This window comes from Phaseolus vulgaris, chromosome 3 (genome assembly GCF_051622355.1).
Source record: "Phaseolus vulgaris cultivar YP4 chromosome 3, ASM5162235v1, whole genome shotgun sequence".
Classification (NCBI taxonomy): Eukaryota; Viridiplantae; Streptophyta; class Magnoliopsida; order Fabales; family Fabaceae; genus Phaseolus; species Phaseolus vulgaris.
Window position 1 is genome coordinate 50,582,014 of NC_143500.1, and position 63,485 is coordinate 50,645,498.

General features: G+C 28.2%; 5 protein-coding genes across 7 annotated transcripts; 4 read left to right on the plus strand and 1 right to left on the minus strand.

Moving 5' to 3' along the window:
- The first annotated feature begins 5,928 nt into the window (after positions 1-5,928).
- On the plus strand, positions 5,929-7,774 carry LOC137805968 (homeobox-leucine zipper protein ATHB-40). 2 transcript variants are annotated; one of them, XM_068605844.2, is made up of 3 exons: positions 5,929-6,087; positions 6,171-6,463; positions 7,386-7,774. In XM_068605844.2, exons 1-3 carry the CDS (start codon positions 6,000-6,002, stop codon positions 7,593-7,595), a joined length of 591 nt encoding a protein of 196 aa, XP_068461945.1. In that variant the 5' UTR covers positions 5,929-5,999; the 3' UTR covers positions 7,596-7,774. The 2 variants fall into 2 exon arrangements, with proteins under 2 accessions (XP_068461945.1, XP_090156491.1); XM_090300365.1 differs by having other exon boundaries at positions 6,844-7,730.
- Positions 7,775-17,173: 9,399 nt separating this feature from the next.
- On the plus strand, positions 17,174-25,259 carry LOC137805969 (serine/threonine/tyrosine-protein kinase HT1-like). The gene is made up of 6 exons (XM_090300584.1): positions 17,174-17,414; positions 20,526-20,658; positions 23,503-23,698; positions 23,832-23,953; positions 24,073-24,228; positions 24,808-25,259. The coding sequence occupies exons 1-6, from the start codon at positions 17,188-17,190 to the stop codon at positions 25,174-25,176; spliced, it is 1,203 nt and encodes a 400-aa protein (XP_090156710.1). The 5' UTR covers positions 17,174-17,187; the 3' UTR covers positions 25,177-25,259.
- Positions 25,260-32,723: 7,464 nt separating this feature from the next.
- Positions 32,724-38,408, plus strand: LOC137808375 (G-box-binding factor 1). Of its 2 annotated transcripts, none has more exons than XM_068609451.2 (12): positions 32,724-33,223; positions 35,139-35,315; positions 35,402-35,449; positions 35,550-35,639; positions 35,722-35,814; positions 35,972-36,138; positions 36,242-36,299; positions 36,514-36,562; positions 36,650-36,852; positions 37,517-37,594; positions 37,764-37,889; positions 38,009-38,408. In XM_068609451.2, exons 2-12 carry the CDS (start codon positions 35,259-35,261, stop codon positions 38,057-38,059), a joined length of 1,020 nt encoding a protein of 339 aa, XP_068465552.1. In that variant the 5' UTR covers positions 32,724-33,223; positions 35,139-35,258; the 3' UTR covers positions 38,060-38,408. The 2 variants fall into 2 exon arrangements, with proteins under 2 accessions (XP_068465552.1, XP_068465553.1); XM_068609452.2 differs by lacking the exon at positions 32,724-33,223 and adding an exon at positions 33,226-34,362.
- A 10,981-nt stretch (positions 38,409-49,389) lies between these two features.
- Positions 49,390-50,243, plus strand: LOC137805970 (disease resistance response protein 206). The gene has a single exon (XM_068605845.2). It carries the CDS (start codon positions 49,467-49,469, stop codon positions 50,016-50,018), a length of 552 nt encoding a protein of 183 aa, XP_068461946.1. The 5' UTR covers positions 49,390-49,466; the 3' UTR covers positions 50,019-50,243.
- Positions 50,244-55,191: 4,948 nt separating this feature from the next.
- On the minus strand, positions 55,192-57,467 carry LOC137808376 (scarecrow-like protein 15). Its single transcript, XM_068609453.1, has one exon. It carries the CDS (start codon positions 57,158-57,160, stop codon positions 55,526-55,528), a length of 1,635 nt encoding a protein of 544 aa, XP_068465554.1. The 5' UTR covers positions 57,161-57,467; the 3' UTR covers positions 55,192-55,525.
- Positions 57,468-63,485: the final 6,018 nt, after the last annotated feature.

Sequence of the window (63,485 nt, forward strand, 5' to 3'; positions counted from 1 at the left end):
AATTAATTTTACTATTATTTTGTCTAAAAGTAACACTTTTTAATCATGTCTTTAGGACAATGGTTAATTTTTTAAAATAGACCGAGTCTCTGTGAAAAAAAATTCAAATTTAAGCAAAAAAATTAAGACTATAAAGAGCATTGTGTGTTTATTTTTAGCTTAATAATTTCAAATTTTAGTTTTATAAAATATATTATTTTTTTCAATAAAAAAAAATTATTTTTTTGCTTTGACCTTAATAATGTGAGACCCGTTAATTGCTAATGTGTTAAGCAAAAAGTTAAATAATTGTCCCAAGTAACATGTATGTTAGTGTCTATATCATAATATCAAATAATATATAATGCCCAAATTCTTTTTTAAATCCTTAAAATAAATATTATTTATCCATTTTCAAAAAAAATTTAAGGATGAAAATCTGTATTTCATATTTTAGATGGATTCATTTTTTATAGTGAAAAAAAGAAAGATTCACTATTTTTTGTAGAAACTGGAATTTTTTTTAAATTTTATAAGAATAAAAAATATAAGAACCAAAATCAAAAGAAAATAGTTTTATTGAAATTAAAGACATTTAACCTTGATAAAAAAATAGTAAAGCAGCCAATGTAAAGTTTGGAAATTTATATTAATAGATGAAATATTTAAAATTGAATACTAAGAACACAAGAAAAATCTCTCAAGAAACATTGCAAAGCTCTGAAATTGAGTACTTTAAAGAGCATTTTGTTTTATTCTTTGGGCTAATGGATAGAAAGGTGATGAATAGAGTAGTACTAACAAGCCTCCAAAAACTACACACAGTGGGGAACTTGAAAGATAAGCTAATTGGATCCTTGCATTATTCGAAGAATTTATAAGAGCTTAATTAGAACCTCAAAAAGTGGATTATGAAAAAAGGTTATTATGGATATTGAAAAAGAAGAGAATATGAGAACTTTCCACATTTCTCGCAAGTTCAGTTCAATTCCACTATCTAGCTATAGCTTTAAGCTAGTAAGTAGTTCACCCACATCACAACATGTTAGGATAGTCATTGAGAACACTTACACAAAGGAGAACCGACAAAGGAGACATGTTTTCATTTCTTGTCCAGCATTCACAATTTCAAATATTCTATAAAAGGTTGACTAGATTGTGGCCACACCTTATACCATTTTTTAACTTTTTTTTTAAAGTATTTATGAAAAAAATACCCAAGTATTTATCCTTTTTCTTAAGACACAAAATTGACACAATGAAAATTTGAAGATTGGTTGCATTTTGGTGTCTTTGGACCATGAAGGAGTTATGTTAATAAAGTTTACACTACAAGAAAATCGTGAAATAGAAACCAATTTTTAGATACCAAAATAATTAGTTGTAATAGTAACTAAATTAGAGAACATTTTAAAAACTAAAAAAAAATTGGTTTCTAAATTAATTTATATTATTATTAAATAGTTTCTAAATTGGTATATAATTAGCAACCAAAGTTTTTGTTACCAAATTTAGAAACTAAATAATTGATAGTTAAAACATTGGTTGCTAATTAGATACCATTTTAGAAACTATTTAACAATTATAGAAACTCATTTAGAAACCAAAATTGTTTTTAGTTTCTAAAATGGTCTCTAATTTAGTTACTATTGTAACTAATTATTTTGGTATCTAAACATTGGTTTTTATTTCATGATTTTCTTTTCTATTTCATGATTTTCTTGTAGTGTTAGGTTTAAATCCCCCTCTTGTAGTTTTATAAATATGAAATGTTGATGTTTATAAAAATTTAAATTTAAATATAAATTTAATCTTTTAATTTTTAAAACTAAATAATTTCGATATATTGTTAATTTGTTATCAAATTGCTAGCTAAAATATCAGGTGTCTGCCAATAATAAATGTTAATTACATATTCACATAATATATTAATAATAATGTTTAACAAGTTTTATCACTTGTTATCTTGATAAGTATGTTAACATTAGTGATTAGATATAGATTAATGAACTAAAAAAAATAATTTTAGAAATTGGAAAGATTAAATGTACAACTAAATGTTAAGAAGAAGTAAAATTGAACTTTTTGGTGAAAGTATAAAGACTAGAAGTATATTTAGATATAATACCAGGTTAGATTGGAAGAAAATATATTTTTTAAGTTAAAATACATTAGTTGTAATTATAACCTAATTATATTAATTTCATGATTACTTTTTTTAATCATAAATCTTTTATATAAATTAGATTTGAAGGAATTGCGAATTTTATATTTCACTATAGTTCACTAAATTTAATCTAGAAACAAAACGGTATTTTCAGAAAAATATCACTACAATATAATGATATGTTGTAAAATTGTCACGAAAAAATCAAGTCAAACTAACAAAAGAACCTTTTGGAATAAAATTTGGAAGTTAAGTAATTAATATTGAACTTAAGGATGTTTCTAAAATTTAAAAAATCCAAAATTTATAATAATAAAGAATGTGTAATCTGTGTTTATTAATTTTTTTCAATGGAGTGACGAAGTTATTATATAAAATTATAGTAGTAAAGAATATGTGTAATCTGTGTCTTTTTAAGTTTTTTATTTTACTTATATAATGATGATAATTTTATTTCTTTCAGGTCGTTAATCTTTTATGAGATTTATTATTATTATTATTATTATTATTATTATTATTGTTATTATTAGTTCCGTGGAAATTGTATTGTAGATTTTGTTATTATCTTTATAATATAACATAATCTTTTTGTTGTATCTTTGTTTACAAATATTAAACAGGTAAGTGCGCAAGCTCCATTATTGTAATACTGGTAAAGTTTTCCAATACGTGAAACTTTATGCATATTATCACTCCATCCTCTATAATATACTACCATTTCAAATTAAAGGTAATAATTTTATTTTGATTATTTACTTACATATTAACTTTTAGTTTTAATTTATTTATTACTTGAGTTGTAACCTGACGTACCTTCCCAGTTGAAGGAATACGTAGTAGTTCCCTAAGTCAACAATAATAAACTTTCTCCACAAAATTAGGTTCAAGACCAGAGAAAAGTGTATAAACTTTCCTTGAAAACGAAAATAAAATGAAAACAAAATTCAGAAAATTTCAAGCTAACCCATATAAGAAAATGGAAGAAAAAAATTTATCTTTCCACCGTAGACAAAAAGAACACTGAAAAAGTTAAGTAAATAACTAGATCTCTTAAAAGAACACGAAATTATTATTATTATTGTTATTATGGTTATATCTGAACATAAAAAAGACAACCTTAGCTTTATCACGTGTTGGCACTTGTCTGGTAGTAGTCTAGCACATGTTGTCCATGTTGCGTTTGCTGAAATAAAGGTCTGGAACACAAAAAACAAAGCTCTCTACCCTCTTCTGCTTTCTTTCCAAATGCGTTGAGGAGAATAAACTTTGTGTTGGATCCACCATCTCTCCCTTTTATTTTCTTTACTTCTTTCTTAATTAACTACTTTCCCATCATCTTCTCATTTTCTTATCTCTCCAATTCTTTCTTACTTTTTTTCTTAAAAAAATTCATGCTATGTATCATTACAAAACCTCACATTAGCTAAACTGATAATAATGCAGTTTCAATAATTATTTGTCATTATATAAAAAAAGAAAAAATATAAAAATAAGTATATAAAATTGAGCTAAAATTTATATAAAAAATAACAATTAAATAAAACAAAACATAAATAATCTATATGAAAAAAAATCTAAAATTCAACTATAAGGTAGTCTATTATATTGTACAATAGAAAATTATGTCTATAAAAAAAATTTAAGTTAATAAACTTATCAATACTCGAATTACCTTCTCTAAAAATTTGAAAAGCTTTAAAAGAAAATCCTTCTAAAAAAATTCTTTTTACTTTATTTTATATAATCCTTCAAAAAAATTCTTTTTACTTTATTTTGTATAATATACACTATAAGAAAATTATGAAATAAAAACCAATTTTTAAATATAAAAAATATTTAGTTGTTATAGTGACTAAATTAGAGATCATTTTAGAGATTAGAAAAATGTTGGTTTCTAAATTAGTTTATATTATTGTTAAATGGTTTTTAAATTGGTGTTTAATTAGCCACCAAAGTTTTTCTGCCAAATTTAGAATCTAAATAATTAATAGAAAAAACTTTGATTGCTAATTAGATATCACGCTAGGATTTATATTTTTCTTGTAGTGATATATACCTTAAAACGCTTACCAAAGTTTTTTTTTTATCCTTGTCCCATTCTCTTAGTTGTTTAAAGAAATTATATGCATACAAATTCTTAAATATAAAAAACCCAAAGGCTAATTGCACTTGGTTGTTTATCATTGGGATCCCAACACCATGACACATGTAAAAAAAAGAAATATGGTTATGGGTGGTTTTGTTGCATTATACATGATAATATCTTTCTTTATGAATTACTTATTTGAGAAAGAACAGAGATATTGTTACCACTTCCATACAAACACGCCCAGCATTATCGATTAGTTTATCTTGCAATATTTATCCATGTTCTCTTCATTCCATTTCAAAATTATTAAATCACAAGGAAACAAGTTGAGTGAGATTCATAATTATTTATTGGTACTTTGGTGCCTCCTACTGTCCAACACACTGCAATGCCTCTTGCCTCTCTAATTATATATATAAATATTAAAAAGAGAAGAAAGTGTGAAAAATAAAAGTAAAACTATGTAGGATATTTATCATTAATTTTATTATGTTTTGTAGCTAGGATTTACCGAGAAATACGAATATGCTTTTAGCATAACCCAACAATACAATATTTATAGTATAATCAATTCTATTGAAATTATAATAAATGATATTTATAATAATTTTGAACCTTTACATTCATTACAGTAAAAAAATATTTTAATAAATATAATGTAAATATTTTATTAGTATATACTTTATACTATAATAATAAAAACAGCCAATTATTCTTTATGGATAAAAAAAATAAAAATAACCAATGAAAAAATTTAATTTATTAAATTAATCAAATCAACTTAAACTTTTCACTTATATCATTTAATTTTTTTTTATTTTCTTTTAATTCAAACAATCTCAGTTTTTAATATATTTTTCTTCTTTTATTCTTCGTCTCATCCGAACCAAAACACGTAATAAAAAAAATCAATAACTTTTTATTACTTGAAATTTTCAACTTATAAATATTAACCGTTTCTATAAATTTCAATATTTTAAAAATATTTTTTCTTCTTGTATTCCTCGTCTCATCCAAACCAAAACACGGTGATAAAAAAATTCAACAACTTTTTATTACATGAAATTTTCATGTTATAAATAAATTAAATATTAATTTTATATTAATGATTTTAATTATTTTACTAATAAAATAAATTAAATTCATATAAAATTATATTAAAAATTTAATTATTCTTTAAATTCATGAAACGTTATTAACCAAATAAACTTAAATATTATTTTAATTTTATAAACTAATTAATTCACAATTAATAATTATCTATCGTTCTTAATTTATATTCATTTTTATTAAAATTAAATGAAAAATATTATGATTTATTTATTTTTATAACATAAATCAAAATAATTCTCACTCTTTTATATATTTTTAACTCTCCCTTTCAATCCAAACAATCTCAACTAGTCCTACTTGTCCTTTTCTGTGATAATTGATATTAAAGAATGATAATGTACATACCATATTTTTTTTTTCACAGTTAATTTGTCTCTTTTACACGAGCCATCTAATTACATGTTTCCCATTATTAACTTTTTATTTTAGTTATACAAGAAATTGTACAAATACAATTTTTTAGAATTTAATAAATAAGAAAAAAAAAACGTACAATGGCACCGACTTGCAATTTTAACTGAAGTTGGGAGCAATTTGGAAGAAGGTGGTTTTGATTTGGTTATAAATAGAAGGTTATCTTGGATTGTTTGTTGTGTCTCAGTAGACATTTAAGTGTTTGAAGAAGAAGATCTCTCACTCATCTTTGAGATCATGAATCATCGAGCTGTTGAAGCCCATATGAGGCTCTTCTCTCACCAATATCCTACTGCATTCACTCAACTAACTCCTCCTCAACAAGGTATCTATTCATTCATATTACAACGCTTCACATTTTTCTAATATATATTCATTATATGATATTGGATTAATTTGCTCACGAAGCCAAGCCAAGACGCAAGAGAAACAAAAATGGAGTTATGGGCTCCACCAAGAAGAGAAAGCTCAGTGCTGAGCAAGTTAATCTTCTTGAGAAAAATTTCTGCATTCAACATAAACTTCAATCTGAAAGGAAAGACCAACTCGCATTTGAGCTTGGTATGGACCCTCGACAAGTTGCGGTATGGTTTCAAAATCGACGTTTTCGTTGGAAGACTAAAAAGTTGGAGGAAGAGTACTCCAATCTTAAGAATCTTCATGAAACCACCCTTCTCCAGAAATGCCACCTTCAGACTCGGGTAAGTAACATTACTATATAGCTTTTCAATACTATAGATCATACCATAAGTTAAAGAGTTCAAATAATAGGAGTATATAATCATTTTTATTTATCACTACATGGATCGTAGTAGGAATGATGTCACGCCTCAGTGAGTCGACCGATAGTTAAAGTTCAATTACGTTCAATTAAGATTAACGAAGTTAATTCATGATTAGGAGTTAAGCAATGCAGTTCTAATCATAGTCCAACTTTTTAACATTATCCAATAAGAAAAGTTCACCAAAGGTAATATAAATAGTACATATTCCAATAATCGGGTACGTCATCATATACAGTGTTATGAGAATCAAATACCGAACGTTTTTACTGACTTGAGCATCGGAGTGTCTTCTGCAGGTATCTTCGAGTCTAACTGAGAGTCAAAACCAGGAAAGAAGGGATTTAAAGGACAGACGATCGATCGATAGAAAGAGATAAAAGAATCCTCTTAATAGCTTCTCTAGACCCCAATCATCACACTAGAACAATCACATATTTTTATTAAAAATATTAATTCCACAAAATAAAATAAAATTTTGTGTAAAATTATACTGGAAAACACTACTCTAAAGAAATTAAATGGAGAGTATTTTAGAAGAAGACATTGAGAAATGATTTGACATGAAACACCAAAAGGCATCCTTAGTGTACAATAAAAGCCAGTGTCTTTCGGCCTTGGATTAAGTACGTACAATATTTTGTGAGCTGAGATTGGGCAATGCTTAATGCGCACTTATAAGAGCCACGTGACGTGCTCAAATACACTGCATCTTGATGAAAAAAACAAAACAAAAACTTTATGGAATATGATCCAACTATGATGTTGGTAGGAGATTAAGCTTTTCCATATCAGGACATCACAACAAGATAAGAAAAGTAATGTGATAATTCAAATATAGGTGTTGAATCTGGAGGAGCAGCTTTTGGAAGCAAAGAAGGAGATTCAGCAGCTACAAGAGCGTGGTGAAAGAGCTTCAACCAAACACTTACTGGAAGCTGTGAACCCACCATTTCTTGGAGAGTTTAGGGAGGAAGACTATGATTATGCTGATGTCTTTTACATTCCGGAGACTCATTACATCAGTGGAATGGAGTGGATTAATTTCTAATGTCAACCTCAACAACCTTAATATTACCATTTTGTCAATAGTTTCAATAATCATTTTGTACATAATTTGAATTATCATTTTGTAAAAATAATTTCACTTATCTCATGTAAATTGTTTCATCCGGTAGCTTGCAAGATATTGTGCACATGTCTAACTATGATTTGGAAAGGGCATATATGTTAATAGTAGAGAAGAAAATAATTGATTACTATTATATTAAATCAGAAATTATTTTATAGACTAAAAAAATTAATGATATCTAAATTCGTTTATATTATTAATAAAAATTTATAAATTAGTTTTTAAATTATAATTTAACCATTAGTTACTAAATTTTTAACTATTAATATTTTAGATTCTAAATTAGTCTCTTAAAAACTAATTGAGACTAAATTAGAATTTAAAATATCAGTAGTTAAATCTTAGTAGCTAATTTAGATACCAATTTAGAAATTATTTTATAAATTTTTATTTAATAATAGAAACCAGTTTTGATACAAATACTTTTTTTTAGTCTTTAAAATAGTATCTAATTTAGTTAATATAGTAACCAAGTACTTTTTGTCTCTAAATTTAATTACTACTTAATATTTTTTTTTTAGTGCAAGTAGACCCATGTCCAATTTATTTCCTGAAGTAGCACTCTTTATTCTTCATAGTGAATATTGAGTCCTTGAAAAGTCGAATTACCTTAATTTTGGTTTGAAATTTTCATTTTTCCCACTAGAATTTGGTTTCAAGGGAACAAATTCTAGGTAGTATTTTTTTTGTTTTTTTAGCTGACATAGCATGGGAGTGATAGTATTTCTCCATTTTCAGTTATGAAAATTATATGATACAAGACACACATATATATATATATATATATATGGAAGACTTGGACAAGTTATTCAGAATAATTGATAAATATCATTTGATCTTAAACCTAAAAAAGTGTGCATTACAAGAGAAAATCTAGATAAATGTTCAACGATCATAAGCATGAGGTGTCTGATGAGTATAAAGGAGGTACAACAATTGATTAGGTGACTGTCATCGTTGTACATGTTACTTTTAATGGTGGCGGATAAAGGCTTCCCGTATTTTCATTATTTCAAGAACAACAAATATTTGTGTGGACTAATGAATGTGAGAAAGTCTTCGCCAAATTCAAAGAGGCACTTTCTCACCCATGATTCTAACAACGGCCCCCTAGAGAGCTTCCTATATACATTTACTAACAAATCCATGAATTTATTCAATCATTATTCAATAAATGTTAGACACACACAAATCTATATACTTTGTGTATGGTATTGTACATATTGAAACTTAAGTATCAAAAGATAGAGCAAACTTGAGGTGTTACTTTCAAAGCTTCAATATAATAATTAAAAAAAATCTCATAAAATAAGGGTTACAAAGAATAGACTTGTCCAAAAAGAACGATCAAATGGAAGATCGAATTATCATAATACAGTTTCGCTTTTGAACCAAGAGCCCCAGTCAGAACATTTCTTTGATTTAATGGCATAAGTAACACCTCTCCTACAACTTGGTCAATGAAGCATATAGAGTTTTAATTGAAAAGTATTTGCATTTTGCTTTCAAGGCTAACAATAATAAGACGTATAAGACTTTGATCATAGAGTTGAAAATGGCTTGGGAGTTGGAAGTGACTCACAATTAGCCACAGAGCAAGCAATATGAAAAATTCAAGCAAAAGATCCATTCATGTCAAGATATTTGAAAATGGTGAAAGGTTAATCACCGTATTCAAAGATTTTTCTTTGGTATATGTTCCAAGAGATCAAAACGCACAAACATATCTTTTTCAAAACTTGCAAGTACCAATTTGGGAAATCGACGATCTGTCATATTAGAAAGCTTAAATACCTCAAGTGTGACCTTAGTGAATGTCATCTTAACTATACAACACAAGTATCAATCTTAGGTTGACACATACACACACCCATTAGTTGATAATGAAAAGCTTGAGGATCCAACTTAGGTAGTCGTAGTTTGACAAAATGTTGCATTAATATATGTTGTTGGAGAACCATTTTTTTTGTCGAGGATTTTCAACACCTTTGTTTTGAAGGGTCGAAGAAAGTAACATTTCACACATATTGATGATGTACATAAGAGGATATAAAAAGTCACATCAGAGACAGGACAATTGAGGTGTTATGGGCAAGAAGACTTTGTGTCGGCACTTACTACACAATTTTATTTCATAGTTATTCCTTAACATTTTTCCACAAATGGGGATAAACATTTTAGGATCATTCCTCCAATCATGAGGCCAACTATATACACTTCTTAGTTGTAAGTAATGAATGTTTCCTCAAATGGATCAAGTTTGAATCACTCATAATCATCCTGTTGAAAAAGATTAACTAGTTTATTTGGCTATCGATAATACGTAGATTATGTTTCAAAAGTATTAATATCTAATAAATGGAACACAATTCATAAGCATATGTGTCTATTTTATTCATAACTTTTCTTATACTTTCTTTGATTGACGAGTGAATTGTGGAAGATTAATTTAGAGAAAAAATGGATGAGGTGATTTAATTTAATGAAAAGATAATAAATTTTAATAGAAAACTTATTATTTGATTGAATTAATGAATATTGGTAATTGTTTTTAGTGTATTGTCAAAAAAAATCTTAGATTTATTTTCTAAAATATAATGTTTTTGGTTAAAAAACTAGTTGAGTAAATGAAAATAAATTGTTTCTTTAAAATATTAATTATTTTAAAATATCATTTATTAATTTTTAATAATAACTATAAAAAAGTAAAATAATAAAAAAAATAAAAAAAATATTAAATATAAGACTAAATCAGTAATTTATCACATGATCCCACAAATCCATTTTTTTCTACTCAACTCACACTTCATTATCTCTTTCAAAAATATTTTTTACGAATGATCACAAATTACTTTAATTAAATGCACACAATCCTCGCACATAATAAATCATGCATAACAAAGCGTTAGAAGCAAGGGGTTATTATTCAAATAATATAGGGATTTTATCTTCAATAATGCTTTGTGTTTTGTGACACCTACCCTATCCTAGTATGATAGGACCCCTCCTTTTAGGAGAAAAAAAGAAGCACAAAGTCAAAGAAAAAAAAAATCGTTTGATCTTTATGCTATTGGGCTACTCATAGCTATTCAGTTCATTGAATTCGAACTTCATTTCCTCACCTTATCTGTTCAATTTTTCTTCCCGGAATGTAATGATTAAGCAATTCCTTATTTGGTATGTGTTCTTTTTCTCAGTTTTTCTTCAAAATGATGCTCCTTATTACCAAATTTAATAAATATTTAGAGTTTTGGATTAAATTAAGTTGCTTATTTCAAGAGGTTTTCTACTTCTTTTTGACAGTGGAGAAAATACTTACCAAAAGGCATAAAACAAAATCACAAGAATATTAATGACTATGGAGAAAAATAATATTTATCCCTGTATATAAACATGTAGTATTTTACTACAAAAAACATAGAGTATTTTACTCACAGCTTCCGTCTTATTAGTTTAACTTCAAAATTTCCTAATTCACAAACAAAATTCATATACCCATAATATAAATAACTTTTAGGTCGTGATCCAATCTTATGTTGGAGATTTCACGTCGACTAGAGATTAGAGTTTTTCATTGTATATAAGTTGGTGCAAATCTTAACTCTATAAGCCGATTTCATGGAGTTGAGTTAGGCTTAAAGTCCAGTTTATAATATCTTATTCATATGATAAATTTATTCATGTGTACAATAACTTATTAAAAATAATCCATATTTATGTTACCATTTAAATGACTGAAAAAACCTTATGAAAAATATAAGCGTGTTTGATTGGTTTTCTGATTTAATTTTAGATAACATTATTTAGGTCTAAACATTATTTTAGTCCCGGTAAAGTTATAAAATTTAGGTCTAAACATGTATACTCTAATCAATGTGACCTTTTTTTCATTTTGGAAAAGGTATTATTGAATGGAAAAAGGGTGCAAGATAAGTCTACTTAGAGGTGTTACCTTTAATGTGTATTTGGGCCTTGCGAATTGTAATTGTAATATGCTTTTCGGTGCTTTAGGCCCATACCTTATAAGTTAAAAGTTTTTTCTTTGGGAGTAAGGATGGAGGATTCGTTTAAAGATTTCTCTTTTCCATAATTATTAATAGAAGAAGAAAATCATTATATAAATAAAATTATCATTTTATAGAATTTTTTATTTATGTTTTAAAAATTTAATTTTAATTTATATAAGCTAATTTATCTCAACAAATATTTCATTCTTATTTTTTTATCTAGTATATTCGTGTGATAATTTTAATGAAATTGAGAGCAATTTTGTATTGTAGGTAATAACAAAGAGATATGTTGTTGTTTTTAATGAATTTAACATTTAATTAAGGTTGTTTGCGAAAATCGTATTAAAATATTTTCTTAATATTAAGTATTTATGTATACATAACAAATGCATTTACTGTTTATTCCCTTATCATGAGTGGGAAAATAAATACAAAAGCAATTTTTTCATCAATACTTATATAAAGATTATTCCTTTAAATAACGGTTAGTTGGTGTATATAATTTTTTTCTGATTCTAAACTTGTTTAATATATCTTATTTTATTAGTATAATGAAATATTTTGTTATTTCATATCACTTACTTTAAAAAGAATTTATTTTAAATTTTTTAAATTAATATTAATAGTCATTTTTTATATGCAAACTAACTTTTCTACTCTTTCCTTAATTTCTTACTTTAAGACAATAAAAAGAAAGAGAGAGAATAAAAAGAGAATATACTCTCACCCTTTCTACACTAAATCTCACATATAAAATAAAATAACATTCATTTTCAAACACTCTTAAAACAACTCTATTAATTTTGTTACACGAAAATATTTGACTATTAATTTTGAGTGTTTAATAGTGTAAACTTTTAATTTATTAGATAACTTAAAAAATTTATCTTATTTTTTCTATTTGGTTTTTAGTTTCATTTATTTAAAGAACTCTTTTTTTTTTCACACAATTCTTTATTCTCTCTAAACAACGGTTCAACTTGTATAATATCAATTAAATTCACTTAAATCTCAATAATCTATAATTGTTTACTCATTTATATAATTAATTAATGTTTATATAATTTTTATCTTGATAATTTATTTTAAGATTTATATAATTATAATTTTTTTTAATATGTATATCCTTTTAATATAAAATCCTAGATAATATCTATCATTAATTTTTTTTATATAATTTCTATTTTTTATAAAAAAAATATTTAATTAATAGTTGACTGTAACGAGAAGGATACGGTATACTACTCTACTCAATGGAGGAGAGATTAGACACAAATGTAATATCTAATAGAAATAATATAAATTTATAATTTAAAAACCATAACAAAATATAACCAAACCCTGCACCTGCCCCCACTTTATCACCTGAATAAGGGAGTATGTGTTTATTAAAATATAAGTGAAGTGAGTTTTAGGTATAAAAGGTTATGAAAGGTAAATATCCATTTAAAACCTGAGAACAATAAGCATATTTTATTAAAAGCTCAATAAATATGACTATTTGTTTTAAAATTAAATGATATAATTACATTTAATAATACCTCGGCTATGATTAATACAATTTCACGTCAACTATTCTTACTATTAAATACAATTTATATCTTCATTAAATGGTATAGTAATTAATAGCATTAATATCTTCTAAATTTCTTATTAAATCATGGAAGCGTTACAATGATCACTACAAACAAAAATTAATGAATAAAAACATTAATAAAAATTAATCATGTCACATGTTTTTTTTTTTTTTTATAAAAAGTTTTCATGTTAGGCATCATTATGCTACTTGATATCTCAGCTAGACACATCAAGTAACAACAATCATCTGTCATCACATGAAAAAAGTATTATTAAAAAAAAGAAAAAGAAAAAAAATACAAAAATATGGGGGACTAGACCAAAATTCATATGTTAACAAAAATGATACATAGGTAGACTATACCTATTAATAAAGAATTCTAAGAACATACTAGATGGAAGTCTATTATACCAATGAAAAGATTCTTTATGAATAAATCCTAAATTAGTCAACTTATCAGCACACGCATTCCCTTCATGAAAAATATGAGTAATCCTAAACCTGATTTTTCCACAGTAATTAAGACAAGTATTCAATCGATTACGAAACATTCAAGGAACATTTGTCCTAGTAGTAAACACAGCACAAACCAAAGCAGAATCACATTCCAACCAAACATTAGTAAGACCCAACTTTTGAACTTCCTCCAAAACATATATAACTCCATAAAATTCAGCAACCAAAGCAGTCTGAACGTCAAACGCAGAGAAAGCTCCAATAAACTCCCCCATACTTTCACGAAAAATACTTCCACAAGCGGCAAGACCTGGATAACCCCTAGCAGCCCCATTAGTGTTAATTTTAACCCAGCCTGATGAAGGAAACTCCCATCTAATAGGAAGAGGACGTAGAACTTTACTAGTACGAGTGTTAATACCAAAAAACTTGAGCACATTGAAATCGAACATATCATTCTTCATTGAAGCTTTAGACGAATTACCCACTAGACAAGTTAAATCTTTAATAACCAAAATAGTCCTAAAAACCTCAATTTTATCCTGAAAACGAGCATAATTCCTCATACGCCATATCATCCAAATAGAAAAAGTTAGTTACACATGTTTTAGCTATCAATTAACTTAGATTCTAAAGTTGGTGGCTAATTTGATACTAATTTATAAACTAGTTTATGATTTTTATTAATAATAAATTCTACTTTAAATAATTTTTTTTAGTTTATAAAATAGTATCTAATTTATTCAATATAATAACTAATTATTTTGTTTCTTTTAAAACTAGTTTCTATTTAATGATTTTCTTATAATGAATAGTAATCATTTATGAATTAAATAATGAGTATTGATACACACTTAAGGCATGTTTGTTTGATGTACTATTTACAAGCAAAAATTGTGGGGTATATCATTCATTTGGAACCAGTTATTTTCACAGAAAAGAATGAGAAAATATATTTATGAACAGTAAATATCATCTTCCCCTAAAAGGTAGAGAAGGTCAGGGAAAGTCAGCTCACCAGCGTGGTTTTTCCAATTTTATCCTTTATGCATATATTAATTATTACATAAGTTTAGCTGACACAAATATTTTAATAAAATGAAATAAATTAATAAAATAAAATTGTAATACAAAAATATATAGTTATTTATAATAATAATAATAATAATAATAATTATAAATATAATAATATTATTTACATTTAATATAAAATTATTTTCTATTTATAATTTTTAAATTTATGAATATTTAAATTATTTATTTTTATATAAAAATTTACAATTTTTATATATATATTAGTAAGTTTAATGTAAATTATTTTTCGTCAAGTACCTCGTATTTCTTTTTTTCGAAATTAATTATTCAATGATATTGAAAATAACTTACATAATTTTAATTCATCCAAATCTACACAAAAATACCTAATATTTGATTATTCAATTTTTAAAAAGACAAGGATAAATTTGTAATCTTATATTTTTCACCTTTAAAAAAATCAAAATACTCTCACAATCATCACATCACTCACAAATCTCAATTAACTTTCATCAAAAATACAGTTTAACACATCCCAATCAAAACACACTCACTTTCTTCACACTTTCCTCTCAACTCCTTACATATCCATGCACGCAAATTTTCACATTTCCCCTCCTCAATCCAAACACAAATTTAATGTTTACATAACTAAAATCGATTAATTTAGAATATTGTATTTATATTTGAAGTATTTAAACTGAGTTTAATTTTTTCTGTACTCTATTTAAGGACTTATGTTTTCATATCATAAATAAGTATGAGAAAATAATTAGCAAGTTTGGTGGCTTTGCTTTTATGTTTTGATCGAGCTAACATGTGAAGGTTACAAGAAAAATGAAAGTGGGGAGTGAGTTAGTAGCAAGGAGATTCACTATACTTGTTTGTTCTTCTTTTCAAAACAAGATTATAAAAAAAATTATTAAATAAAAACTAATTTTAAAGATCATAAATAATAAATTAATATATTAACTAAATTATATTATTTTAGAAATTAAAAAGATAAAGTAGTTTTTATTATTAATAAAAATTTATATCATTTTAAAAATTAATTTATAATTTTTATTAATCATAAAAATTACTTTAAATACCAATATTTTGTTAGTATTTAAAATAATATATAATTTAATCATTAGTTGAATATGATTGTGTGATTTAATTGAAGCATAAAAACCTTTTGTTATTTATGATTTTTTAGTTAGAGTAAAAATTTTAATCTTAAAAATTCTCATTAATTTTCTTTTTTATAAAAGTTCTCAGGTTAAGCACACTATAAAACTTGACCTCTCAGTTAAGTTGACACCTCAAGTAACAATAATCATCTGACATCACATAAATTAACAAAAACGATAACGATAGATAGATAATCTATACCTATTAATAAAGAAGTCTAAGAAAATATTAGATAAAAGCTTATTATACTAATAAAAACAATGAATAAATCCTCACTCAATTTGTATCGAATATAATCTCACTCAATTTATATAAAAGATTGTTGTCTTATTTCAACATTAAATTTTATATCATGGTAAGTTTTTAATAAAATATTTAAAAGCAATATGATTTGATATTTATTATTTATACCTATAAATTGATCACAATTAAATGTTGCTGAAAATTCTCATAAACTTACTTTTACTTTTAACTATACCATACATAATTATTAATATATATTCATTTATTTTCACAATAGATTCCTTCTTTTTTTTGTGCGACGTGTATATTTTTTTTCCACAAGAGACAATCTTATTTTAAGAGAGTATGGAAAACGAAACTTCACATCTCAAGTGGGGATTTATATAAGCTTCGAAGTAATTTATGAACTATTTAAAACTTGATTTCATTAAATGGTCGATAAATAAACTCATCTTTTCAATTGAATAAACAAACTAAGATTGATTGATCTCACTCATTTAGAGAAAAATGAAAACACACCCAATTTTTTTCAACAGTTTCTCTAAATTGATTAAAATTTTAGTGGATCTCACTTTTTTTTATTTAATGACTTTCTTTTGGTTTAAATATGTACAAGTGAAGATAAAATTTATAGTCTTGGACCTATGATGTTCTTTAATCTGGAATATTTAAGAAAACACATATTCAGAGTTTTAGTTCAGAAGCAGTGGTTAATTGGGCACAGATGCGTGTGAGTTGATGGAGCGTTATGAACAGTGTTGCTCTTATTTTACGTGTAAGTTGAAGTGTAGTCATTAAAAAAGGGCAGTTATAAGTTAACTCGAGGATCATGATTTACAGCGTATTCAATTTTTGGAAACAAATGATTACGCTGTTTCCGCAGATGCTTCCAAAAGCCTTATATGCTGCTCACGTTTTTCTTAATAGTCTCTGCGTCATTCATCTATAAATCAGAAGTTGGTGTTGCTGTTACCTCTTCAATTCAGTTCTGTGGCTCAACACAAGAGGGGCTTCAATGGCGCAAGAGCGTCGATTCGTCGCTCTCTCCGACCCTCATCTCATCCTCCATCTCTCGTTATCAATGCTTGGTGCCGCTTACACTGAAAGTGACGATGATGATGCTACCAAAGAAGATGATGATTTTGTCTTTGAGATAGATCCTACCGTCTTAGTGGATACTCGTAAGCTTATAATTGATGAACCCATCGCAGAAGGGTTAAATTCAATCGTCTACAAAGGGTGGTGGGTATTCCAATTGCAAAATCTAAGATATATGCACTTTGTGTTTGTGTTTGTGTTTCTGCATGTTCTTTGGTTGATATTTTTTATCTGCATATTGTTCCTACCATCTTATTCAAGCGTTACGCATTTCATCAACTTTTTCCTTGAAAAATGCCCAGAATAATTAGCTTTTTAATTTTCATTTATTGATCTGTGACACTTGTTTTTTAGCTTTAATGCTAGTGATTTTGACTTGGATGTGTGTGGTGCTGTTATTAATTAGCTCAGTTTTATTTTATGTTGCAAATATGGCAGATTAGAAATTTATATTTCATGATTTCAAGGCATAAGTGATATTTTTATGCTGACGTATCAATATATAATCGTTTTCATTTTTCTCAAATATTTTTAAAAATATTATTATATACCTTTTCAATGATGATAGTTTTCTTTTTCCGTAATACTTTTAAGATCAAACTAGTTATTTAATTAATATTTATATAAATATTAATTTAAGATAAATTAATTTAGTAATAAATAAATTGCAGTTAAGCTAAAAATTAGTATGTATAACATATATAATAGATATCGTTAAAAATTTGTTCTATTGTATTGGTGAATGTGATTATCAATTAAACATTTGCCTTAGAATAGATCTTGTTGCATAGCATTACTTCCTTCCTACAAATATTATTACCTTTTTTTATTCTCTTATGAGAAAATATTATTGAAAAGTAAATAAATTTAATATTTTACAAATATAAGTCATATTAAATAGTATATCATGTAAGGAAGTAGAAGATAAGAATAGAGCAGGGAAATTGGATAATATCTAGAAAGTCAATTGATCCACTGTAGAGTTAGCATGAAGTTAGAGAGTTCACTCAAAAAAATCACTATTATAAATTTTTTAAAAATTACCTTATACAATTGCAAACGTAATAAAAACATTAATTTAAAGCTTTATATTTAAATGTTTAATTATTTTAATATTTTGTTTTTAAAAAATAGTTTTAACTTGCATTTTCAAGTGAACAGACTATTCAAATCACTGAGTTAAACAAGATTGATTATTTTTTGGTTTACCAAAAAGTGAACGGGTTGTTTTAATTCACTTTTTTAAATAATCCATGGTGAGGTAACATGGATGAATTGAATTTGCCTTTATTGTATTTCATAGAAAGATATTGTAAGAAAAATTATAATTAAAGAGTATTGCATCTTTATAAAAAAGTATTAAATATATTATTCAAAGAATATTGTATCTTTATCATGACAGTATTAAATAAAAAAGAAAATACATTTCAGGTTGTATAAAATATTTAATACTTACTATATAAGAGACGAATAATTAATTTTTTTAAAGTAAAATTTATTAATGCTTAAACAATATAATTGCTCCTAAATTTGTTCCTTTTGATTATATAGTTTAAATCTATAGAATCCTGGGTCGGTCCTACCTATATATGTAAAACTTTTTTAAAACAAGTTCTTTATTAATAACATTCCAAATGCAATACCTTCACATGATAGTATTTTGTGATATTCATTTATATATATTTCTTATTATTAATCAGAGTTTAATAAAAAAATTGAATTAAGTAATTCTTACTTTTTATATAATGAGTTTTAAAGGTTTTAATATATTTTATAATGCTAAAATAGATTAGAAAATATTGTTGTCATAACCCTATCCCTCAACCAGTTCATTAAGAAGGAATGAAGGAAAAACTCTTCGTCTCTTCTCTCTTTCTATACATGTGCGATGACTTGAAATTGAAGGGTCTACGCATCTGCAGAAGCATGATTAAACACCATGGCTACTGAAGATGTCAATAAGCTTCACCATCACCTGATGAAGGTGTGTGAAAGAGCAATGGATACTGGTAACAACTCTTATCAGAAATCATGCCTACTAAGTAAGACCCATCAATGGGAACCATTGGTATTAACCCATTTTAGCTGGTTTAATTGGTTTTTACCTTCTTTCATGGTTTGGTTTTGCTAAGTTGATTAATTTTGCGAAATATGAGAATAATATTGCGATTTTATTTAACATTGTAAAACTTGTAGAATTCATAAAGCATTGATGTATGTTATATGTATTTTTATCTGTACTCATTGGCAAACTCTGTATCAGGGAAAATCTCTTTAAACCAGGGATTTATGTTTCCTCGAGGTTTCTTTTCCAATTTTGTGTATGATATAGCTCATCAGTTACCATAAATTTTTTTGTTAGGTGTCTTATTAGTTATGCTTCTTGATCTTCTATTAATAACACACACTGCATATCATCACAAATAGTCAATTTTGCTGATAAAAAAATAGTCAATTTCAATTATAAATATATAATTTGATACCAGTAGGGTATGAAGGATTTTAAACTAGTCATTAGTATGCATTTGAGTTGGACTGTATCTAAATGCAATGAAATATAAGGGACTTCTTCAAAATTTCATAGAGACTCACCTATATCTTTTGTGCTTTTGCTTTTACATTTTTAAGTGTAATTTGTTTTGCTTTTTCATCATGAGCAATTTTATTAGGTCGTAAATTCTTATGCAGATTAGAGTTCAGCAAGTTAACACTAAATTTTGTGTGTATCGAGAATGAGATGAGATGGATATTTAGCATCCATGCGTCTTCAATTTTTTTTATGATAATTGATTGATGTGAATTATATGGTTTAAGCACTTGTGAGAGCACACTCATTAGCTTTTATAAAATTTACTTGTTTATTTATTATAGATTGATTGACTTCATTTATAACTCAATTGTTGCATTTAGTCTTTATGTCATTGATTTACGTTTGTTTAATACTGCAGAAACGAAGTAACCCTTGTATATTCTTTCTATTTTATTGCAATAGATAAGTGACAATTTGCAGAGTTTTAAGTGTCAGGTTTTTTCTCTCCAGTATTATGTTATTTAAGCCAGCAAAATATTAGGATAAATTTTTATCCTGCTAACCAAATTGACTGATAAAACTATAAAAGTGTAGGTGTCTTTTATCATGTTTAAGTTGAGTTATAAAAATTTAAGTGCACAATAAGCATAATTAACTTGAATTCACAATTTTTTTTCAAATACCGTGTGTTTTTCATTAGGTTTTGTTGTTTGCTTGTGGTTTAGGTATGAATTCAATCCTGTATCTATAAAGGTTGTGCTTCCAATGCAAACATCAAATGCTAGTTCTGCTTGTAAAGCAAAATTTCAGCGGGAGGTTAACTTGATATCCAGAATCAAACATCAAAATATAGTAAAGGTACTTTTCAATGTCTTTTCTTATTTTAGTGCTGTCTTCTTCTATGTACTCTTTGTCCTAATGAGGACATGAGTCACAATACTCCTGCTACAGTTGTTAGGAATGTTTTCTTAGATAATTTTTTATTTATTTTAGTTACTAAGTTCAGTCCATATTATCTGTTTATGTCCATCTAAACAATAATAGATATAATTTGTTAAGTTGAATAAAAAATATGTTGATTGTAATTTGAATGATATTTTTTTTTGCTAATTTATTTGAATTATGCAAAAATCATAATGTGTATAGGTCAAATGTTTCATATTTATTTATTATTTTTATTAAGATAAAAAAAAACTCTTTACCTTAATTATTTTAAAAAAATTTATAAAAAACAAATTTAATTACAAAGAATTATGTAGTTGTTGGAAAAGAGATGCTAAAACATAAAAAAGTAATAAGTTTTTACCAGGTTAACCGAAGATGTTTCATAATCTTTAGTCATAACTTTTAATTTTTTTTTCAAGTCTTTTATTATTTGTGTGAATCTTGCTTGCACGTGACCTCCCTGTAAAAATAACATAGGACTTTACTCATTTATTTGTGGACGTGATTTTGATCGTCCTCTTCACCTATCTTATATCTCCTTGAACCCTTTCTCCTTCACTTAGACTCCACAGATAGCGCATGACCTTTCATAATCAATATTCTCATTCTCACCATTCTTCCATTTTACCTTAGAGCAGCAATCATCTCATCCAACCTCTCACATTTTTTTTATCAATAAGTAAAGAATTAATAAATAAGAGTATTTTAAAGATATTCCGATCAATTATATATCATCTATCATCCATACCAAAAATACATATCTACGTCTACCATAACTACCACTACCCCCAAGATATTCTTTCTTATCATAATGATTTTATCAAACATATATAGAACATAAACTAAGGAAATTCCTCCATTGTATAGTCTATCTATTACAACATTCTATTTATCATTTGATAACTTCATGTGATCCACCAATGCAATGCCTTACGCAAATTGTTACAACTTTATTTGGCCAAACCGCATTTTCCTTGCTTTTATGTTGTTGTGTTCCTTGTCATTTTGTTCACTTTCCAGTACTTGTATAACAACTTTCATCCTCATGCTAAATCCACATGTTGTTTTCCACTTGCAAACATCATATCACATACTTTTCGCAACCAAATTACCATGTACAAAGACACAAACATAACAATCATATATAGTTCTAGCCAACCATAAAAATGTTACCTCATTGTAATGACCTAACAAGATGTAATTTTAAGTATAATTGGATTTATTTTTAATAGTTTCAAACAGCTTACAAGGTCCAAACAACAATTACAACACACAAAGGAGATCCCATTTTCATTTCCGGTAATTCAAGATCAAGATTTCAATTGTATCATAGTAAAAATTTCTATTGGATCAAGTCTACTTTCATTAAAAATGATATTATTTATCTGTTCCAAATCTCCCCACACTTGCTACCCACATACACCCCAAGTTTTATTTCTGAATTCTGATAACTTTAATAACTTGAATTGACTTAAGTGATTTTTTCCATTGTTATGCTGAATATTGTTATGCTGAATAGTGTATTTCTCAATCCACATATAGCATAAGTTCCACACTACTAAAGTCACTTCACATATTAGGAAGAGATTCATCCACTCCACCACACACAACAAATTATCTAAATGTACACTGGATTTGACTCACATTTATTTTAATTTCTTTTTCTTTATTAGCAATATATACACCCGTGTATTTGAGTGCACCAATCCATTTACAAAGAGTTCAAACAAAACTTCTTATTTACATTCAAGGGCCAGAAATTACATAACACCACAATTAACAGGATACTAACAACTCATTTATAAGCTAGGACATAAAAATTATTTCCAATCATGTTATGTATATTATCATAGCCCTGCACTCTCCTCCTACATACTTTAAAAAGTCACAGACTATGAATGCATTCATCTGGTATTGTAGGTTCATTATCCCAAAATTCACAGCAGCCATTCTTGCTGAGTCCCTCAGCACTTGACCTTGTTGATAATTTTGCTGTTTGATGTATTCACCTGCCATAGGACTGTAGATATCTACAAAGCAGCAGTTTTTAGGAATCACAAAATTCAGCATAAACATTTAGATGGATAATCGTTGCCCCAATTTCTTTTCATATTTCTGGTTAGAATGGTCCATTTTATATAGTAATAGATTTACTGATAAGACTTATTCCACCAGTTCATTGTGGTAACAGACTATCCAAGTTAAAAAAATGCAGCTTTTGCTTTTTATTTTCATTTACTTACAAATTTAATTGTTTTTATTTTTCAATAGTTAACTAATTATTAGCCATCCCAAAACTGTTTGCTTTTTATTTTTAATTAGCAAAGTATATATAGAAATGACATCAATGACACCAGTAGTACCCAACAGCTGGTACAAACAGAGGCCTAATTACATACACTAAGAATAAAGGAGCATTAACCACAAAAACACTAATAGGCAAAGACACGATAGAAGTGTAGGCACTCTGACTGTTCCCTGTTTAGTTTACAACACATTCCTCAAAATATCTTCGTATACGTCAAATCCCAAACAACATGCTGCAGAAAATATTTTGCTACAAAAAAACATATATATTGTTCCACTATACTACAGACCTTCATATATACTATTTGCTTCTTATGATTTACTTATGTATGGTTAGTCATAATGATATTAGATTGATCGAATCCTAAACACATTTTTGCTTAACTAGATGACTGACTAGTGAGAGGTAATTTAGCTACAAGTATCATGTAATTTAAACTCATTTTGCAGTTTATTGGCGCCTCTGTTGAGCCAAGAATGATGATAATTACTGAACTTTTGGAAGGTTGTTCCCTTCCTAAATACCTAGAGAGTATTTATCCAAATACTCTAAGTTTAGAGCAATCCATAAGTTTTGCTTTGGATATTTCTCAAGCTATGGAGTATTTGCATGCAAATGGCATTATTCACCGCGATTTAAAACCTGGTAATCTTTTTTTCTTATTCTTAATAACTATGATTTGAATGTTTTTATAAGTTTTGTTGTATATTTTCATATATCTTTTTTGGAGTACAAGAGGTGAGTAATTTCACTTACAAGTTATCCATGACTTATTTAGGTAATTTGCTTCTTCGCAACGACAAAATGCAAATTTTACTTACAAATTTCGAGACAGCTAGAGAGGAGATATCTGGTGAAATGACTTCTGAGGCTGGTACATATCGATATATGGCTCCTGAGGTACATGTTCTGCTATATTTGTCTCTGCATAAAAGTATCTATCATCACTATCTATATGTCCACTTACTAGAATTTTCTTCATGTGTTTTGATGTCTAATCCTTCCATTATATGCACTAGTTATTCAGTAAGGATCCACTTTCGAAAGGAGAAAAGAAATGCTATGACCACAGGGTAGACATTCATAGCTTTGCTATGGCTATGTGGGCCATAATTAAAAATCAAACTCCATTTAAAGGAAGGTGTGACTTGTTAGCTGCATATGCTACTGCAAAAGTAAGTCATACCAGTTACTCTTAGTTCTAATTTTAATGATAATAGTATTAATTTTCTTCCTTTCCATTTTTAATATAGTCTTCTTTAGAATGTTTCATAAATGTTTTCATCTTTAAATAAATTTTTATCCCTTTTAAATGAGGTGCTCATATAAAAGTTGTACTTTGTTCTAATTAGCTAATTTTTTGTACTTTGTTCTCTTATCATTCTTTCTTTTTTTACTTTTCAATTTAATCATTGTTACATGCTATGGTGCATTGGAGAAATGTTTATTTTCAGATAGACATACTAATCTTGTGTTTACCAAATTAGTCCTTTAACATGTCGTATGAATATAATGTTTTATATGTTTAAATAACCACAATGCGCACTTATTCAACAAGTATATGTTCTTACATCATTTTTTAACCAAAAAAAGTATGTTTGGCTACTGTCGAAAAACATAGCAAGGTAAAATATACCAGCCTTAGTGATTCAAATATAGGTTTTAGCTTTACCAACATAGTGTCACGTTACATAGATTTTGAGACTGATATTATTTAAACATTGGTATGTTTATGTTGTTATTGGTGCGTGCAGAACATGAGGCCTAGTTTGGAGGGTTTTCCAGAAGTTCTACTTCCATTAATGCAGTCTTGTTGGGAAGAAGACCCAAATCTACGACCTGAATTCTCAGAGATCACCCAAATTCTTGAAAAACTTCTCCATCACTCAACAAGTATATCACCTGAGATAGAGGAGTGTCCAATTACAAGCGTGGAGGAACCTATCCCTAATTATGTTGAAGACAAATCAGAACATGTAGATGAGGCTCAGAGTCTGAATACCAGTGTCTGCATAGAGGGACAATCTGAGATCATAACAGTCGAAGCCCAAACCAAGCCTAAAAAGACTCCTAAGAAATGCAAGGGTTTATTATTTTTTAGTAAATGCTTTCACATTTGTTGAAATACCTATATATATATTTGGTGAATTGCACACATTTGTTGAAAGACTTTAGTAATGCTTTGGTTGTATTGTCCAAATTAATACTCTGAACTTTGGATACTCTTTATTTTGGTGGTATGTAATAAACTTATATAACTTATATTTCGGTTGTGTGATGTTTAGTTTTGTCAAAATTGTCTTAATCTTAATAGGTTACATATAGTCAAGCTATGTACTTATGCTGTGTGTTTTCTGAGGGTCTATTTATATACTAGAAAAAATTAAAATTAGTGTTCAAATTTCACTAATAATTATACTATTGATGGTGATAGTAATAAAAATATTAATCACCATTTTGTTTAGTATAATTTTTTCAATACCAAAGTTTACTACCAATTTTACTTTTAACTTCTCTTATAAAGAAATAGAATCTTGTTAAATAGAAAAAGGTTGCTTTAACTACCAATGGAATACAATTAGGAAGGATTTAATTCACCTTCATTTATTATACAAATTAATTTTGACTAATGAAAAAATAACTACTTAAATTGTAAAAAGATATTGAAATTTTGACTTTTTTTTATCGGGAAAAAAATATATACAAGTATACAATTTTTTTTTAAAAGGTTCATACAAATCTGTTTATAGTTGAACAAATTAGAAAAAAAAAAATTAGGAAACTCAGGTACATACTCAAATTTTATCCATATTAAGGTATATTTTTCCTTGAATCAAGGAAGGGTTTCATATATTACCAAGCTTTGTATAAAAATATTACATTCATTCTCCTTTTTGCATCACATCAGTACTTTCCATATTACATCTTAGTCAGATATAAAAGATTTGTATTTTTATCATACAATTAAGTTTTGTGTGATGCACTTTCTCCTTGGTCTCCTTGCTTATCTAACCAATTTGTTGCACCCAAGTTTAATGGCTTTTGGAATGTTTCTTTTTATCATTGTTATCCCCATGATTCCTCCACTGTCTCATGTCTCTGTCACCTGAATTGAGGATGTTTATTACCTCTTAACAGCTATATGGATAATGTTTCTACACCTGCATGTCATTCTCAAATCTTCATACAGATGTCAAACACAAAATATATCAAATAGTTATGAATACACCTCTCCTAAAATAAACTGATATATGACTTCAACCTTCTTTCTCAGGTCAACTTTACTAAAAAATTTCTCAGCCTAAACTTCATCCTTCTATATACAACACTTTCCTAACAAGTATTACTATAAATGAAATAAAATGGGTTAGTTTAAAGTGTTTCAACCCTTATTATATAATAATAGTACAAAACAAATATTATTATAAAGTTCTTATAGAATAATAGTAAAAAAAAAAATATTATTATAGAGTTCTTATACAATAATAGTCCAAAACAAATATTAATATAGAGTTCTTATAGAATAATAGTTGAAAACAAATATTACTATAGAGTTGGACTAGACAAGTTAGACTGAAATTAATATAATAATGTTTTTTTATTTTCTTTTATTATCTAAGTTAAAATTGTTTTTTTTTGTTTTCATAAAAAAGTTATTTTGCTTATTAAATGGTTATAACTCTTTTTCAAAATTACTTAAAATAAAATCCAATAATTTTCAAAATTACTTCAAATACAATTCAATCTTTATATTTGTATTGATTAATTTATTTTTAAAATTATTATATTTATATTCGAATATTGTATATTATTTAAAAGTTATTAGTTTACTAATACTAATTTAAAAACTATTATTAATGCTAGACACAAACTGCAATGGACAAGACTCAGACCCAAGTCCTTGGGTGACTAAAGAAACTTTAATCACTACACCAAATAAGTTCTTTTGTCAAATTATGATTTTTATTATACTTATTATTAATATTATTAATGTGGGGCACATCAAAATTTTCTTAAATATGTAGCTTAAATATAATTTATTAAAAATTATATTAAAACTTTCAAAAATTTAATTTAATTTATTTTAAATTTATACAACAAATAAATAAATTTAATGTATAAACAACTGTATATAATTTATAAAAAAATCTTTAATTTATACAAAAAAAAATTAATTTAATTTATACAAAAAAATAATTCATTTCATTTATACAACAAAAATTTATTTTAAAATATATAACAAATAATAATCTATATTTTTTAATTTATATATGACAATATATAAATCAAATAAATTTAAAATAAATGATCTTTAAAATAACAAAATATTTTATATAACATTTAAATAATTTAAATACATCTTTTCTTTTACTCAATTAATTTAATAAATTTAATTTAAATAATTTATATTACAATTTATAAATTAAATAATTTATTATAATATTAAAGAAATAATTTTAAAATAAATAGAATCAAGAATTAAATATTAAAATATTTCTTATAATGTTATACATTAAATAAATTTAAATAAGTAATTTTAAAATTTTAAAATATAAACATGCGTGGATCAAGCATATACGTGGGTCGTGGCCGACGCATATGTGTGGGCCACGCGGGCGACGCAAACTGGATTTTTAGAAAAAATAAATAAATTCATAAGTGCGTCCGTTTTGTATTGAATATCATTTTTGCGTGATTTTGCGTAATTTTGTCTGGCGATATTAGCGTCCATAGTTGGCCCACACAAGTATTTGGAAGCTAATTGCTTTTTTTTCGTTAATAATACTTTAGATTTTACTAAATTATTTTTATTTCTAAATAAAAAAATAAGTGATGTCTTTTATATAAAATAAAATAAATAGGAGCATAAAGTTTGTCTCGTCACTTAAGAATATTATAAATTCATATATTCATGCTGTATTTTAGTTTACAGTATTAAATTGTGACTTTGGTTATTTAGTAGAGATGACGGATTCACACATATGGACTACTTATTTGCATATGTATTCTTGTAATGTCAAACATGAGCACATCCCTTCTAAGTTAGGTTATATCTATTTAATAATAATATTTTTGTTTATTAAAATGCATGGAGTAAATCTTAGAAGTCACTAATTATTACTTTAATGTGATTTATAATTTATTTTATATTCATTTATATATATATATAAAGTATATTAGAAAGAAAAGAGGTAAGGTTTTACTATGTTCAAATGATGAGTTTTCTACTAGAATAACCATTTTAACAACCTTGATAATTGATCTAGGGTTTAGGTTGAAGACTGTTCAAATGCGTGTTAAGAAAACTATATACAAACTTTTACATTAGATATATAATTTCACAAGAACATTTAAATATATTAAATTAAAATTATTTTAATTTTTTATAAGGTAATTCAAAAATATTAAATTTTATTTTCTTGTTTCAATATTAATTAAGGTTCATAAAAAATTTAACTAATATTGATAAAAATAATTAATTAATATGAATTAATAATATTTTTAGTTAGCGTTAACACAGTTATTTAAAATGACACTTGAATATTATTTTTTCAACTTCAGTTGAAGGATTTTTAGTCAACTTTTTTTTTATAGTTGATAACAAAAATATTAAATACATAAAAAAAAATCTATGTAATAAAAAATCTAGTTTATTTATCTGAAAAAAAGTAATTATAATAAAATTATTAAATAAAAATTAATTTTTTAAAAAATTATTATATTCATTAAGTTAAATATTATTTTATAAATTAAAAAACTATTAGTATTTAAAATAATTTTTGTTATTAATAAAAATTTATAAATTAATTTGTAAATTAATATCTAATATTAGTTATCAAGTTAGTTACTAAATTCTAAATAATATAAAATAGAAAAAAAAAATATTTTTAAATAAATTTTAAACTTATCTAGTTTTAAATAATTCAATTATTTTCATAAATTTTAAATTTTCAATATTTTCCAAAATTTCTTAACACCAAAAAACCACTTTTATTATAAAATATTTTAATAAAAAGTTACTTTATAAAACATTTCAATTTTTTTATAAAAAAATATTTTTTAAATATTAACGACTTCCTTGATCAATGAGGTATTTCATTTAAGGTTTTTATGAATTTTTATTTTTTTAATCCTAAACATAATAGATATTATTTTAATTATGTTTTCATTTCATGAATTTAAAGTAAACCCCATTTGGGTCTCTTAAATAAATAATAATAGTTTTAACTCATTACATCTGTAAAAATATGAAGACTAATTCTTTGGGCAACAGAATTTTTATCTTCACCCATCATTTATTTTTAAACCCCAAATTACCCTTGTCATCTTTTTCATATTTTCACATTCGAAATAAAAAAAAAAACTTTTGGATTTTAACATGCGGAAGATATTATTTTATTGCAGATTTGAAGGGAACATCTCAATTCTGAATTTGTATGTCCATAACTGTTTTATTTATGTAACGAATATAAATATAAAAAAATAAAGATAAAACAGACATTTTTTTTACAGTCTTGCGTAGTCATAATTGGTTTTTGTGGAGGAAAAATTAGTCAAATATAAACTTAGTTACTCAACAGTAGGATGTAAAATGAAGTAATCCAGTCCTTTGGTTGAGCCCACTATGAATCCACTAAATATTGGGTAGATTGGGTCAGTCGCCAATTGAAAGTGCCCACTATACATCGCTTGCCTGGTCAAAAATAGGTTGGAAGGTTGATAGGTCAACCCACCAAATATTTATAAAGTAAAAGAAAAAAAACATTTTTAAAAATAATTTAAATAGATAAAGTTAGTTAAATATCTCAAATATATTAGAAAGTTAGTTTAAATTTCATCTGAATATTAATTTGTTGTTAGTATAAAGGAATTAAATTTATAAAATAAACTAATAATAAAAACACATAATTTTGATGTTTTAAAAATATTAAAATTATATGATTAGAAATTTAAATTTTATTTATTTTATTTCTAAAAAAAGTGAGTTGCATACTAGTTGTCCACATAAATCACTAGGTATTCCACTAAGCAATCAACAACCTTGATTACAAACCATACACCAAAGAGGTGATCTTGAACTCTTCAAGAACACACATCTCCTTTGGCAAAACAACACACTACAGATCACATAACACCTACTAGATTTGCACACAACACGTTTACACAATTATAGTATTCAAGAGAGAATAAGGATTGATCAGACTTGATACAAATTGAATTCAAAAGTTACAAAGCAATCCTATTCCACTCTTAGAAAAATCCAAAGCCTTAAGCAATATTGGAAAAATTTGATTTAAAAGCAATCTTGTGAATCAATAACAACTAGAAGCGTAAAACAGAAAAGTCAACCAAAGTTAAACAGTTTCAAAAACCTGTTGTTTTACACTTCTCTTTGAAAACACATTTTTTTCAAAAGGATTAAAAACAAATAGTTTTGAATCAAATCTACGAGTGGAATACAAATTAAAACTACCCAAAACCTACACACACAAGCATCAAGAAAGCCTTCAACCAATCTTCATGGATTTGGAGACCTTGGTTTGACAGCAAAGTCAAACAATTTCAAAAACCTCTAAATGTAAAACAATCGGTTGATTTTTCACTTCTCTTTGAAAACACATTTTTTTCAAAAGGATTAAAAACAAATAGCTTTGAATCAAATTTATGAGTGGATTACAAATTCAAACTACCCAAAACCTACACACAAGCAACAACAAATTCTTCAACCAATCTTCATGGATTTGGGTACCTCAAAGCCTATCTTCAACAAATAGAAGTCATCGCAGTACTAGTTAAATCACTTTAATATTTGAAGTTATTAGGAACCAAGACCACATATATTGCTACCAAAAGAAAATTATGGAACCACAAAAATATATACACACAACACTGCTTATTATTTTTTTTATAAATATCAATTAATAGGAAATTATTTATAGGTTTACTAGCATAAATATATATTTTTAAAAAATAAATAAATAAATTTCATAACTTTTCTTGATAAAAATAATTAAAATATTTTATTTTATGATTTTTAGATAGGCCTTATAATAAATTCATGTTTAACAAATTAAATATTAAATGAGAGGACAAATATAAATATAAATAATGTTATTTTAAACTTTGAAAAAAAAATGAAATAAAACTCTTCCTATAGTAAAAAATATTTTTTTTAATTAAAATATAAATTATTTAAAATAATAATAGAAATAATCAAGTGAATGAAACTAGAACCAATTGATATTATTTATAAGTGAATGAAATATGGACTTTCAGAAGTGTTTCACTAGATCCCACAACAGAGGTGAATACAAAAATATTATGCCCAAGAGATATGAATAATAGGTTGGTGTGGATAGTAGATACCCGCCTCATATAAAAATATTCGTCTCATTATTTCCCGTTACCGCTCAAGTACCCGTAAAAAAATCTGTGAATTTTTTTAGAAAAATATAGTTTCACAACTTCAAAAATTATATACAAATCTGATAAAATTTAAAAATAAATATATAAAATAAAGGATAAATTTATAATTAAATAATATAAAAAAGTATTAAAATAATAATATTAAGAATTCTAATTTCAAGAATTATATACCGATGTGATGTGATAAGTTTAAATTAAATATATAAAATAAAAAACAAATTTATAATTAAATAATATTAATAAATATTAAAATAATAATATTAAGAATTGTAATTTTTAAGAATTATATATTGATATGATAGATTTATAAATAAATATATAAAATAAAGGATAAATTTATAATTAAATAATATAAAAAAGTATTAAAATAATAATATTGAAAATTATAACGTAGTTGTATGAAAAATTAGGATTGTCCATTTTTTTTTTTATACTCACAAATATTTTTATTCTTACTTTTTAATTTTAAATAAAATGATTTAAAATATGTTTAATATAAAGTCATACAATTTTCTTAAAGTGTAATTAAAATAAAATTGTATAATGAAATATTAATGCAAATGAATTTAATCTTTCTAAATTTTTGTTGAATACATTGTACTAAGTTTTAAAAAATCAATTTTTTCTAAAAATAGTTTTAATTTCATACGTATAAATACAAAAGAATATACATATATAAAATTAAATTAATTCTTCAATGATTATATTTCTTTCTCCATTTTTTTTATAATTTGATTTCTTTTAAAATATCTAACTAGAATTAATAATAATCGAATGATTAACAGATAGCAGATATTCACATACTCATGAAGAAGTAAGTAATCAAAATACGCATTCTCATAATATGCAATGCATGCATTAAACATATCTATTTAATATTTATAATTATTAGTAAATACATTTTCTTTAATTACTAATATTTATTATGAAAGGAAATACAATTATTGAAATATTTTATTATGATATAAATTGGTTGCAAGCCTAAAGATGTTGAGTAAAAATTAAAGGGAAGGTTGTTTTTGAATTGAATTTAAAATTTGAATAGTATAGTATGACGTATTTGTGGTTGTTTAGAAATTAGGTAGAGAGGGAGGGAGATGGAAGAATAAAAATGGTGAAAAGAAATTGATATAATAAGGCGAGGTAATAAGTCGCGTTGAATAAAAAAATATTAAAAAAAGTTATCCACAAGAGCACTTAGTTGTCAGATGAGTCATCGCGAAAGTTGCAATGTCTCAAACCTAATCCAGTGAGACGCGGACACCCCACAGCTGTAACCCTATTCTCCGCACGTGTCACGCCAGAAGCCCTAAACCCAATCCAACTCACACCTCCTCTCTCTCTTCTTTCCCTTCGTTTCAGTTTCAATTTCAATTTGTGTTTTCACATTCCAACTAGCGTCCGCTGGTACAACCCACGTGCCCACACCTCACCCTTCTCCTTTTCTCTTTCGAGTTTCCAACGCAACAACAGCCACAGGAGTTGTTGAAAATAACAAACAAACATTTACTGTTGTTACCCTCCTACCTTCTCAGACGCACGCCACAACAACCACCTTCTCAGACACAACACTAACAAACGTTTCTTTGCAACACTCTTCAGTTTCAGTTTTCCCATGATACAATTATAGCTACATCAAACCAAAAGCCTAGTGTCGAATTATTGACTTCAAATTTTAAATCCACTTTGTCCCATCCCACCTGGACTTCCACCTCATCCTTCTTCTCAACGCCATGAAAATAGGTCAGGTTCTTTCTCTTCTCTCTACCGCCTTCTCAAATTCATATCTTCTCTCAATTGCTGAATAACAATTGCTCCAAGATCCGTCTTCAAATTTTGTGCCTTGCTTAACTAGTATTCCTCTGTTTATGTGTCCCACAGTCTTTGCCTTTTTACCGACTTTGATTTTTCCATTACACAATGCTCTCTTACTTTATTTTCATTTTTCTTATTGTTGTTTCGGGTTGGTTTACCGTGTGACCTTTCAGAGAATTCTAATTTTCTGTTACGTGTTTTCTTGCTTGTTTCTTGATTCTCGTACTTTGTTTTATTTTGTTTCTACTCTTTAGTTAGTTTATTATTTAGTTCTTAAAATATTCCGAGGAATCTGAATTTTTTGTTTGCTATTATTGCTTGCTAAGGAAAGTAATTTTTGGTGTGTGTCTCTCTCTGTCTGTGGCATTCTCTGAAACAGAAACACAGTTGCTTGGTGCTAATGCTTATGCTTGCCGAGATTTTCAACCAAATCACTGATTTCACAAATATTTAATTTGATATATGGGGTTAAGTTTTGGTTTGGTTTGCGGATCTAGAAAAGAGAGGGAATTATCATGTAGTGTAAAAATATTGCATCATCTCATGGATAAGAGGCTGGGCGGAAAGGGAATTTTTTCCTTTGTTTGGTTAGGTTTAGTGAAGATAAAATAGGGCTTCAAAATAAATGAATTGTATAGCTATGAAGGATATTTCATATTTTTTGTATTGAACTGTACTGCTTCCATTTTATTTCTTCTTTGAGAATAATTGATTGGTCCAGAAAAAACTAAGCGCATTGTCAAAGTAGATAGATGATAAATATAGTATGATAAAAATCCTGTTTTTAATATGTGGCGTCTAACAAAGTACACAAGAATTAGAATTGCATATATTAGATTTGAATAAACCTCTTTAAATTACCTAAAACACAATTGTCACTTGGTAAACCTGACATAATAGCGTGCAATAGCATAGAAATGGAGAGGCATTGGACTGATCTGAAATTCAAATAGCGGCAATTGCAGCTGCAATAGTGGCCAAAACAGTGGCTTTTTGTGTGCTATAGAGGCGCTTCCATGATATAGCCTTCAAATTCCCATTTTAACCCCTGGAATACTGTTGTCCGGGTAAATATTCCACAAATTACCTCTTTTTTGCCCTGTGTTCCCACAAATTTTATAAGTGTTTTTTTTCATGTTCTGTGTTATTTTTTCTTCATTTATACTTATCAGTTTACACACTCACAACCACTGACAGTGGGACTTAATACTTATCATGATATTTTTTTAAAATTTTGGGAATTTTGTTGTTTTTTTGAGTATTTATATGTGTGGCATAATACCATTTATAGTTTGTATTATAACGTTAAGAATAAAGGTCATCACTCATCCTGCTATAGAATTTTCAAATTTGGCCGCATCAGTGTCTGAGATTGATAACTATGATTCTAAATTCACATAACTGAAATTGCACTTATGAATATACAAGCACGCATCAATTTATGCATAACAGAATAATGTTATTCTTGTGTCTCGACTGCTTTATGCTCTACTCAAGGTTTGTTTATTCCTCGTACTAAGTTTCTGATAGTTAATGGTTACAAGAGCATTAGTTTTTTCCATTTAGAAATGGCTGCTTGGGACTACAGGAGAGAATTGGTGAATAGGTAGAGAGAAATAAAAAAAATCCAAACTTCATCAATTGAAGAGTGAGAGTCTAGTTACCCTAATGATGATGTCAATTCCATTTGTAAAAGAAATGTTTAATTAAATATTCTTTGGTGAATGAAGTACTCAAAATAATATTTTAAACTCAATTGCACTATAATTTTGCAGTAGATTTGATAGTTTCTGCTATTTAGTGTCAGTGATTTTGCCATCTAATTTATATTTTTTGTATTCAGTGTGTGTTTTCTGACAGGAATCTATTCAACTAGATCTTCTGACCTCCATAGATATCAGCACTTGATCATAGGTCTTTTTTGTTTCTGTGGCTGAGAGGAAGTGATTCTAAACTAATCTATATGGGGGCTGGGGAAGAGAGCACAACAAAATCTTCCAAGTCATCTTCATCAGTTCAGGTCTTTCCCCTACTATCTTCCTGCTCTTTTTTCTTTTGCCTCTCCTTCCTCTTGTGTCTCCTTATCTTCTCTGTTTACACTAGCAGGAGACACCAACAGTGCCTGCATATCCTGATTGGTCAAGCTCCATGCAGGTAGGAATATATGTTAAATTGGTTCATCCGGCTTCACTTCTGTTGAAGCACTTCTGCAGATAAATTATGTTGATATCTAAAGCATTTGCTTTTTACTTAGGCCTATTATGCTCCTGGAGCTGCTCCACCTCCCTTTTTTGCCTCAACTGTTGCATCCCCAACTCCCCATCCCTATTTATGGGGAAGCCAGGTAAATGCAGTAAATCATTTGGGATATATGCAATTATACTTTAGGGAAGAGATCTTCATTTACAATTTTCTTATTTTTCCAGCATCCTTTGATGCCACCATATGGGACTCCTGTCCCATATCCAGCTTTATATCCTCCTGGGAGTATCTATGCTCATCATCCAAGCATGGCAGTGGTAAACCACTTTTTCACACTCTAATCCCTGGAATGCCTTTATGCCTGAGCAGAAAAGGATGAATTTTCATCTGTTTGTAGGCAACTATGTTCATTACTTTACTATAGTCCAGCATTTTAATTCATAATCGATCTTTTTTTTTTAATCATAATGCTAGACTCCGAGTGTTGTCCAGCAAAGTACGGAGATTGAAGGGAAGGGAACTGATGGAAAGGATCGAGACTCGTCCAAAAAATTGAAAGGAACTTCTGCAAATGCAGGTTCCAAAGCAGGAGAGAGTGGAAAGGCAGGCTCAGGTTCAGGCAATGATGGCATGTCTCAAAGGTTTGGCAAACAACTGAAAGAACTAATTAATTTGGATATTTTCTACTTCTTTCTCTTCTATATACATTTTAATACGAATTTCTATTAAAAAAATATGAAACAGTGGTGAAAGTGGTTCAGAGGGTTCATCGAATGCTAGTGATGAGAATAATAACCAACAGGTACATAACTGATTAGATTACCATTAATACGCATGCTCTCACTTGTTTTTGTAAATAATAACCTCGCTGGAACAATCCCTGTTTTTCTTTTGCAATCGCTTGTCTTTGTTATTTTGATGTTCACTGCAAAAGTCTGAATTGAATTGGTTTAATTAAAAGCTTGTTGATATTTTTCTAAAGTGTTTTTGGCTTTTGTCTGATGTCTTCTCCACAGGAATCAGCTACAAACAAGAAGGGAAGCTTTGACCTGATGCTTGTTGATGGTATTCATCACCTCCATTCATGATTATCTTTTTTTTTTTTCCTTCTCAATTGCTGAGACAACTTATCATTTTCCATTAACTTTTCAGGAGCCAATGCCCAGAACAATTCTGGGGGTGCCATTTCTCAATCTTCTATGCCTGGAAAGCCTGTTGTCTCAATGCCAGCAACTAATCTTAATATTGGAATGGACTTATGGAATGCATCATCCGGTGGTGGCGAAGCTGCAAAAATGAGACATAATCAATCTGGTGCCCCAGGAGTTGTTGCCCTTGGTGAACAATGGATACAAGTATGAGTCCTACAGCTGTTTTTCTTAGAAATTATTCTAATCATGTATTGTTTTAATGGTAAACATATTTATATTCTTTTACATATAATAATATATTTGAAAAGCAATGATTTTGTTGATTCTAATCATGTTCCCAGGTATGGTCACTCAATATTGTGAAGATTTTGAAGGAAGGAAAAAATGCTCAAAGTTAATAGATTGTCTTGCCTAGATTATCATTTGTTTGAACACCCGTGTTAATTGGTTTTAGGCTTAACAACACTTTGGGTCCTTCTACTATTGTCAAAATTTGATTTTGATCTTCTTTGGTGCGAATTTGGCCACCTACTAAAATAGTGCAATTCTGGTTCATCTAATTATTCAGTATCCAATATTTATGCTGAAGTTAGACTCTCCTGGGCTACCATGTCAGCACTTTCATGTTGATGTGACACTCATGCATTGTCATGTCAACATTTGTACAATTAAAATAGTATAGAGATCAAATGTGCAAAAAAATTTGGAGGACCAAAATAGAACCCCAACACTACTGAGATCAAAAGTGTAAATAAGTCTTGGTTTTATTAGTCTAACTATTGTAAGAGTATATTCTCAAAAAGAAAAGAAAAACTAACGTTAGAGTATAATAGTAAAATTGTTATAATGGTATGCTTGATTTTGGTAGGATGAACGTGAGCTGAAAAGACAGAAGAGAAAACAGTCAAACAGAGAGTCAGCTAGGAGGTCAAGGTTACGCAAGCAGGTAACTTTCTTCTAATATCTATTTCATGCACCCTTGTTAGTGGGGAGATTGGAACTATCTCCAATTGCGTCATATTTGGAGGCTTCTAGCTATATTATTTGACTATGCTACCATTTTACAATTAAACAAAGAGAAGAATGATGTGTTTTGCATTTCTTGTACTAACTAGGCTGAGTGCGAAGACTTACAAAAGAGGGTGGAGACACTGGGAAGTGAGAATCGAACACTCAGAGAAGAGCTTCAGAGACTTTCCGAAGAATGCGAGAAGCTTACATCTGAAAATAGTTCAATCAAGGTATAGATTTTTCTTACTACTCTGCCTTCACAAGTTCTTTACTTTTTGCAATTTATAGGTTTGACATGTCTCAACTCACCACCTCAAGTTTATCTTTTGAACATAATTGCTTTAAACAGGAAGAATTGGAACGGATGTGTGGGCCAGAAGCAGTTGCTAACCTTGGATGACACAAAACATTTGAGTTCCTCAGTGTAGTGTTTGATGGTAACGGCAAAATTTTATAGTTTCTTAATTAAGACGAATCTGCAGCTGGAATTTTCTTATGAATGGCCCGGTCTCTTAATTGAGAATAGGATATAATGTTTTTTTCCTTGTTATACTAATTTATATCATTAACCCTCAATTGTAATTGCCCTTATGATTTTACTTGTCATTTGCTTGTAATATTTACCAACCAGTACCGTAGAATAGACAACGTAGGCTACTTGAGCTCTTCTGTTCAGAACATAGTTTTGCAAGTGATGTTGAGAATCGTGCTTCAACTTTTGAAATCTTCATTACTTGACTTTGGAGTCATTTTTTGTTCGTTACTATAAACGTGCTTGTGTTCAGTTGATTTGATGAAGAATGGTGTAACCTTAAGGTACGCTATTATTACCTGTCAAAACGACATCCCTTCTCCTGTTTGGACTACAATTGGAAATTTTCGAAGTTATCGTTCTTGAGGGATTTTGATTTTCATACATCTCCTTAAGATGCATATTTTTTTACATTAGTATAGATTTTTGAAGTAAACTCGTAAAAAAACTTGCGATTGTCTTTGGGATTGTTTCAAGCAATACACATATATGTTTAATTTACAAACATAATCATTTTTACCTTCTCATGTTGTTTCATATAGGAACATTGTCTTAACATCCATATGCTCCAATAGAATTCTTATGGATTTGTGTTTTACTATTGGAGAGAATACTTAATTATAATCAATATCTTCTCTTTGAATAAAACACAGAGCTACCGGTCTTGCTTTAAATAATCCTTGATTAATTTCTGAAGTTTCATCCTTTTATTTGAAAATTATTTATAACTGGCCAATCTGGAACTAACAGGTCTAAGTATTAGACTTTTAAGTATTATTTTGATGAAGTAATTTCATATATTTTTTGTGGAATTTAGTCGTTAAGTCTTCTCATTATAGAAGATGATACACTTATGGGTTAATCTCCCAAAATCTCACTAACTGCAAGTTCATACCTTGTTAAATGCATTATCACTCTCCTTATTCTACGATTAGTAATACTATAACTATCATCAACTTGTTGTCCTTCAATTTCACCATTTAACTTTTCTTCTACCAAATAACACACTGGAGAAAGTCAAATGATTTGTTAGTCTCCACCTTGATATTTTCCTTTTCAGCCTCGTGCCTACTCTTGACATATTTTAAAACTTTTGGCTTATAAATCATTTCAACTTCATTGAAGGCAACTTTTTTTTTATGATACACTTCTTGAATCCTAACTCAATTCACCACAATATGCAAATCTTCACGCTTTTAGGCTATCATAGAAATGCATTTAACAACCTTTACTAGCTTTTTTCCTTATGTGAAAATAGACAACACAACCAAAAATTCTCAAATTCTTTTGCTTAGGAGAACGACTTGACCAGATTTACTTGAGAGTCTTTCATAACAATTAAAGACATTTGATGATCAAGTAGACAACAATGGTAGTAGTCTCATCCCAAAACATCTTTGAAATTCTAGTACTCAATGATGTATATCTATTTTTTTCAGGATAGTAATATTGGACGTTTCTACCAAGTCATTCTTTTGAGGATTTATTTTCATATATTTTTGTCTTCTAACACTGCAAAGTGCTTAATTAAGTATCGATATCAAACTTTACAGCACAAGAAAATATAGTGGAAATATAGGGAGAGAAATTGAATTATACTTTAAGAATTTTTTTCTGCTAAAGTTATTCAACTTATCAATTTTAAAAAAGAATTTTGTAAAACATTATTTATCTATTTTAAAAAAGACTTATTGAATCTAATATAGATAAAAAAATGATTTTAAAACGTATTACATAAAAGAGATAAAAGTTTAATAAAATCAAAACTACATATTTTCAAAACATTAAATATGAGATAAAATTTTAATAAAATCAAAACAGTATTTTTTTTATATTGGTTTATCCGTAATCTACAAGTCTTTACTACTACACCAAGATTTCACTAATCATAGAATAGTTATAAGTAATTTATTCACCTAGCATTTATAGTTTCTTACATAAGTATTTTTCTATTTGTTTCAACATGCAAAACACAAGGTATGCATGTAAAGCCTTCTCAGACTTCAACCCTTTTACTCATAAAAAAAGAGAGAGTAAGACTTCATATACTACTTTGTCTTAAAATGGATATACAAGTTTTGGAACAAGTCATTTCTACTCAGATGTTCACATTTAGATGAGACAGCAGAGAGCATTTACTACATTAAATTATGCTAAGAGTTTGCCAATATGGTCAGTGTCTGAGAAACTCATGATCCAATGATCATACGATGAACTTATCCAATTAAAATTTATTAAATCGTGTGAGAGTGAACAAAAAATATTGAAACCAAAGATATGAAATGTCAAACATCTAATTTTTGTAATGATAACAAAAGATATTAAAACTTCAGAATGATCTGAAAGTGTTTTACATTTTTAATAAAATGTTTAATAACTTGTTTCTATAATTGATTTTTAAAATTGAGTTGATAAAACATAAATTCAATGCAGTCTTGTATAAGACTTTTGTCTATGTTAACAATTATTTAATCTATTTATTACGTTTTTTTTATCACTTGTTGATAATTGTGAAGTTTCAAGATACTTTTGGTTTGAAGTATGAAAATCTTTATGTTGTATAACTTGCAAATTAAATATAAACGGTTAACTAAAATGGATACAACTTTTTTTTTTTATAAGACGTATTATAAAGACATTCTAAAGATGGTTGTAAAATTGTTGTTAATTTGATGTTGTTGAAAAAAAAAATTATGACGATTCAAACTATCGTCATACATATGATCTATGATGGTAGTTTTATTAAAAATTGTTATTATATATAAACGTTGTTGTAGTGTTCATAACACGGTTCTATTTTTTTTCTCAAAATAACATGGTTCTATTTTTTTCTCAAAAGGGAATCTAAGAGTTTTTTTTTGTTCTTATATAATTTATATGAGTGGGAATATTAATCTATCTTTCTTTTGGTGGTCTTTTTTTTTGCTTACTCTTCTTTCTCTTTTATCGATCAGAAGCATCTAACAACTCCATGTTAGTAGAACGAGTTAGGCTATTAAGTTAAGCTGCTAAGCTAATGTGGAACTCGGTATAAGCGATTTGTCGCTCCCACCTATATAGATAATAAAATTCAAAATGAGTCTTCTCCAATTTAGTATTGGGTAGACCCCATACAATAACTATCATAGTTATATCCTATATTTTATTTTAGTTCTTTCACCATACTTAAAAATTTTTTTTTGAATAATGGATGCAAGGGGATACAAGAATCCAGATTCAATACATAATTTTAGTATTAAAAAGAATCTTCTTTTCAGTTTTTCAATTTGTCCCATATTTGTAAATCTTATATGAGGTGTTGAGAAATGGTTGAAGTAGTTGAATAGGAGGATCACTATGACTATGACTATAGCTCTTGGTAAATTTACCTAAGATACCTAAGATAAAAATGATTTATTTGATATTATGGATGACTGGTTGCGATGACATTTTTTAATAAAATTGTTGTCATAGGTGATGTATATAAGAACAAATTATCAATTATAGTGCCTATTTGATGACGGTTCTACTCAAAATCATCGTCATAGATGCCATACGACCATGATCAAGACTATAACCATTGTTGTATCCATTTTTTTAAGTTTTATTTATCTTCTATTACTTACCTTAGTTAAACAACCTGTATATATCAAATGTGTTATAAAGCCAACACGAATCAACATCATATCATATGATAGCATAAAATAACAATGTATAACTTAGCGAAAAATAATATAATGAAATGAAGTATATAAAAACAACTGTAAGTAAATATTGCAAATGTCAAGAATTTGAAAACACAAAACCCTTTTTTGAATGGGAGAAACCTCTGGTGGAGCAGTTCTTTCAGTTACTACAAGGGGCGAAGTTGGAATCAGAGAAGGCAGATTGCTGGATTTGGAAGGCAGGGGGATTTCATACTTTTACGGTTAACTCAGCCTATTTTCAAGTTAGGAAGGATAGAGTTGGGGCGGTTTCTCCAGTTTACAGTAAGTTGTGGAGGTGCAAAGCTTTGCCTTCCGCTTTGGTCACTGCTTGGAGGGTGATGGAGAATAAGATTGCTACTAAGATAAATTTGGAAAGGCGAGGGGTGGTGGTTGAGAATCTGGTGTGTGGTTTGTGTGGGAAGGTGGAAGAGTCGTCATGTCATCTGTTTTCCGTCTGCGAGTTTACCTAGCGGGTGTGGTGTCTTTGTTTTGAGTGGCTTGGAGTGTCGTTTGTTATTCACAAGGACCCTTTGGTAAACTTCCAACAATTCAGGTTGTGTTCGGCTTCTGATGTGGTTAATTACGTTTGGGGGGCGATTTGGGTTGGTGTTGTGAGTGGAATTTAGAGACATAGGAACTCGGTGACCTTCGACAGGGGCGTGGTAGATGCGCTCGAGGTATTTGCACTAGTTCAGGTAAATGTTTGGTCTTGGATTTTTGCAAAGTCCTGTTGTAATTCCTTTACGTATCCCAACTAGGTTTTGAACCCAGTGGATTGTATGAGGCTGGTTGTTTAATGCTTTCTTGAGTTGCTTTGGTTGTTCCTTATTTAGTTGGAAGGTGTTCATTGGTTGGAGGTTGGTAAGGCGATAACTATTTATGTATAAGGGTTGGACCACCCCTGAAGTGGTTCCCATTTATTTATTTTTTATTGCTGATCAAAAATAAAATAAAAATGAGTTATATCAAAATGGAAATGATCGTGACTGAGTAGAGTTCTTGTGATTTCTTAACGTATTTTCAGAAAATATCATTTTATCCCTTTTAAAAATGACTTTCATATTACTTTTTCTGAAATATTTCTGGAACATATTTTTGAAACACATTTTATTAATTCTGGATTTACCATTCTAGAAATTAAAAAAATGTGTACCAGAAAGGATATTTGAGAACGATTTTTTGCCTTCTAAATTTTCTATTTTGGAAACACACTTTGCTTATGGAACCCCTATTCCAGAAACACATTTTGCTTATGAAACCTCTATTCCATAATCACCCAAAATTATCGATAATTTTAGTATTTCAAAAATTGTACGGGTGAAAAAGAAAAATGCAAAAGTAAAGAAAGAAATACCCGATTTTTTTTTAGTCATCCACATGGAATTTATTTAAATAATAATACACTGACAACCACATTTTTTATATAACCATATTACAACTCTCAACTTTCAATGTTGTTATTTTAATATTATTTAATTATAAATTTAATCTTTATTATATATATATATATTTAAAATTTATATAATATTATAGCATTATTTTCCAGTGTAAAATGGAAAGATGACCTACCCATCACTAACGTGTAGTTTAGGAAGTCACCTGTCATTGTTTTCTTAACATAATCAATTCCTATAAGTCTTTTCCTTTGTTTCACCCAATATAAGCTAATATCTTATTCAAGTAAATCACATTAATAACACTTGAAATTCATCATACAATCGTATCACAAACTACACACTTGAAATCAGTATCTTAACTTTTTAACTCTATTATTATTTCTATTAATATAAAACTTATTTAAGTTTTAAATTCTTCACAAATTTAGATACGTTTAATTAACTTTTTATCAAAAAAAAAATCTACTAACTACCCAATTTTTTTTTAATTAAATTTCTACTATTTAGTTTAACTGATAATTAGGTAACATTGTTATTATTTTGTCACATATTTTATCATATCATTTTGTTTACTTGTTTTAATAAATACAAGATTTTATTGTTTATATAAAATAATATTACTATTAACGTAAAATAATAAGTTATTTTTATTGTTTTTATTACAAATATATTACATAAAGAGATTGTCGTTATAGGTGATAACATTAAAGTTATGGAAAATATGAAGACTTCGTTATCAAATACATTTCTAATCAAAACAACAAAATCACTTCTCTATCATTTTATATTAATTATAAAATATTATATTTTGTAATACACTAAGACAAATAACTAAGATGATGAAAACAAAATAACTACCACATTACTCAATTAATAAAATAAATAAATAAAAAAAGTTCAATTAAATAATATATTTTAAAAAAAAATCCAGAAGATTTAACATTTAATTAAACCTTAACATTATTATTATAATAGTAATAACATTCATAATAATATTAAGTAACAAAATATCACCATAGTTTTCTTTTTCAATTCCAATTACGTTTTAAATAATAAGCTCCATATTGGTTAGACTAAGATAAATGTGAAGATAATGTGTTTGTTTGATGAATTCAACCATTCATTTATTATCCATACCTATATGTTAGTCTTTATTGCCCACCAAGGCCAAACTAAATGTGGTTGATTATATCATCCTTTTAAGTCGGTGACTTCATTGAGCCATTTAAATTTATTTAGATGGATGGATATGTTCTCAAATTTTAAGTAAAAGTGGGGTTTCACATTTATGCCTATGGTTGTTACTTGGCTCAATGATGTACACACTTTTTTTCTTTTTTGTTCCTGTTCTTCTTCATCTTAACACTAACCATACAAGCTTTTGATTTGATTGATTAGAGACAAGAGTACTAAATCAATAATTATTTTTATAAATAACAATGGAAACTTGAATTCTTTATTAAACTCTTTTTCAATACACTTTTTTTGTTAGGTTAAATTTATGGGTATTTTACGATATGGAAGTAAAAGGACTGGTGTTAACAAAACTAAAATAAAATTAAGACTTAATTGTAGGATGAAGTTTAAGGCTAGGGTATGATTTTTCTTTTCTTTTATGACCATAGGTGACTTAATCTTGAAGTTAAAAGAGAAACAGTAGACAGTTTTTTTTCTTCTATCCCAGTCTTTTTATGGTACCGAAATGATGAATAAAAAATAAAATTATATTGTACTCATTTTTTTACCTAAAGGAGATATTAAAAAAAGGCAACCTAAAAATTAAAGAGTGCAAACAAAATAAGAGTTAAAATAAACATTAGTAATGCCTAAGTGTAATAAAAAGAGTTTTTTTGGGAGGTTTATTGACAGCACTTTAGATAAATATTTATTAATTAGTTACATTATTTATATATTTATTTTGTTCTCATTCAATTTTAAAAAGACAAATATTATATATACTGTTCAAAAATAATTAAATAAAAATTAATTTAAAAATAATAATAATTAGTCACTATATTAATTAAATTAGATATTATTTTAAAGATTAAAAAATTTATATCATTAATAAATAGTTTTTAAATTAATATTTAATTAGTTATTAAGATTTTAGTTATCAATTATTTAGATTTTAAAATCTATAGTTAAAATTTTGGTAGTTAATTAGATATCGGTTTAAAAATGATTTATTAATAATTTTAAATATTAATAATTTTTTAATATTTAATTTAATTAACATAATAATTAATTATAATTTTTTCTAAAAGTAAATTTTGTTTAATGTTTTTTCGTGAGTGAATGAAGTATGATAGAAGTTGTTAAAAAAACAATATCGAACATGTTCACCAAATCCAAAACAAATCATTTAATGTATAAATGTTTTGAAATTGATATTAAGCAAGATCTTTTGAAAAGAAATAATCTTTTATCCCTAGTTATGTAAATAGTTTTATATTTGTCTTAACATACTTGGAATGTAGTGTGAGTGATTGTAACTTTTATATTTTAGATCTAATATGACGTTATTCCTAACCTTAAAATGATTTTAATAAACTGTATTCGTCTTTAAAATATTTAAATTATTATCTTCAAATTCAAACTACTCTATGACTGAGTTTTATGTGAGTTATATATGTTATGCAAGAAACGAGACTTGCTAATGTCTAGTTGGAATGTGATTATGCTTTGATTATTTGTGTTGCGTTTACTGCTAGGATTAATGTTCATTGGATGCTTAGTAATTGATGAAATACTTGTTTGAAAAAATCATATTTAGGGTTACTCATGCGTATGCTGATAAGTTGGTTAACTTAGGATTTATTCATTGATAATCTTTTTATTATCGGTATAATAGGCTATCATCTAATATGTTCTTATAATTTTTTATGAATAGATATAGTCTACCTATGTATCGTTTTTGTTAACATATGGAGTTTTTGTCTAGTCTCCTATAGTTTTGTATTTTTTTTAATAATATTTTTTTCATGTGATGACAAATTATTATTGTTATTTGAGGTGTCAGCATAACTGAGATGTCAAGTTGCATAGTGATGCCTAACATAAAAACTTTTATTTTAAAAAAATGTTTAAATTATTAAAAAAAATATATATTTGATATTAGAAATAATGTTGATGTTAAAAAAAATATAACTAAAATCAATTAAAAACTAACACTGACTTATATTGAAGAAAAATAATTTTAACAGAAATAATAAAAAAAATAATCACCACTAAATTAAGTTCTAAAGTCAAACTGATTAAGCCCCAAAATAAATCAATAAAAAAAATATAAAAGATACAATGATAGAAAAGACTGATTATGGAGAATTATAAATTTCAACCTTTTAAAAGTATTTAAAATTGTGCACTTTTAAGTAATTAAATTAACTTTTAAATTTATTAAATTTTCAATTTTTTTAAAACTATTTATTTAAATAAAATTTTATTTTCACAAAATATATGAAACTCTTTATAAAATTTAATTATTTTCTATTTATTATTAGGTTTTCAAAACCTCCGTGAGGGTTAAAAAGTTAGGCATAATTTTGCTACCAATAACAGGGAAAAAAGATCTGAAAAACGCAATAAGAAAGGGAATTCTGGAAGTGATTGTGCTCCTTTTTCTTCCTTTTGCATTTGGTCCATGCTTGAGAAACAGTTGTGTGATAGAATCTTCTCATCCACAAAACATATACATTCCGTGCTCATATTTTCACGTTACAAAAAAATAATAATTAAATCTACTTAACAACTTAATAAATTAATATTTTAACTATATTTATTTTAATTTTTAATTTAAAATATTAATACATAATACTATACTATTATAATGAATTATCGAATGAATATTTTTATTCTTTAAATATTTTTCTCTATCACAGACATGTATCTTTCATAACACAACCAGAAAGAAAAGTTATTATTTGAAACATTTTTTTTCACTTATATCTAGTTTACAACCTTTTTTAATGATAAAGTATTATACTTAATTGATAAAAATAAATATAAATAATTTTGAAATAAAATAATAATATTTGTAGTTATTAAATGGTGGTATAATATGGTAGATGTCCAACTAATTCTTTTTATTAATAATAAAAAATAAATAAGAATCACTTTAGGTGATCCAATCCATGTATAAAATCGCACACAAACAAATAACTCCTCCTCTGAGAAGCTTGTCACTAACTTCCTGTTATAACAATTACAATCTGACCAACCTAAATAAATCACTTATTTTTAATCGAATATATATAAACCAGGGGATCCAAACACCAGTCAAAAAAGGAAAAATAAGCAGAAGGGACTTTAGAGGTTGCCTAGGACCAGACCTTTAGTTGAGCGATGGAGAAAATTTCAGAATGATCAATCACTTCACCTTTAAATATGTGTTTATTCTTATGTCTCTAAATCTCACTTACCACCGCAATCCAGACATTTCCCAAAATTAAATTCACAAAAGTAGGTGCTTATAAAAGATGAGATAGAAGTGTAATGCACAACCGAGCTGAGCCCTTACCACACGAAGCAAAGGTTTCCAAACTAGCCAAACAATTATACAACCAAATAACAAATGACTTGTTGTTTTCTCATTCTCATTCGCTTCACACAGGTAACATAAAATACTTTCTAATTCAACCCCACGTCTCTCCAAGTTGAGTTTAGTAACTAACTTATTTTTCAGCACCCTCCAAGCAGTGACATGAGCTGAGGGCAAAACCTTTATCATCGAGAAAGAACTATATCACTGCTTAGTTTTCCCTTTTTTCTCTCCCCTTAAGAAATTATAGGCAAAATTAACAAAATACTTAATAGACTCGTCATCATTCCAAACCCATCTATCCTCATTTTCTAGGACGAGACTCAAATCATGCACCTCTTAAAGATGTTGACTAACCTGATTCTTCTCACACTCGAAAAGACCTCTTCTCCAAATTAAATTTCACACCCAGATATTATTAACCCAATTTCCACATTGAAAAAATTTAGCATTTTTGACCACATACAGAAAACTATAAAACTATTAGCCAAGATTATATTTTGGTAACTTATAGAAAGAACACTTTTAAGTATGGTAAATTTTAAAAATCAATGGAGTGAGATTAGATATAAGTAAACATTTATTACAAAAGAAAGAGTTTTAAATCTTCTTAATTTAAAGATTAGCCTAGTAATTATATAGAGATTATCGGTTACTGATAAAAAATGAGTAAGAAACAATATGATATTTTTTGCTGGACTAAACTAGATAACACTGATAACTTGTTTCTGATTCCAAAAGAAAATGCTGCATTTATTAGGCATGTTTGTCTAAAGGTTGAAAACTTGCTTAAATCCCCCTTTAACTAAACAAAAAGTTAAAAAAAAAGGTACAATAGTTGACAAAAGTTGATTGGATAGAAAAGAGAGAAATCTCAAAGGATAATGACCATAATGTACCCATGAGTGTATTTTTTATTAATTTAACATGACCAAAAGTCTTCACTGTAGTACAAACTGTACAGTATTCAATAGAAAATAATTAAGATATTCTTTTGATCATTTCAAATAATTGTTTTTGGGATAGTTTGACTTAACAGTAAGTTACTTAAAATGTTTTTAAGCATGTTTCTCATAACAACTCTAAACACTTTAATTTTAAGAATTGAAATATATTATGTAATTTTTTTATATAAAAAGCTTTAATAAGTATCACTATATTACTTTAAGTAACAACAATAATTTTTCATCACATAAAAAGAATATTATTAAAAAAATACAAAAATATGGAAAAACTTGATAAAACTCATATATTAACAAAAATATACATAAGAAGATTATACCTATTAATAAAAAAATTATAAAAAAAGACTAGAAAGTTTATTATGTAATTTTCTTATTCTATACCATCATCATAGTTGAATAAAAAACATACAAAATTATATGTTATGTAAATTATTTTACAATTTTTTCTTGTGAGCAAAATTGAGTTAAAGCTAATTAGTGTTTGAATAAAATTGAGTTGAAGGGTAGAAGAATTCACATGAGTTGCTTACATTTAGACAGTGTTTTTTTCCTCAGTTTTCAAGAAACTGCAACCATCATTCCCTATAAAAAGGAGCATAGAATAGAAGCAGTGAACCAAAGTTATTGGTGACAGTCCTTCCCTATTTCAAAGTCCTCTTGGGTTCATCTCTCCCATTTTCTCCTAGAGCCATGGGTGCCAAAGTTGCCCTCTTTGTTTTCTTCACCTTCTTTGCTTTATGTTCGACCTTCCCACTCCAGAGGAAGCAATATGCACCATGCAAACACCTGGTCCTCTTCTTCCACGACATCATCTACAATGGAAGGAACGCTCTTAATGCAACCTCCGCAATAATAGCAGCGCCACAAGGTGCCAACCTAACCAAACTGACAAACAACTTCCATTTCGGAAATCTAGTAGTTTTCGATGACCCCGTCACCTTGGACAACAACCTTCACTCCGAACCTGTTGGTAGGGCACAGGGCTTCTACATTTACGACACCAAGAACACTTACACTGCGTACCTCGGATTCAACTTTGCTCTCAATAGCGCAAATCATCAGGGAACCATCACCGTCGCTGGAGCTGACCCCACCTTGAAGAAGACCAGAGACATCTCAGTCACAGGTGGCACTGGAGATTTCTTCATGCATAGAGGAATCGCCACCATCATGACCGATGCTTTTGAAGGTGATGTTTATTTCCGCCTTCGTGTTGAAATCAAGTTTTATGAGTGTTGGTGATATATAAGTATATATATATGCACACACACAAAGTTACAGTAAATAAAGATGGCTGTTTCTGTCAACAGCCTCGTCTAACAGCTACTCTTATTACTATATTAAATAAATATGGCTGTTTCTGTTACAGACTCTTCTGATAGTATGTGGCTTGCTTGTTGTAATAACGTTATTGGTTCTCAGTTCGAGACAATGTGTACTATGTACTATGAAAATCCTCCTCTTCCACGTGTTTTTCCTCTGCCATAAATCAATTTCTTCACTCTCCATCTTAAATCTTCTATAATGGAGAATCATGAGCTCAAAAGGATATTGGCTGGAATTTTTTTTTATTAATTTATAAACAACATGTGATAAATATTTAGAATTGTTTTATGACATAAATATTTATGTGGATGTTGGGAGAATTCTTGAAGATAATTTGTAATAAATATATCAATCTATTTCAATAAATTCTTAAAAAAAAAAGATAACACATTTATCGGAAATTAAGTGAGTTTACAAGTAGATTATGGGACAAGAATTTATGCTTTAAATCACTTCTGATATAACAACAAATTCTATTCTAATGAGATTCATTTCGCATATTATATCATATCACTCATTATCCATCTAACCACACATAAATATTCAATTCTACACAAAAGATGAAAAATAATTTATATTATTTTAATAATATTTAGTGATTATGTTTTAGAGAGGTTCGTTTCAACTACAAAATCACCAAAAAAAGATCGATTTTCATTTTGATTGGTTTACACATATACAATTCTGGTTTTAAGTGTAATTTCCTCCATTGTCATCCTAATGATAGTTTCAAACAATTGGATTTAGATAAATATAACACTGACACCAACGCTATATTTCCATATAATTTTCAACCAAATATAGACAGATATCTAGAAAAAGTCTACGAAGTGACCCCATCAACCATGATTCAGGTACAAAATAGAGAAAAACTGGGATAGGATAAAGAGAAACGCTAAAGCATGAGAGATAATTATTACAAAATAGCAAACAAGCTTAGCTTCATGTTCATGTATCATGACAAACATTTATAGAAGCAGAGGGAGATCTTCGAAAGTCTTAAAGAAAGAAAGAAGCAAGAAAACAAAGAGTGGAGCAGAAGAGAGAAAAGAGAGCACTCGTATGAGAGAAGAAAACTGAAAGAATTTTATTAATTGCAAAAATTTATATACCCTACAACAAGAAAATAATAGAATAGAAATCAATTTTAAAATAATAATAATAATTAATTATTATAGTGACTAAATTAAAAACCATTTTAGAAACTAAAAAAATAGTTTTTAAATGGTTGTTATTCATGATATAGTGATATATATATATATATATATATACTATTACCAAATAAACTTTAAGTCTAACTCAACTTCTGCCAACTCATGAGTGTGACTATATATTATGAGTGGTCCAATAGTGGTGACACGATAAGTCCAACACAAACACTCGTTAGGATAGACTTGAAAATTATTCTAATACTATATTAGTAAGTGGACTTTAAGTCTAATTCAACCCCATAAAACCGACTCATAAGGTTGAAGTTTGCACCCACTTATATACAATGAAAGACTCTAATCTCTAGTCGATGTGGGATCTCCTACCGTGTATATATATATATATATATATATATATATATATATATATATATATATATATATATAAGTATAGATAATTGTTTAATTAGGTCCAACGTATTGTAATTGATTTGATTCAACTTTTTGTATTGATTGGAGGCATGCAGACACTAGTGCAGAAACATAAAACAAATGCGGCTATTTTGAATTTATAAATGCGGCTTTATAGCCGCATTTGATCAACACGCACTTGTAAATCAAGAAATATAAATGCGGCTATATAGCCGCATTTATAAATACCATTTACAAGTGCGGTTATTTGCTTTAACCGCACTTGTATATGCCAAATCATTAAAAAAAAATTAAAAATTTTAAAACATCGTCAATCTTGTGTGAAGCCAACGTTGATGAAGAGTCACGGGAGCGCCAACAACGGTGGCGGCGGCAGAAGCGACGGCGGACAGGGAAGCAGCAACGGAGCAAACCAAAAAATTCACAAGAAACCACGAAGACAATGAAAGAGTACTGAGCAATGCGAGAAACCAAACAATGTAAAAAAAACGAATGTCAGCCAACGAAACAGTGCTTCGAGACCACCAATGCAAGGAAAAAAACATATATAAGAAAAACGAAAAACATTTATGCATATATTTGTGAAGATGAAGAGGAAGAAAGAGAGTTCAAGAAACTTACATTGCACAAATGGAATGCAGATGCAGCAGAAGGAGACGAACTCAGAGTGCAAACGCGAAATAAAGTTTGAAATTGTGTGTGGCGCGGTTCAAAATTTAGGGTAAAAAAGGATTTACGAATGCGGTTAAAGGTAAAACCGCATTCGTAAATCAAAGAATTTTGATTTACGAATGCGTTTATTCAAATAACCGCATTCGTAAATCAAGCGCTTTGATTTACAAGTGCGGTTATACAAATAACCGCATTCGTAAATCAAAATAATTTCAAAAATGCCATCTCGTTTTTTACGAAAGCGGTAGCGCAAAAGCCGCACTAAATAAAGCGTATCATTTTCTTCTTTTTCACTAGTGAGAGCTCGAACGTTTTAAAGTTATTTGGTTCATTTTCTTCCGATAGTATTAATGGCTTGCTAAGCTGATGCATGCATGAACATAAAATCCGCTAAATTCAATTAGTAGATATTATCAATTATCTAATTAACTCAATAAAAAGGGATTGTATGTATGTTAAACATTTTTCTATCTGAGGTAACACTAAACTGGGGCAGTGATCCAATCATAGATCAATTCAAGAATTATGATTGAAATGTAATTGCAATTAACATTAGTGAGACTAAAATTAACTTTTGATAAAAACTTTAATCAAACATAAATTCTCTTCCTTTATGTCATTAATTCAACGTCAATGTTAAAGCTTAATTAAAAGCGTACGTGATTAACTCTTTTGTTTCAAGAGTGAAACCGTAGCTTTCCATCATAGTCCATAGCCATTTGGTCGAAGAAAGGTCCACTTAGGTATCAATTAAAATTGAAGCCCAGTTACGATGAACCGATCATCCCTATTAAAAGTTACGACATTGCTATTAGTACCCCGAAAATTGCTATTTAAATTAACATCTTTTCACAAATGTGGTTTTTGAGAAAAATATCTAGACGTTTAGCATATCACGACACAATTGAAATAAATACAAAATATAAACGATTTTTTCTTGTATATGTTGAAAAATCTTATTAATACATACATCGTTATATATCCTTTGTCGACATATACAATAATAAAAAAATTGATGTATCTCAATAATATTTTACATATTATAAAAATATGTTTTAGCTGTGCATTTAGTCGTGATAATAGAATCTCGTGTACTGTGAAGTGTCAAATGTTAAACAAAAACAATTTTTGGAGAGGTGAGAATTTTTCTATAGAAATATTGTGTTAATAGCAAAGCCCTAAAAGTTACCCCATTTATAGTATTTAATCTTATAATATTATAAATTTAAATGTTTAACTTTGTTTCTTGTGCCTTAAAGGCTAGAGCATCCCAAACGAACACGAATAATAACTGATGCGTGGGTTGGGAAAGTCATAGACAAAAAGTCTATGAAAAAATAATTAAATAAACTCTACTTCTCATAAAAAATATGGTTTTACGAATTTTTTCCAGTGTATATAATCAATTAACTTCTTATTAGTAATATAATAATAATAGCATTTGAATTAGTAAATGGTATTTTCCAAATAATTGAATAAAATGATTACATAAATAATATTAATTTTAAGTATGTCATTATTCAATTCTTATATGACATTTATGAATGTCCTTAGTTCAATCGACTCACAACATACCCTTTTTCATATGTGCGTCCTCTTCGATCACTCAAAAAACTAATTCACAATAAATCCTTTTTTAGATATTCTCTTGAATCACTCATATGCTTTTTAGAAGAAAATGAGTAAGTGTGGCTTATAGACCACAATCAATTATGATTTTCAAACTTTGGATGATTAAGTCACATTTATGAGATGTTTCAAGATGTTAACGTTTTTGCCCATGAGAAAGTATTTTTCATTTACTAGAATTTGAAAAAACTCACTACTCGCTTCACAACTTTTTCTTCCGCTTGCACTTTAACAACTCGCTCCATTCACCAATACCTGTATCACAAAGTTATCAGGTTCCTTTCTAAATGAATTTTGTGGTTATTATGGATTTTTATATGCTTGAATTTTCTTTTTTCCTCTATCTTATTACAGTCTTGCATTGCAGGACTCTGCACTTTGAACTTTAGCACACTGCTGAAAGTTTTATCAGTGTAACCACAATTGATTGCTGGAAAACTTTTGCCCCATTTTTTGCTAACGTAATATGTTGTCCCCAATTGGAAGCAACTCTTACAATTCTCATTGTTCTATCCAGTAAATATACCAATGTATTAAATGGTACCAATGCTGAACATTGACTTCGATAACTAACTCTTGAGTTCTGTGTAAACTTCTGCATTGTACTCTTTTCTCTGAAATATTTTTCTTTGATGAGTTTTTTTGTCTTCATGGATTTTATCAAGGCACACTAATGAATAAATAAATTCAATTTTTAGTTCTCATGGGTTTTGGGTATGTTGGGGGTGGGAACCCTATGTCGATTTATTCATTTTAAAAATCATTAATATTTATTTATAGAATAACAAAGCCCTAATTAGTAACAAAAGTTAGACGTCTTAGTGTATTAACAAAATTCTGTAGTTCTATCATGTGTTGGAATAGTTGTGGTGAAGTAAAACTAAAATGTTAGGGTTTTCAAAAGCTTCATCTGATGCTGCTCACCTAATCGAAAACACAATACTAAGGGGCTACTCCCACACAAATGGTTGGCGCTTTGTTTTTCTTCCTTTTTGCATTAATAGATGCTTCACAAACAGATGTTCCAAATCATGCATGTCACGTCCAACAACCGTTGCAGTTTGCTTTTAGAACATTTCACATACATGCCATTGATACGAGAAATTTAATGAAGAGGACTGAAGTAGTATTCTTCACCGAATATGATCATGCACGTGTGGTGCAATTTATGTCTGAGTTTTGCACCAAAGTATTCGACACATAAACCATAAAGATAGAACTAAATACTTTGAATGAAAAGCCAGGTGTATCCAGCGAGCATTACATGGTAACTCTTCTCAAACAAATTGAATACAGACACCCCCACAATTTATCTACATTACATAAACAAAAAAGTCTGGAAAAAATACAAGTTTATGTACTTTCCAGTTTTTTTCCATTTTAAACTTTTCATGATAAACTAAATTACAGTTAAACTACAATGTTTGTCAAAGTGAACTTGATAATAAAGTTCACATTCTAAAACAGGAAAGATAAGGTTTTGGTGTCGATGGATTATTTTACTTCTTCTCTTCTTCTCTTGTATACTCTATTATTATTACTCTAGCACCGCCAAGCTGACGTCGCAACCATGGCTCGTTCGTGCCAGCACAGCACCAACTCAGCATGCCGTTTGTCCACGTGGAACCCTCTGATTTGCACCTTCGCCAGCAAACACTCCGCTTGATAATCGGCGAACTGGCTCAGCTGCACCGGCCTCATTCCGGCGCCGTAAAATGCCTCCCTCCACGGTGGCGCCCTCCTCCTTGCGCTTTCCACCGCTGCGAAGATCTTAGGCCGCAGCAGAAGCATTTCGATCCTCCTCACCCACTCGCCGCCTCCTCCCGCCGCCACAGACGCATCCAGCGAGTCGAGCATCATCGAGTAAAACTCCAAGCTGTTCACCACGCCGCGCCGGAAAGACGCGGCAGCTGTGGCCTCCGTCCACCCCTCGCCGTCCACAAACACCACCACTCCGGGAGCCATCCTCCTCACGTCAGCGAGGAACGCGCCGACGTTGGCTCCGCCGGATCCGAGGCGGCAGAAGATCGACGGTGACAGCAGCACCGCAATCTTCTCGCCGTCGACGAACCTTACTGCCTTGAACGACACCGTCTCAAAGGTCCGAAGCGGGACAAAGTCCACCTGTGCGCGGATCCCGAGGTCATGCGCAAACTGGTTGAGATTCTCGCGGACGAGGCGGCTCTCGACGGCGTACTCCTCTGGCACGACGGCGGTGATGCGGAGGAGTGGCGAAGCTCCGGCAGCCTTCTCTGCGATCTCTTTCATGAGAGAGGCGTATTGGATTCCGAGCCCGATCTCGAAATCGATGACGTGGACGAAGGAGGATCCGTTTAGGGTTTCGAGCAAGGCCTGGTTGGTGGTGAAGATAGAGAACATTGGGATGGGAGAGATTCCCGAAAAGGCCTTGAACGTTTTGATGGTCTGAACAATCTCGGCCATGGAGGAGAGGCGATTGGAACCGGCACGGTTGGAACCGGAGAGAATGGAATGGAGAGCATCTTTGAAGTGAAACGCAGCTCGGTGGAGTGGCTTGGCCATGGGTGAGCGAATGAGGCGGTTGTTGAGGCGTTCGAGTATGGCTTGAGCAAGTTGGAAGTGGCTGCTGTCGAAGCAATCGGCGGCCCGGATAAGCTCTTCGATGAAGTCCCAGTTGTTGTTAACGTTGTTGGTGGGGTTGTGGTGGTGGTGGTTGAGGTCTTGAAAGGAATGGTCCAAAGCGTTGGTGGTGGTGTAGTTGTAGGGGAGGTTTTGGTTGTAAATTTCTGACAGCGAGGTGAAGTCTGGAGGGTGATCAAAGGGTGGATCATGAGAAGGTGGAAAATCAGGGATGCATGGGTTGATGTTGTTAGGCTTGGAGAGGGGTGTGGGAGAATCTTCGGGTAAGGCTAGGTCCTTCATGATGGACTCCCACCAATCTGAATTTGGCAAGACATGATCGTCCAGGTCTAGGTTGTTGTTGTTGGTGGTGGTGATGGTGGTGATGTTGTTGGTGTTATGTTGTGGTTCTGGCTTGGGGACAGTTGGTTTCTTTTCAGGGCTGGGGCTGCGGCAGAGGTCGAGGACGGAGGTGGGTTCGTAGGTGAAGGTGGGATTGGTGGTGTTAGGGAGGGTGTGGAGGAGGAGGTTTGGGTTGGGAGAATGGGTGTTGGGCTGTGGGGATGAGGGAACTCTCATCTCTAAGTGAAGGAAAAGCTGTGATGATTATGATGCCTTTGTGGCTTTCCCAATAGAGTTGTTCTCTTCTTGTTTGTTCGATGGCTACTTTCCTTGTGGAACGTGGAAGAGTTTACGAGACTGAGAGAGGGCTTTTGCTTCCTATCATCCTCTCCTTTTTATCTTTGCGTGTCTTGTGCTCTCTCACTCTCTCTCTCACTCTCTGCGTGCGTGCGTGCGTGTAAAACACCCTCTTCTCTCTTCTCTCTATTCAATGCCATCTATCTATATACATCCATGCATACATATCCATCTTCTACCACCATGCACCACATCGGACACCAGAGAGACAAAACCTTTTATCCATCTCAAGCTTCTGCGTCAAGCTACCCTAAACTTCCACAACTTTTCATTTTACTTTTCTTCCCTCTCCACACCTAAAAACACTCAACTTACTATATCCATTAAACATTTTTTCTGAGTAATTTTGGGAGGTGTTTCTTTTCATGTTATCTTAAAAAAGTTGTGAGTTTTATACTTTTTAACAAGATTAAAAAAAGTGAAATTTAAGGCCGAAACATTCTCTAGAGGAAAGTAAATAACTCGAACCAATGTGTCCTCTGAGTTGAGTTGTAAACAAAGACATTTTCGTAATATCATAGATATGTAATTTTTTGGGGTGAAATAGGTTATATATGTGCAAAATTCCACTTTTATTATATAATCTAGCAATGAGAAAAAAGTGGAATATGTTAATTTTTATTTTTACTCTATCCTTTTCCCTTCTTCCTCAATTCCCATGATCTCTTCTAAACATAATTATTTTTCACTGGCTTGTGAAAAAAAACAACACCTAGAGGCAAGTATAAGCTACAATTCAGAAAGATATAAATCTTTTGATTATGAAAGTCTTAAAAGGGTCAAATAGTGGCAGCACTAAAGCTCCAAGTTAAACCGTTCTTTCTTGAAATTGGACCCACAAAAGCTGGGAGTGGACCCTCCAAGACAAGTACTACCACCACCCATCTTTATACCCCAGGAGAGAAGTTAAGGGAAAAAGGTTCATCATTAACTACTTTTCATGGGGGTATAGCTGCTTTATCTTTCACTGCATGAAAAAAATTGCCATTGCAACGAACAAATTGTAAAGGACATTCTAATTACAAAAGTATAAAACTATTAATGGTAAGAAATAAAATTGAATTTTTAAAAAATTAAAAATTTACTTAATGAAGATAATTTTTTATTGTTTAATAATCAATTAAAAATCTACCTTAAATTTGTTTTTTTCTTGTCAAGAATAAATTTACTTTTTGTTACTATAAAAACAATTCTATCACTTTCCATAGAATGGATACAAGAGTTTAAATTTAACAAGAGAAAAATATGATAAACTGGCGTTAGAATGCAAATTATTATTATTAGGATTTATTATTATTAGAATGAAAAGTAAGTATGGATGTAAAATGTGAAAATGGTTGAAGTTAAGAAAAGAGTGGTGATGAAAAGGAATAAAGTGGTCTTGACTTAGTGAGTTTTAATAAAGTTGAGCAGTAAAAAATGTTGGGAATTAATGATGGTGTTTAACCAGCATGCAAGATTTGCATGGTCATCGATACTCCATCCAATCACATCGACTAAATTGTCCGTACAAAGAAAGAAAGTACTTTAGCTTTATTCTTTTGCTGAAATAGATGCATGACTCATGTGGCAGGTTTTCATGTCCCAATTTCAATTGTTACTTACTATTACTAAGCTTTACTTGTTTATGGCCTCCTTTGACATTCTAATTCAACCGTTTTTTTATTCTAAAGTTTAATCAGTTGCATCTTTTGCTTTCAATTTCATAATACTATACTATTTCATCTTATAATCAGAAGAACACTAAGTGTGCCATAAATTAAATTCGACTGCACAAAGGGCTTTCTTTTCTTAATGCCTATGAAGAAATAAGGTTAACCAAGTTATATAGTTATATACACGTAAGAGGTTTTTGAGATAAATTCGTCATTTTAGATTAAAGTGTTTGGTCTACAAGGCGGCTATGAGTGGTAGTCACTTATCTTAAAGTACGCACTTGTTCTAAGACAGCGGCTACCACTCATAGTCACCGTCTTTGTAGACTAAGACTCTATTTGTTTTCATGGATGTATTGTTCACAAGGAAAGAAGTGAGAGAATATCAAGGATCCAGAATTTTGCAGGGAAGAGAAGGAGAGGATATACCTATGAACAGTAAATATCCTCTCCTCTCCCCTCAAAATGAAGATATGTAGAAGAAAAGTCACATCAACATGTGCTATTTCTGAATTTACCCTCATTCATATTCAAGAGTTTTTAATATTAAAAAATAATATTTTTTATTTATATAAGATGTGATTTTTGTTCTAATTTATAGTATATATTTAATATTTTAAGAAATTATTTGAAGTTCTCTTTTTATTTAATTTGTTGATGTATTTATATTAATATATTTTTTTATAATTATTATGTTTATGAGTTTGTAATTTATTTGATAATAGTTTTTATGAAATTATTTTCTATTGTTAATTACGTTATATTTTTTTAGTATTTTTTTATTTTTTATTACAGTAGGATTTTTAACAATAACAAATATTATCTTTTATTTATATAAGATCTTATTTATTTTTTAATTTTATAATGTATATGTTTAATATTTTAAGAAATTATTTCAAGTTTTATTTTTATTTAATTTGTTGAATACATTTTTTTTTAATTATAATTTTTAAATTATATCTATTTATATTTAATATATATTTATTTTTTAATTTTAATTTTTAAATTTACAAAATATGTGAAAGTTGTTTATTTTTAAACAAAAATAACTCATTTCATTATTAAAAAAATTTAATAGGCAAGGATAAATTTGTAAAGTAACATTTAACAATTTAAAAAATAAATAAAACTCCCTCACAACCATCTTATCACTCACAAACTCCTATAAATTTTTCTCACACATCCACCCTAACATACCCCAATTCAAACAACCTCATTTTTTTCTCACATCCTCACACATTCACTCCCTCAGATTCTCACACATCCACTCCTCAATCCATACACGGTCCAAAATGACGCTTTAATTCATAGTTTCTGTTTTAAACTCGTTTTAATTTTAAAAATATCACCGCATTTTGATGGACAATGTTTAACCCTAGAAGCATTGTGAATATATTTTCGTTTATATATTTATATATGGTACAATGTGTTCTTTTATACTTGTTTAATTTATATACAAATGTGCGGTACTTTTTAATATATGTAAATTATTTATTCATATAATTTTTTAAAATGTTTATTTAATTACTCTAAATTTATATTTTAAAATTAATTATGTATTTGATTTACTTTTTTTTATTTAGACTTAATTCTAATATATATTTTCCACACGTGAGAATAGCAAGTGACGTGTTATGATGATGTATTTGGAGACAAGTGTGGACCCACTGAGTGCTATAGTTGATTGTTAAACAAATAGCCTTGTTTAAATTTATAAATGCCTAGGACATGTATCATAAATGCTTAGAGTACTAATTTTACTATGGAACAAAAGTAATGTGCTCATTAAAATTTCTTAAAAATAACTCGTTGCTTATTCAAGTAATTCTTGCTTAAATACAAAATTTATTATTTTAGTTTATGTAATATAACAACCACTATCATACACATCAACCACCACCAACATCAATATAAATAATGAATACAAATAGATCAAAAAAACTTACAAACAGATATCAAAACAAAAAAACATAACAAATAGATGAAAAAGAACATAACATCACAATCGAATCAAAATAAAAAAAAATTGCTATAAATAGTGAAAATAACAATGAAATTAAAATAAAATAATTACAAATTTACGTTTGACTTATCTCTGTACTGATTTTCTCCTTGAGCTGTTCGTTCTTCGAGATTTTATATTATTATCAGTAAGCTTGCAGTAGAAAGAGAGAAGAAGGAGCAGAGAAAGGCTAAAGAAGAAAAAAAAAAGAAAAATGATTGAATTTTTTTTATTAATAAGTAAAAAATAAATAAATGGGAGTATTTCGTAAATACTATAATTTAAATATTTGCTCATAGGAGGAAGAAGAGAAGAGAAATAAAATATTACAAAAGGTAAGGTTATAGGAGAGGGAAGGGAGAGAACAATATTGTAGAATGTTATGGAAAGAAATGTTATAGGTTAGTATTTATTCAAATGAAGAAAATAAGTTCAATGTGTCAAAATATCTTATTATTGAAGTTAGTCAATCCTAAATTCAATAGTGGGAGATTATAAATTATAATGAATCAATTAAAACCTTCGAACAAACTATTCCATGTAATTAAAAAAATTAAAATATTCTTTGAAAACTTCTATTAATTATTTTTTATTATTGATAAAAAAAATATGTATGTTAAAAATTTTATCACATATTAAAAAAGAAACAAAAGAAGGATGATTTAGTTGAAAAGAATATTGATTATGTCATTCATACCACATTTTTAGTGAAAATTCAAAAGGAAAAGAGTTGAATTTAAAGATGTTTGGTTGTTGTGGTTAAAAAATAATCAAAATAATTAACATTTGTGTATAATTCTTCAAAAAGATTGAATGTTTTTTTCTTAAATGCATACTCATTATTTTCCAACTAAAAAAAATCCATTAAAATTGATGAATGAGATATCATCACTAATATATTGCTCTATAATAAAATAAAAACTATTATAAGCAGTAGTTATCGTATATATTGATCTCTCTTTCATAAAGAGTGAAATAAAGAAAAAAAAAGTATTAAATTAAAAATGTGGTAAGAAATACCTTTAGAGTACGAAATTCTCCTAAAAGAAATATGACTAACATGTTTGAAAATCAATTGAAGTACTAAAAATAAATATTTTAATTACATTAAAAGAAAGGATGTTTTTAAATATAAGTTAATTATATCAATGTCATTTGATTTTCATTGTTATACATTTATTTAAATGTTATGTAATTGATATTTTTTTTAATTAACATATTATTACGTATTATTAATTAATTATTTTTTTTCAAAAAAATCATTGAATTTTAATTAATTTATGTTATTAAACTATCAAATATCATAATTATTTCTAAATATATATATATATATATATAAATAAATAATATGAAAAGCTCCCATTAAAGTTGCCTTAATAGCGATAATAAAACTATATAACGGTTTTATATATTAATGTTGTAAGAAAAATTGAAAATATTTTATATACAAAATATAAAAAGCTCGAGTAACGTAAATTATACTTTTTTAATATTTTATAAATAGTTTAAGTCATAATAGTTAAATTTTATGGCTTATTTTAAATTATTTAAAACCTTTTAAAAGACTTATTTTACATTTTTCAGATTAAATTTGAATTTGTTTTTCAAAAACTAAAGTGAAAATAAATCAAACTTATTTTTATATGATAGAGTTTTACCCAAAACAAAGGGAACACAACTAAAAGAGTAAAAAAGGGATGTGTAATAAAAAAAAAGTGAAAAAAAATGTAAATAAGAGGGAATGAAGATGGCTTTTCAGATTTAGAAAGGTTATTAACATTATGTCACATTGCCAATGGTCTTACGAGAATATAAAAGAAAATGACTGTTAAATATAAACTAAATTTAGATACTAAAATAATTATTTACTATATTAACTAAATTTGATATTATTTTATAAATTAAAATGATTATTAATATTTAAAATAATTTTTATTATTAACAAAAATTTATAAAGTAATTTTTAAATTTGTATCTAATTATTAGTTATTAAGGTATTATCTACTAATTATTTATATTTTAAATTAGTTTCTAGTCTTTTAAAAATTAATTTAGAATTAAAAATATTAGTAGCTAGAACCTTGTTAGCTATTTTAGATACCAATTTAGAAATTATTTTATAAATTTTTATTAATAATAGAAATCATTTTAGATACCAATAATTTTTTAGTCTTTAAAACAGTATCTAATTTAGTTAATATAGTAACTAATTATTTTTATCTTTAAATTTAGTTATTATTTAATGATTTTCTTATAGTGGGAGGCAACGGGTAGTGAACCAGTATGGAAACTAATCTTAGTAAAACATATCTAAAATGTAAGGTTTTGTTTGGTAATGCATATCAATTGAAGTAGTTTGTGGTAAGGTAGAATACAAGGTAGGATCTTCAATGGTTGTACGAGTAAAGTTGTTTTTATGTGTATTATGAAATCTTAATTTTTCTTTTCTGTACAGAGTTTAGTTCCTAACTTTAAGAAAGTAATAGGATCAATGTATATAATGTTTTTTGAAGGATATTTTGTAGGATTTTTGTGGTGTCTGAAGTGT

What these genes read in the sequence shown, in the direction of transcription:
- LOC137805968 (XM_068605844.2), top strand. Translation starts at nt 6,000, where the DNA reads ATGAATCATCGAGCTGTTGAAGCCCATATGAGGCTCTTCTCTCACCAA. An exon ending in ACTAACTCCTCCTCAACAAG is followed by an intron (nt 6,088 to 6,170) that starts GTATCTATTCAT and finishes TTGCTCACGAAG; the next exon opens with CCAAGCCAAGACGCAAGAGA. An exon ending in AATGCCACCTTCAGACTCGG is followed by an intron (nt 6,464 to 7,385) that starts GTAAGTAACATT and finishes ATTCAAATATAG; the next exon opens with GTGTTGAATCTGGAGGAGCA.
- LOC137805969 (XM_090300584.1), top strand. Translation starts at nt 17,188, where the DNA reads ATGGCGCAAGAGCGTCGATTCGTCGCTCTCTCCGACCCTCATCTCATC. An exon ending in TCAATCGTCTACAAAGGGTG is followed by an intron (nt 17,415 to 20,525) that starts GTGGGTATTCCA and finishes CTTGTGGTTTAG; the next exon opens with GTATGAATTCAATCCTGTAT. An exon ending in ATCGATATATGGCTCCTGAG is followed by an intron (nt 23,954 to 24,072) that starts GTACATGTTCTG and finishes TATATGCACTAG; the next exon opens with TTATTCAGTAAGGATCCACT.
- LOC137808375 (XM_068609451.2), top strand. Translation starts at nt 35,259, where the DNA reads ATGGGGGCTGGGGAAGAGAGCACAACAAAATCTTCCAAGTCATCTTCA. An exon ending in CCTATTTATGGGGAAGCCAG is followed by an intron (nt 35,640 to 35,721) that starts GTAAATGCAGTA and finishes TTATTTTTCCAG; the next exon opens with CATCCTTTGATGCCACCATA. An exon ending in AATGATGGCATGTCTCAAAG is followed by an intron (nt 36,139 to 36,241) that starts GTTTGGCAAACA and finishes AATATGAAACAG; the next exon opens with TGGTGAAAGTGGTTCAGAGG.
- LOC137805970 (XM_068605845.2), top strand. Translation starts at nt 49,467, where the DNA reads ATGGGTGCCAAAGTTGCCCTCTTTGTTTTCTTCACCTTCTTTGCTTTA.
- LOC137808376 (XM_068609453.1), bottom strand. Translation starts at nt 57,160, where the DNA reads ATGAGAGTTCCCTCATCCCCACAGCCCAACACCCATTCTCCCAACCCA.